Genomic DNA, 60948 nt, shown 5'->3' with positions numbered 1-60948 from the left:
CCTCCCATCTCTACCTCCCCCACCCTGCAACCTGCCCTCCTGCTCCACCCTCACTGCTCCTGTCCCCATAGGCAAGGGTCTGTGTGAGCCGGCCCAGACACACACACCCTCACACACACCTTCACTCACACAACGCACACATACACTCACACCCATACACCACACCTCTTTCTCACACCCACACATACAAATTTTCTCTCACACACACACTCTCTCACAGACACATATACTCTCACACACACTCTCTCACTCACACTCACACACACACTCTCACACACACTCTCACGCCAAAACACATTCTCACACACACACACCCGCTCTCTCACACCGACGTACACTCTCACACACACACATACAGCCTGAGACGGATGTGTGGCTGGAGATTGGGGCAAGACTGTGTCCCTCCCCTCCCGGTCCCGTCAGCCGCACACACAACACAACACAGAGGCACCGGGGGCTGAAGCTCTTTATTGTTACTGAAGGGGAACAGTTGCATCATCGGTCTCTGTCCACCACCCAGTGCAGGGGGGAGGGGGTGGGTGGGGGGGGGAAGAGGGTGAAGGGGGTGGAATAGGGGGAGGGGGGGGTAAGGAGGGGGAGGAGGGAGCAGGGGGAGAGGGGAGGGGGAGGGAGAGGAGGGGGGGGGGGGGGGGTTGGGAGCAGACTGCAGGGCCCGCCCGCCTCACTGCGTCTTGTAAAGGTTGCACATTGTGATGTAGGATTCGTCGGGGGTGGGGACGCAGGTGGAGGGAGAGGCCAGAGCCTCAACCTGGGTTCCAACTGCCCCCTCCCCGTCTGGGGGAAGGGGTGGGGCCGAGGGGCAGATAGCCGGGACGGGGTCCGCAGCACACTCCCCCTCACCGGGACCCTCAGCCTGCTGCCCAGCTCGGCCACAGACCCCATCCCCCACAGCCCACTCCCCTCTCCCCTGCGGCCTCCTCCTCCCCCGGCAGCAGCCAGCTCTCGGCGTCCGATTCACAGTCCCCCGTGGGTGAGGGGGGTGGGTGAGGGTGTTGGGTACAAACACCCCTCACCGTCAGCATGTCCACCTTGCTCTCCGTCACATCCGCAAAGTGGTCTGGGTCAAAGCTCACCTCCACCGCCTGTAACACACACACACAGACATGCATAAAGGAGTGAGTACACACACATGCACGGAGTGGTACACACATACACGGAGTGGTACACACACACACACGCAGTGAGTGGTACGCACACACATACACACCACCTGAGCGAGTGGTACACACACATACACGGAGTGGTACACACACACACGCAGTTAGTGGTACACACACACATACACACCACCGGAGTGAGTGGTACACACACACACATGGAGTGAGTGATATACACACACGCAGTGAGTGGCACACACACACACACGCAGTGAGTGGTACGCACACACATACACACCACCTGAGCGAGTGGTACACACACATACACGGAGTGGTACACACACACACGCAGTTAGTGGTACACACACACATACACACCACCGGAGTGAGTGGTACACACACACACATGGAGTGAGTGATATACACACACGCAGTGAGTGGTACACACACACACGCAGTGAGTGGTACACACACACAAGCAGACACACATATACACACGCAGTGAGTGGTACACACACACTGACTAATGAAGGCCAATGTGCCGAACGCCTTCTTCACCACCTTATCTGGAGGCCTGGGACTAGTGGTGTGCCTCAGGGTTCGGTGCTGGGCCCGTTACTATTTGTCATCTACATCAATAAATTGGATGAGAATGTACATGGCAAGATTAGCAAGTTTGCTGATGATAACAGTGGGTGTTTTACAGATATTCATGTGATAGGAGCAGAATTAGGCCATTTGGCCCATCAAGTCTACTCTGTCAATCAATCATGGCTGATCTATCATCTCCCCATAACCCCTGACACCAATATTAATCAAAAATCTATCTCTCTGCCATTGACTTTACCTCAGCAGCCTTCTGTGGCAACGAATTACACAGATTCACCATCCGCTGACTAAAGAAATTCCTCCTCATCTCCTTCGAAAAGAAACATCCTTTCATTCTGAAGCTATGACCTCTAGTTCTAGAGTCTCCCACTGGTGGAAACATCCTCTCCACATCCACTCTATCCAAGCCTTTCACTATTCTGTACGTTTCAATGAGTACAGGCCTAGTACCGTCAAAAGTTAATCATATGTTAAACCACTCATTCTTGGGATCATTCTTGTAAACCTCGACTGGATCCTTCTCCAGAGCCCGCACATCCCTCCTCAGATATGGTGCCCAAAATTGCTCACAATATAGTAACTTATTGGGAATCCTGCACCAACATTCCCAAGTCCTTTTGCACCTCCGATTTCTGGATTCTCTCCACATTTAGAAAATAGTCTACGCCTTTATTCCTACTACCAAAATGCATGATTCCACACTTTGCTACACTATATTCCATCTGCCACTTCTCTGCCCACTCTCCCAAACTGTCCAAGTCCTTCTGCAGGGTCCCTGCTTTCTCTACACTGCCTGCCCCTCCGCTCTATCTTCATATCATTTACGAACTTGGCCACAAAGCCTTCAAACCTCTCGTCCAAATCATTAATATACAACGTGAAGAGCAGTGGCCCCAGCACTGACCCCTGCGGAACTCCACTAGTCACTGGCAGCCAACCAGAAAAAGCCCCCTTTATTGCACTCTTTGCCTTCTGCCATACAGCCAACCTGCTATCCATGCTAGTATCTGCCCTTTGATACCTTGGGTTCTCATCTTCTTTAGCAAGCCTCAGATGTGGCACCTTATCAAAGGCTTTCTAAAAATCTAGGTAAATGACATCTACTGACTCTCCTTTGACTGTTCTGCTATTTATTTCTTCAAAGAATTGCAGCAGATTCGTCAGGCAAGACCTCCTCTTCACAAATGGTGCAGATGGTTGTGAAAAATTGCAGCAGGATCTTGATCGATTGGGCAGGTGGGCGGAGGAATTGTTGATGGAATATAATGTGAGGTATTGTATTTTGGGACGTCTAACATGGGCAGAACCTGCAGTGAATGATAGGGCTCTGGGTAGTGTTGTAGAGCAGAGGGATCTCGGGGTGCATGTGAATGGTTCCTTAAAGGCCATGTCGCAGGTAGATAAGGTGACCAACAAGGCTTTTGGCACATTGGCTTTCATCAGCCAATTGAGTATAGAAGTTGGGACGTCATGTTGCAGTTGTATAAGACGTTGTCGAGACCGCTTTTCAGTTCTGGGCACCATGTTATAGGAAAGATGTTGTCAAGCTGGAAAGGGTACAGAGAAGATTTACGAGGATGCTGCCAGGACTAGTGGGTGTGAACTATAGGGAGAGGTTGAGTGGGTTGGGTTTCAATTCCTTGGCACACAGGAGGATGAAGGGTGATCTTATAGAGGTGTATAAAATTATGAGAGGAATAGCTCGGGTAGATGCACAAAATCTCTTGCCCAGAGTAGGGGAATCGAGGACCAGAGGCCGTAGGTTCAAGGGGAAAAGATTTAATAGGAATCTGAGGAGTAACTCTTTCACACAAAGGGTGGTTGGTGTATGGAACGAGCTGCCAGAGGAGGTAGGTTAGGCTGGGACTATCCCAATGTTTAAGAAAATGTTAGGCAGGATACATGGATAGGATAGGTTTGGAGGGATATGGATAGTCAGTGGAGAGGGAGATATAGACTTATGGTTCAGTTTATTTTATTGTTATGTGTACCAAGTTACAGTAAGCGGAAAAAACAAGACATGATTACAATTGAGTCATTCATAGTGTACAGATACATGATACGGGAATAACGTTTAGTGCAAGGTAAAGCCAGTAAAGTCCGATCAAAGATAGTCCGAGGGTCACCAATGAGGAAGATAGCATTTCAGGACTGCTCTCTGGTTGTGGATAGGATGGTTCAGTTACCTGATAAGAGCTGGGAAGAACCTGTCCCTGATTCTGGAGGTGTGCGTTTTCACACTTCTATACCTTTTGCTCGATGGGAGAATGGAGAAGAGGGAGAGGCCAGGGAGTGATGTCCTTGATATGTAAGGGTAAAGTGTGAAAACGACCGATTCAAAGCAGACGATGTTATGGAAATGTGGAATGGTTCATTGTTGGCTGAGGGGAAGGTGAGAACAGGGCATACAATCAGTGAAATTAATCAGGAGGGCAGTGAAACTAGTCGGAGAACTAGGGTGCAGGAAGGGATGGGGAGGGACGGAGAGGGAGGGAAAGCAAGGATGACTGGAAGTTAGAGAAATCAATGTTCATACTACTGGGGTATAAGCTGCCCAAGTGAAATATGAGGTGCTGTTCCTCCAACTTGCACTGGGCCTCAGGACAGAAAGGTCAGTAGTGGGAATGGGAGGAGGAGTTAAAACGGAGATTGCGTAGGCCTAGGGGGACTGAGCGGAGGTGTTCAGCAACCGGGAGATCATGTAAGCCCAGGTGGACTGAGCGGAGGTGCTCAGCGAATCGATGGCCCAGCCTGGGCTGGGCTGTGTATTGACTCCAGTAGTTTGATTGGCATGTTTAGGCATGATTGGCATTCATAGCAAAAGGATTTGAGTATAGGAGCGGGGAGGTTCTACTGCAGTTGTACAGGGTCTTGGTGAGACCACACCTGGAGTATTGCGTACAGTTTTGGTCTCCCAATCTGAGGAAGGACATTCTTGCCATAGAGGGAGTACAGAGAAGGTTCACCAGACTGATTCCTGCGATGTCAGGACTTTCATACGAAGCAAGACTGGATAGACTCGGTTTGTACTCGCTAGAATTTAGAAGATTGAGATGGGATCTTATAGAAACTTACAAAATTCTTAAGGGGTTGGACAGGCTAGATGCAGGAAGATTGTTCCCGATGTTGGGGAAGTCCAGAACAAGGGGTCACAGTTTAAGGATAAAGGAGAAATCTTTTAGGACTGAGATGAGAAAAACATTTTTTACACAGAGAGTGGTGAATCTCTGGAATTCTCTGCAACAGAATGTAGTTGAGGCCAGTCCATTGGCTATATTTAAGAGGGAGTTAGATGTGGCCCTTGTGGCTAAAGGGATCAGGGGGTATGGAGAGAAGACAGGGATGGGATACTGAGTTGGATGATCAGCCATGATCATATCGAATGGCGGTGCAGGCTCGAAGGGCCAAATGGCCTACTCCTGCATCTATATTCTATGTTTGCATATAGCATGGAGATTGTTGGAACTGAAGGTGGTGAAGAAAAAATAACTTTGCAGAGAGAAATAGCTCTACTGGGACACTGGACAGAGAGATGGCAGGGGAATGGTCCAGCCATTGGCAGAGCTGCCAAGTTTTGTCAGAGCATTTCAGTATTCTAGTACCTGAAATCATTATTTTGCTGAGGAAATCAGTATTTTTACGTGGTGCTATTTTGCTGAAAAAAATGTTGGTTTTTATGTGCGGTCATACCCATGTAAGAGTACAAGAATGCATAACTTTGTTACCAATTGACATGTCTTCTACGCACCTTACTTGACAGTGCATTCATTGCCATCTCTTTGTACACTGCTGTTTGAACAGCTGCTTCCTGCTTTAGCACCAGATGATGTAGAAGCCATTTTGGAAGCTTCCCTCTCCCTCCCTCGCTCTCTCTTCCTCCTCCCTCTCTTCCCTCCCCCTGCCTCCTTCCCTCCCTCCCTGTCTCTCCTTTCACCTTTCCCTCCCTATCTTCCTCCCTCTCTCCTCCCTTTCCCCTCCCTCTCTTCCTCCCTCTCTCCTTCTTTTTCTCCCTCCCTCCCTCTCGCCGTCTCCCTCCCCAAACAGTCTGTGATCCATAGCTCTGCGACCATCGAGCGATGTGTAAAGCCCTTAGCGCTATGTGTAAAGGCAATAGCGCTCCAGGTGGTAGTGCTATAATTAGAACCCATAGCGCTGTTCGTTAAATTCCCACACGCTAAACTGACATCGCTATTTAAACCTGTAGTGGGACAGGCATATCAAAGTTTACAAAAATAATCATCCAGATCTTGAAATTTAAAATACTAATAGATTTAATCTGCTATCATTTTTAGTCACAGTATGACTTTTTATATCCTTGCATTTTTTTAGCAGCAAGATCAAACTGGAAGTAGGGCCGATTTTAAAAAAATCCCTATTTTACAAAGCAAATCCGTACATCCGTATTCTTATCGCATTTCCGTACAAAATATGGAAAATCCATACTACTTGGCAGCTCTGCATTGAGTTTGCTTGGGTGACGTCTCAGGTTGAGACCCTTTTGCAGACAGTCAGGAAAATTGTGGTCCTGATTAAATGATATTGATTGTACATCTCGATATCACCCTCCCCTCCGCTAGCAATAATCCATTCTACATTGTCCTTGATCATCGTCCCCTTTGATCCCTCGTTATCACAACTTACCCCTCCATGTCTCTAGACTCCCTCTCCCCTGACTCTCAGTTTGAAGAAGGGTCTCAACACGAAACATCACTCATCCCTTCTATCCAGAGATGCTGCCTGTCCCGCTGAGTTACTCCAAGATTTAGTGTCTATCTTCAGTGTAAACTAGCATCTGCAGTTCCTTCCTACACATTAGGTGTGCTTGCCTTCATTGGCAGAGGCAATGCGTGTAAAGGTTGGTGGGGCATGAAGATGCAGTGGTTAGACAGCGGTGGATGCTGCCTGCAGTCGCTGGGTAGAGTACAGGAAGATGTGGTAGCAACAGGGAGATTGTAGAGGAGTCATAGAGTCAGGTAGCACACAAACAGCTCCTTGCCTATCAAATGCCCAGCGGAAGGGCTGGATAGGACGTAGAGGGGAAGGGGAGGATGTAGAGAGGGGGTGGGGAGGGTCAGCGGGGGATCTACTGGTCAGCCCGGGTCTGGACAATATGGCCATTCACAGCCCAGGGACCAACAGCCTGCCCATCAGAGGTGGCAGAGTTGGTAGAGCCGCTGCCACCTAGCGCCAGAGACCCGGGTTCAATCCTGACCTCGTGTGCTGTCTGTGTGGAGTTTGCATGTTCTCCCTGTGACCGCGTGGGCTTTCTCTGGGTGGTCCGGTTTCTTCCCGCATACCAAAGAAGTGCGCATTTATAGGTTAATAAGCCCTGAGTGTGTGGATGAGAAAGTGGGACAAGATGGAACTGCTGTAACGGGCATGAGAGTGAACAGGTGTGAGCGTGTGTCTGTGAACAAGGGTGAGTGTGAGCAGAAGTGAGTGTGGGCGTGAGTGAGCAGGAGTGAGTGTGAGCGGAAGTGAGTGTGCGCAGGTGTAAGTGTGGGCAGGAGTGAGTGCGAGCGGGAGTGAGTGAGCAGGAGTGAGTGTGTGGGCGAGTGTGAGCGGGAGTGTGAGCATGAGCGAGCGGGAGTGCGTGTGAGCAGGAGTGAGTGGGCAGGTGTGAGTGTGTGCAGGAGTGAGCGTGTGTGAGTGGGAGTGAGTGAGCAGGTGTGAGTGTGAGCAGGAGTGTGAGAGAGTGTGAGTGGGAGTGTGAGCATGAGCGAGCAGGAGTGAGTGAGCAGGTGTGTGTGAGCAGGTGTGAGTGAGCAGGTGTGAGCGGGATTGAGTGAGCAGGAGTGAGTGCAGGTGTCAATATGTGCGGGCAGGTGTGAGAGGGCATGGATGTGAGGCGGTGTGCATGTGGGTGGGTGTGAGCAGGATGTGAGTGGGTGTGAATCAGCACTCACCTTGCTGTGGCTGCCGTACAGCTGCAACAGAGCACTCTTGGGGTCAGGGATCCTGGGCCAAACGTGTGGCTTGATCCTGGAGAGACGGGGCTCCTCAGCACTGGCAACCAGACAACAGTTCCCCATCCCCTAGAGTAAACACCCCCTCCCAGAGTAACCTTTTCCCTTCGTAACCCCTACCAGAGTAACCTCCCCCCATTGTAACTCTCCTCCCGAGAGTAACCCCCCCAAGTACCCTTGCCCACAGTAACCCCCCCTCCCAGAGTAACCCCCCTCCCAGAGTAACCCCCTCCCAGAGTAACCCCCTCCCAGAGTAACCCCCTCCCAGAGTAACCCCCTCCCAGAGTAACCCCCTCCCACAGTAACCCCCTCCCACAGTAACCCCCCCTCCCAGAGTAACCTTGCCTCCCCACGTGGGAGGGACACGGGGGGGAGGGGGCAATGTGGACTGACTGCGGAGTGCCCAGTAGAGAGGATGCAGTGGTGGGTGGGAGAGTGGGGGAGGAGGAGAGTGTCTGGGAGAGGAGGGGGTGCAGTGTGTGGGTGGGGAGCCTGTGAGAGGGGGCGGGTGAGAGCGGAGGGAGTGCGTGGGAGAGTGTGGGTGGGGGGGGGGGGGGAGAGTGGGTGGGGGGCGAGAGTGTGCATGGGGGGAGATTGGGCTGGAGGGAGTGAGTGGGGGGAGAGTAGGTGTGGAGGGGGGGGGGGGGTGTGAGCAGAAGGGGCGCAGCGTTGCCTCACCTGTTCTCCCAGCAGAGTGCAGTCAGTCCCAGCAGGAAGAGTAGCAACAAGACGCAAACTATCACCGTCACGCCTGTGAACAGGAGAGACACCCGTGGGTGCTGGGTCAGGGTGGGGCACCAACAGACACACCCACCCCCTCACACCCACATATCACCAACACACACCCTTGTATCACCAACACACACAAACTCTTTCAAACTGCTGCAGCTGTACAGAAGAAAACATACAAAGAGTTGCATCAGAGCTCTGCCCAAGACCGCAAGAAATTGTAGAGTCGTGGAAGGACAACATTCATGGAGAGATCCAGACCTGTTTTCCCCAAGGACAAACTTAGACCTTCAACAGAGACACAGACCTGATGCGTCTACTGAAATCCTTAGACCTTCATGCAGAGAACCAGTCTGATATCTCCATGGACCTCCATAGACAACATTAGACCTTCGCGGCAGGCATGTGCCATCAGGGTAGGCAAGGTAGGCACTGCCTACCCTGACTAAAATTATGACATGGTAATCATTAAATATAAATAGTAAAGGCGTGGGAGAATTATGCCTATCTAAGAGATCGATCGGTAGGCACAATTCTCCGTGCCTTTCAACCGCAGCATTTGTAACACGGGAGGCTCTGCAGCCTACTGCACATGCGCAGCGCTAGTTTCTTGGCGGGTTCTTCAAATATGGATTGCCATTATCTGAAGGGTATGTAAGGAAGCAAAGAGAGAAGAATGGAGTTTTGTACCAATGCCGTAGTAAGTACATTTCTTGGTACTTTATGTTTTTAAATACTGTATTTCCCAGGATGGGGGGGGGGGGGGAAGAGCTCCTTTCACAGTGTTTGAGGAGTCTGGCCCGGGGTAAAGTTGCGGGGAGGGCAGGAGCGTTGCGAATTAGCTCGGGTGGCTGCCGGATCGCTCCGGGCACGGACAGCAGACTGGCCGCCACTTCCGAGGAAGGAAGCAGCTCAGGTGACTGCGAGCGGAGGCCGGGACCAGACAGCATAACCGGCTGCCACTTCAGCGCCTTCTGCTGGTCCCCGCTCACCTCTGGCAGTGCTCTCCGTCTGAACACCTTCATCCTGCCGCTCGCTGGCCGGCTTCCCGCAAATCCATAAATTCCAACAGCTCGCTCAAGGGACCAATTGAGGTTACTCGGCTGTGGGAATTTAAGGATTTGCGGGAAGCGGCTGACATGAGTGAAGCTGGCGAGCGGCAGGTGAGAGGTGTTCAGTCGGAGAGCACTGCCAGAGGTAAGCGGGCCGGCAGAAGGCGCTGAAGTGGCAGCCGGTTCTGCTGTCCGTGCCTGGAGCGCTGCGGCAGCGGTGAGTGAGTCTGATATGATCTCCGACCTCTCCTTCTCAACACTCCTGCCCTCCCCGCATCTTTAACCCCTGGCACTGACTCTCCACACGCTGTGAAAGGAACTCTCCCTCCAACTGGTCCCTTGAATTAGTATTGTCATTCAATAAGATGACAACTGATTCAACATCCCGGTGTGCTCCCGTTTTCCCACCATCTCTCCACCTGCCTTCATCCTCCGTCCCCCACCCATTCAGTAATTTAAAAAATGAAGGAGATTTAGAAGCCTTGGGCAAATTGAATTACTTATTTTTATTTTTTATTTTTAAGGCGAGAACAATCTGCGCAAGCGCGGTTTAAGATTTTTTTTAAAAGCCGCCTGCCTACCTTGAGTAATTACTCACGGCACGTGCCTGCTTCACGGAGAGACCCAGACCAGCTGCATAGACAACCTTAGACCCTCACCGAGAGGCCCAGACACCCTGATGCTTTTGAAGCTCCAAATGGCCTGTCTAACGAGCATGCGACTCCATGCGGCAAGCGCGACCTAAAGGGCCTGTCCCATGAGCATGCGACTCCATGCGGCAAGCGCGACCTAAAGGGCCTGTCCCATGAGCATGCGACTCCATGCGGCAAGCGCGACCTAAAGGGCCTGTCCCATGAGCATGCGACTCCATGCGGCAAGCGCAACCAAACCAGAAGCGGGGACCGCGCGGAGGTCGAGTGAGTGACATGAAGATCGAGCGAAGTCCGCGAGAAGTTCGCGCGTGAAGTACGGTGTCGCAGCGCTCCAGGTTAGGTCGTGCTTGCTGCATGAAGTCGCATACTCGTGGGACAGGCCCTTTAGGGTGTCTATGGAGGCAGCAGGTCATGCTCTCTCTGTGAAGGTCTAAGGTTGTCTCTGGAGGCAGCAGGTCTGGGTCTCTCTGTGTATGTCATCCAGACTGGTTTAGACCTTCACCAGAGAGACCCAAACTTGCTGTCACCATGGACATCCTTGGAACTTCATGACAAGTCGCAGACCTGTAGTCTCCAGAGACAACCGTAGACCTTTATCAGAGATACCCAGACTGGTTTGACCAAAGACAAACCTAGAATTTCACCAGAGAGACCCTGGCATGCTGACTCCATAAGCAATCTTCACATAGACACCCTGACCTGCTGTGACCATAGACAACCTTAGACCTTCAAGGAGAAACCCAGACTTTCAGTTTCCATAGAAAACCTTAGAGCTTCATGGTGACAAGCAGTCCTGGGATCTCCAGAGACAACATTGGACCTTCACCACAGACCCAGACCTATAATCTCCATAGACAACTTTAAACCTTCATCAGAGAGACCCAGCACTTCTCTGGAGACAACTTTCCACCTTCACCAGAGAGACCCATACCTGCTTTCTCCACAGACAATCTTACACCTTCATGGAGAAAACCCGTCCTGATATCTCCATACCTTAGACCAGGGAGAGGCCCAGCCCCGTTGTCTGCACAGACAACCTTAGACCCTCACAGAGAGACCTGGACCTGTTGTCTCCATAGGAATTCTTAGACCTTCATGGAGAAAACAAGACCTGCTGACTCCATAGACAACTTTAGACCTTCATCAGAGAGACCCAGAACTTCTACGTGGACACCTTAGACATTCACCAGAGACCCAGACCTGCTGTGTCCGCTGTCAACCTTAGCCCTTCACTGAAGGACAAAGTCCTGCGGTCTCCATACAACCTTAAACAACCAGAGAGACTCAGATCTGCGGTCTCTATAGACAACATTTGACCTTCACGGAGAGACCTCACGACCTGTTGTCTGAAGAAGTGTCTCGACCCAAAACGTTACCCATTCCTTCGCTCCAGAGATGCTGCCTGTCCTGTAGAATTGTGGGGGAGGGGGGTTGTGGGGGCAGGGGGTATAATGAAGCGAGTCATACGCATGTCAAGGTACAACACATGTTTATTAAAGTCTACCCACAGCATTCTTCTGCATGGTGTTACAGTAACCAGCAGCTACTCAGGCTCATTACTTAAGCAGACTTCTGATAATATAGACCGAATAGTAGGCGGAGCTTCTACAAACAAGCACTACAATTGGTTGTAAGAAGTAACCAATCTACATCTTTCCTTGTAGAAACAAAATAAAGCATTGATAGAAAGGGGTGAACCCACCATCCCACGGAGTGACAGGAGAAGGGACCAATCCGCGCCGCACTGACTGGCAGGAGAAGAGAACGATCTGCGCACATGCAGTTTTCACAATTTTTAAACCTCGCTGACGTTTACATTATACCACCAATCGGAATTAAACATGGTGCACTCGCAGCACAGGAGAACGGCGAGTGAGCTGATGAAAAATCATAGCGCTATTGCGTACCATTTTTGCGCATATAGAGAAACCGCGCAAACCGGAAGAGCACAAGATCAGAGTTTTAGTTATGGATGGATGGATGATAATAATATGGTAGATTCTGGAGCTCACACAATGGGGTGCAAGGTGGGGAAAAATGGCCAATAATGTAGACAGAATGGCTAAAGCTGGAACATTCTGCTGAGAAACAGGCTTTCTTATCAGTAGGGGGCTGGGGCGTTGATAGTCCTTTGCAGTTCTGTCTAGATTCTTATCTAATGCAATCATGTCATACAGCTGCTCCATGTCACTGTAGTTAGCTGGCAAGTCTCCCAAACAACCTGTTTAACAAGAGGACTCCATTTGGCGAGTAGTATCTGGACATTTACGGTATGAACATGTGAGTTATATGGAAGGATTTATTAAACAACAAGAAACGTAAGAGAAAAGTTAACTCTGGGGATAGACAAAGATGAAAGGTTACAGAAACATTGATGGTTTCTTTCAATTCCACAAATAACCATTGTGCCATGAGGGTATAGAAATCCTACAGTTAGTGTCGCTTATTGAAGCAGCTTGAGCTTGCTCACACTGTTTCCCGATGTACATCGCCAATACGTCGACTTGTTTGATAGAATCACCACTGATCTATGAGCTGTTTTATTTTGTGTTTGTGCTTATCTGAGTCGTCAGATATAGGGTACAGGTAAAGTACAAAATTCCCTCTAAAGGACCTCGCTAGAGAGACCAGACCTGCTATCTCCATACACGACCTTAGACCTTCACCACAGCCTCAGACATAGAAACATAGAAAATAGGTGCAGGAGTAGACCATTCGGCCCTTCGAGCCTGCACCGCCATTCAATATGATCATGGCTGATCATCCAACTCAGTATCCTGTACCTGCCTTCTCTCCAAACATCCTGATCCCATTAGCCACAAGGGTCACATCTAACTCCTTCTTAAATATAGCCAATGAACTGGCCTCAACTACCTTCTGTGGCAGAGAATTCCAGAGATTCACCACTCTCTGTGTGAAAAATGTTTTTCTCATCTTGGTCCTAAAAGACTTCCCCCTTATCCTTAAACTGTGACCCCTTTGTTCTGGACTTCCTTAACATCGGGAACAATCTTCCTGTCCAACCCATTAAGAATTTTGTAAGTTTCTACAAGATCTCCCCTCAATCTTCTAAATTCTAGCGAGTACAAACCGGGTCTATCCAGTCTAGCGAGTACAAACCGTGTCTATCTAGACCTGCTGTGTTCATAGACAACTTACCGTCAACCGTGAGACACGGACCTACTGTCTCTGGGCAACTTGAGACCTTCACCAGACCCCCAGACCTGCAGTGTCCATTGACAAGCATTGACGTTCACGGAGAGACTCAGACCTGCTGTCTCCATAGACAACCTTCACATCCCCAGCGCACATGGCACGCTCCTTCCTTGCTCCAAAACCAGAAGACTTGGAGGACCTGTACAGCCGTTATAAGGTGAGTAGTGGAGCCATCCACAGGAGCAATATAGTGAGCAAATTTGGGCCCCATATCTGGGGAAGGATGTGCTAGCTCTGGAGAGGGTCCAGAGGAGGCTTACAAGAATGATTCCAGGAAGGGGCGGGTTAACCGATGATGAGCGTTTGACGGCACTGGGCCTGTATTCGCTCGAGTTTAGAAGGATGAGGGGGTACCTCATTGAAACTTTGACCTTTATGGAGACCCAGACCTGCTGTCAACATACACAACCTTAGACCTTCACCACATACTCAGACCTGCTGTCTCCATAGACAACCTTAGACATTCACGGAAAGACTCAGACCTGCTGCCAACATAAACAACTTCGACCCTCAACCATGAGACCCAGACCTGTTGTCTCTATCGTCAAACTTAGACCTTCACCAGACACCCAAACCTGCTGTATCCATAGACAACCTTAAACCTTATCCCACAGGGCAAGGGCATCACCTCTATCACACACCATCTGACCTCACCGTCCCTTCACCCTGGATCTCCCTCCCACCAGCAGTGGGCAGCACCTTCACTGAGTGACCCAAACCTGCTGTCTCCAGAGACAACCTCAGACTATCTGCCTCTTTGATGACCCTCGAACTGTCTTTGATCGAACTTTGCTGCCTTTACCAAGCACGAAAAGTTATACCCTTATCATGTATCTATACACGGTAAATGGATCAATTGTAATCATGTATTGTCGTTTTGCTGACTGGTTAGCACGCAACAAAAGCTTTTCACTGTAGCTCAGTACACGTGACAATAAACTGAACTGAATTGAAGCTTCATGGAGATACCCAGCCCTGCTGTCTCCATAGACAACCTTAGACGCTGCACCAGTCCCAGACCTGCTGTATCCTTATGCCCCTGTCCCACCTAGGAAACCTGAACAGAAACCTTAGACAACCTTAGACCACCAGAGGCCCAGCAGGTGAGGGGTGGGGAGAGGATGGGATGGGCGGGAAGGGTGGGGAGGGAGGGGAGGGGAGGGTGGGAAGGGAGGAAGGGGAGGGATGGGGTGGGAGGGAGGTGTGTGGAGGGAGGGGAGGGGAGGTTTCCTACCTGTACTCAGTACTGGGGGTGTGTGGGGAATGGTGAAAGAGACTGCCGGACTCCACTCGCTCCAGTCACCACGGAAGTAGGTGTAGCTGGGGCCGGGCCGGGAGCGCACCATCACCGTGTAGCGGGAACCGGCCACCAGCCAGCGCATCACCAGGCTCACCGAGCGCAATGTCACCTCCATCGTCTGGGGAGAGACAGGGGGGGAGGCAAACAGGGGGGAGACAGACAGGGGGAGAGAGAGAGGGGAAATGCAGGGGTCACCTAGGGCACTGTCATGTCCACCGTCTGGGGGGAGGGACAGGAGGATACGGGGTGGGTGGGTGAGGGTCACCGATGCACCGGCACCACAGTCCAGGGGAGACGGGGGAGTGAGGAGGTCCGGGATCAGCGGGGGGAGAGTGGATGTACAGAGTGGTCAGCACTAGGCAGCGGGGACACACACACTCACACTCACACTCACACTCACACACACACACATACGTAGGTGGCAGGACACACAAACACATGTACCTGGTAGGGACATGGATACACACACACACACCCACACTCACAGACAGACACACACTCACAGACACACACCCACACACACACTAACAGACACACACACACTCACAGACACACACTCACAGACGGACACACTCACACACCCACACTCACAGACAGACACACACTCACAGACACACAGCCACACCCACACACACACTCACAGACACACACACACAGAAACACACACAGACAGACACACACTCACAGACAGACACCCACACACATACGTAGGTGGCAGGACACACAAACACATGTACCTGGTAGGGACATGGACACACAGACAGACACACACACTCACAGAAAGACACACACTCACAGACACACACTCACAGACAGAAACACACACTCACATACACACACACACACTCACATACCTGTGGGGGGGACGTTTCTGCTCCGTACGACACCTGGTGCAGCAGGTTGATGGCCAGTTGGGTAAAGCGGACGGACGGCACCTCCCAGCTCACCTGTACCTCGCCCGCCTCGGGCACCACAAGCACCGACACGTTATACGGGACAGCCGGCCGCACTGTAGGGGAGGGAGAGGGGAGCGGGTAGATGGGGTGAGTAGGGGGTAGAGGGAGCCACAGTGTAGACACAAGATCCATCACACACCTCTGGAGAGGGGTTGTGGGGAGGGATGTGATGGGGAATGGGAGAATGGGGAACAGAGGAGGAGGGCGGGAGGGCCTCGTGTGGGGGCGGGGGTCAGACCGAGGGAGGTGAGGGGTCAGTGGTGACTGGTCAGGTCAAGGTTGGGGATCAAAGATTGAGTTTGGAGAGCGAGGGGGGTCGAGTCAGAGGCTGAAGAGGGTTGAGGGGTCAGAGGCTGAGGGGTCGGAATCTCGAGGTCAGGGGGTCGGAGTTTCGGGTCAGGGGTCGGGTCAGAGTCACGTGTCAGACCTGTCTCGGTTCCCTCTCCCGTTACTCACCCATGTGTAGGATCTTTCTATAGATGAGGCACGGCCCCTGGATGTCGGGGGGCCGGTGGGTGCTGGAGGTCACGTGGGTGCTGGGGGTCCCCTGGGTGCTGGAGGTTCCCTGGCTGCCAGGCACCCTCTCCAGCCACATACACAAGGGGTCCAGCAAGATGAAAGCGGAAATGGGAACACTGCAGCTCCTCGCCGGGGCCTGGATCAGGCAGCGCTCACTCACCTCCCCCTCACTGTGAGGAGAGCACACAGTCACTCACCCCGCATCTCATTCCTCCCCTCACCCCCTGGTCATCCCACATTCCCCACCCCCCACCCCCCCTCAACGTGAGCCAACACCTCTCATCCCTCACTCATCCTGTCTCACCCCTCGCCCACCCTTCATCCCCGACCCTTTACCCCCGACCCCTCACCCACCCTTCACCCGACCCCTGACCTCCCCACATGCGACCTCTGCCCTCCCCATCACCTGTGACGTCTCCCGCCCGTGCCCTCCCCACAACCCCTGCCCTCCATGCGACCCCGACCTCCCATCATCCCTGCCGCCCCCCAAATCTCTGGGAGTATAGGGGGTGGGGGTGAGGGGTCGTGGGTTACCTGGCGGTCAGGGCCAGGGTCTCCCCGGGGTTGGGGGACAAGGGGAGGTCACAGGTCAGCTGTTCGGTTTTGACGTTGTCGGTGAACGTGACGAGGCAACGGATGGAAGGGAGGTCGAGGTCATCATCATCTGAAACACAGCAAGGTCAGAGCTTAACCCCTGACTGAGGACCCCGCTCACCATCAACCCTAACCCCTGACACCGCTCGCCATCAACCCTGACCCAGCTCGCCATCAACCCTGATCCCACTCACCATCAACCCTGACCCTTGATCCTGCTCGCCATCAACCCTGACCCCGCGCGCCATCAATCCTGACCCCGCCCACCATCAACCCTGACCCTTGACCTCGCTCGCCATCAACCCTGACCCTTGACCCCGCTCGCCATCAACCCTGACCACTGACCCCACTCACCATCAACCCTGTGCCCTCCCATGCCCCTAACCCCCCCCCCCCGCCACCTTCTGCCTGCAGCTGCAGTCTCCGCTGCTCTGGGGAGACTCACCTTCCCCTCTGGCTCCCACCGTTACAGTCACAGCTCAGCCTCTATGTCCCAGGGAGAACAATCCCAGCCCCTCCAGTCTCCTCCATTCCAGGCTACCTCCTGGTTCACCTCGTATATCACTTGGGCACCTTACAACCCAGCGGTATGCACATTGATATCTCAAACCGCAAGTAACCCCTGCATTCGCTCTCCATCTTTCCCCCACCCAAGTCGTACAAACTTTAAAGTCGTCTTGTTGAGTCTCATTGTCTGTAACTTGTTTTCACCCAGCACACAGCTAAGCCTGTTTCCTTTATTATTGTTACTTTTATGCATATCTTTTATTCATTGTTCTTTATCTCTACGTCGTACACCGTCTATATCTCTTCTTTCCTTTTCCCCCAGCTCTCAGTCTGAAGAAGGGTCGGGACCCGAAACGTCACCAATTCCCTCTCTCCAGAGGTGTTGTCTGACCCACAGAGTTACTCTTGCTGTTTGTGTCTATCTTTGGTTTAAACCAGCATCTGCAGTTCCTTCCAACACAAACCTCCTGGTGAATCACTTCTGCACCCTCTCGATTGGCAGCCTGTGCTTCCTAGGTTGCAGCATTGAGAACTACAAGTGTAGTTTGATCAAGGTTCAGTCCAACAGCAACATGAAGTCCCAGCTCCTTCACATGCCTCAGGTTATGAAGGCAAACACACCGAATACCCCCTTGCGTCCTGGACCGAAACGTCACCTTATCTTCTCTTTCCCCCCGTACTTACCTAGATTCACACATGTATCTACCTCTTGCCGCTGTCCAACAATCTGCCTATCAGTTAACCCCCTCACCTGAGGTCATCTGTCGCTGGCTCTCATTTGTCCGGCCCCTTCCCTCTTCCAGTTCCTTACCCGTCCCTCCACCTCCAATCAGTCCGAAGAAAGGTCTCTATCCGAAATGTCACCTATCCATGTTCTCCACAGATGCTGCCTGACCCGAGTTACTCCAGCACACTGAAACGTCACCTATCCATGTTCTCCACAGATGCTGCCTGACCCGCTGAGTTACTCAAGCACTCTGTGAAATGTCACCTATCCATGTTCTCCGCAGATGCTGCCTGACCCGCTGAGTTACTCCAGCACTGTGCAATGTCACCTATCCATGTTCTCCACAGATGCTGCCTGACCCGCTGAGTTACTCCAGCACTGTGAAACGTCACCTATCCATGTTCTCCACAGATGCTGCCTGACCCACTGAGTATTGTCTTTCCGCGGACTGATATGCACGGAACAAATACCTACACTATACCTACTACATGTGACAATAAACTAAAACTGAACTGAGTTACTCCAGCACTTTGCATCTTCTTTTGTAAACCAACATCTGCAGTTCCCTGTGTCTACATATTACTGGATTAGTCCATTGTACAAATGGTGATTGTACATTTGTGTGTGTGAATTCCTTCCATTTGGCCTATAAATTCATGGCAATGAGATTTAAAAATCATGTTATATTGCGAATTCTTGTGTGAATGTTATTTGGACACTTAGGCTATTTAAAAATGTTAATCTTTTAACAAATGGATAGATGTTTAGATCTAGTAATTAAATTTTGTAATTAGCTACAATTAGGTAACAAACTAATTATATGCTTTAATTTCAAGTCATCCAAGTAAGATTGTTTCAAAATGCTTCAATCTATAATAACTGACATTTTCATTCAGTTCTCTTAATTTTTAAGAAAGTTATGGGCTTTTGACTGTCCTCGATCACAGCTTTTGAGTTAAGTCAATGGAAAAGCAATAGGGAACAAGATGCTAATTTCCGAGTATGAAAATGGCCATAACTTTTTTAATACTGAAGATATGAAAGTGAATTAGGTGTCAAATTAAACTTATTTTTATGATTTATCTGATGGGATAAATTGCAGACTTGATTTTTAAAATCGCAAAATTTTGTAACATTGCTATCTACAGCCTTCTGTGGCAATAGAAATTAAAGTGGCCTGTATTACAAAGAAACTAATCGGGTGGAGTTGAAATTTTTCTATTGTGTACTTGGTCTGCAACAGATGCGGATAAGGTTGCTAACAATTGGGCGGTACAAAGCTGCCGCCTTACAGCGCCTGAGACCCGGTTCAATCCTGACTACAGGTACTGTCTGCACGGAGTTTGTACGTTTTCCCTGTGACCGTGTGGGTTTTCTCCCGGTGCCCTGGTTTCCTCCCACACTCCAAAGATGTGCATGTTTGCAGGTTGATTGGCTTTTGTAAATTGTACATTGTCCCTAGTGTGTAGGGTAGTGCTAGTGTACGGGGTGATTTATGGTCGGCGTGGACTCGGTGGGTCAAAGGACCTGTTTCCAACACTGTAAGTCTAAAGTAGTTACAACATCCACTGCAGTAGGCAAAGGTCTCGTTGATTTTAAATTATTGACATTTAGATTGATTTTTCTGATGCTTTTACACCCTGTTTGGCAAAGGGTCATCTTTTGAACAAATAATCAACCCTACTTGATATTAGGATCTATATTCTCTCCTCCCATTTCAAACTACAGGGAGTCCAAGGCAATGAAAGATAAGAGTGTCCCTATTCACATTCCAGGAGTCATATACTAGAGCATCTTTCAAACCATTATACCCTTAGCACCATGCACCACAGAAACAGGCCTTTCAACCCAACTTGCCCAAACCAGCCAAGATGCCCTTTTTCTATGCCAGTCCTACCTGCCTATGTTTGGCCCATACCCCTCGAAACATTTTCTACCCATCTACCTGTTCAGTTGACTTCTAAATATTGTGTAGTTCCTGCCACAACTACCTCCTCTGGCAGCTCTCACTCAAAACCCAACACCCCTCAGATTCCTATTAAATCTTGCCCCTCTCACCTTAAACCCATGTCTTGATTCCCCTCCCGGGATATAACACCCTCTGCATTCACTCTTTCTATTCCCCTCATGATTTTATACACCTCTATATGATCACCTCTCAGCCATCTGTACCACTACACCCACCACCCTCTGTGTGAAAAAGCTGCCTCTCAGGTCCCTATTACAGGTCCCACACAGAGAATGGTGAATCTGTGGAATTCTCTGCCACAGAAGGTAGTCGAGGCCAGTTCATTGGCTATATTTAAGAGGGAGTTAGATGTGGCCCTTGTGGCTAAAGGGATCAGGGGGTATGGAGATACTGGTACAGGATACTGAGTTGGATGATTAGCCATGATCATATTGAATGGCGGTGCAGGCTCGAAGGGCCGAATGGCCTACTCCTGCACCTATTTTCTATGTTTCTATGTTTCTAAATCTTTCCCCTCTCACATTGAGATGGGTGTATGGAATGAGCTGCCAGAGGAGGCATTGACTATCGCAACGTTTAAGAAGCAATTGTACAGGTACATGGATATGACAAGTTTGGAGGGATATGGGCCAAATGCAGGCAGGTGGGACACGTGGCCGGTGTGGGCAAGATGGGCCAAAGGGCCACACTGCATCACTCTATATCCTCTGACTCTTGCCCCTTATGAGAGAAACCAGAATCTCATTAAAGTTTGCGTCTGTTGTAGACTTTGAACTAAACAGCACGGAAACAAGCTCCTGTGTTTTCAACTTTTCACATTTCCAAATGTTTTATTCAGAAGTCACAAATATATTGCAGCAATGGCAGATGTGCTGCCATACAGCACCGGAGACCCGGGTTCCATCCTGACTGTGGCTGCTGTCTGTGGGGAGTTTGCATGTTCTCCCCGTGACCGCATGGGATTTTCTTCGGGTGCTCATACGGTCATAGAAGCAGAGTTAGGCCATTCGGCTCATCGAGCTTAATCCGCCACTCAATCATGGCCGATCTTTATCTCCCTCCTAACCCCATTTTGCTGCCTTCTCCCCATAACCCCTGACTAACACCGGTGCCCCGGTTTCCTCCCACACTTCAAAGATATATGGGATTGTAGGTTAATTGGCTTCAGTAAATTGTCCCTAGCATGCAGGAACTAGTGCATCCTATCTAATCATTAGTCGGCGGGGAAACAGTGGGCCGAAGGGCCTGTTTCCATGCTGTGTTTCTGCTATAAAGTAGTATTTGAGCCGTGGAAGAATGCCATGCACCTACCGCAATTCTTTTGTACACCTTTCCACGGCTGTTTTCGAGGCTGACGCGAATGATGACACTTTCCTTGATGGACTGAGGAAGTGACATTGTGGAGCTGCGGGAACTCCCCGAGATGGTGTCGTTGTTGTCCTTGGAATCATTGAGGCAGCAATGCAAGCAAAAAATGTTGCGGAGAAATGATGACAGTCGGGAAGAGGCCTTGTCCATCGAGTGGGTGGATGGTAATGATTCTTTTGGCTGGAAAACAAAACAGTAAGGATGAGAATTTAGATATTTCCAATCCAACTTTTCAGTTCTATCCTCAAGCCAGGCTGCTCCCATCCTCTATATAGGATGTGGTGATCTTATAGACGTGTATAAAATCATGAGATTAGTTGCTGCCTCACAGATCCAGAGACCAGGGTTCGATCCTGACCTCAGGAGCTGTCCATGTGGAGTTTGCACATTCACCCTGTGAACATGTGGGTTTCCTCCGGTTTCAAGTGTCATGAATGTTTTATTGTCATATCCCATTTCCTCTCACATTCCAAAGATGTGCAGGGTTATTGGTTATTTAGCTTCTGTAAATTGTCCTTAGTGTGTAGCATAGAACTAATGAATGGGGTGATCGCTGGTCGGCACAGACTCAGTGGGCCGAAGGGACTGTTTCTCTAACGTAAACTAAACTAAATATTGGTGTGATGCACTTGCAACATGCAAAGCTTCACTTGTAATGTATTGCTTCTGCATAACACAACGACTGCTTAAAAAGCAGCCAAGTCTTATTTGAGTGACTTTACAGATACAGTGCGGAAACAGGCTCTTCAGCCGACCGAGTCCACACCGACCGGCGATCCCCACACACTATCCTCACACCAGGGACAATTTACGACTTGCAGAAGCCAAGTAACCTACAAACGTGCACGTCTTTGGAGTGTGAGAGGAAGCCGGAGCACCCGGGGAAAACCCACGTGGTCACAGGGTGAACGTAAACTCCGTACAGGCAGCACCCTTGGTCAGGATCGAACATGGGTCTCTGTCGCTGTAAGGCAGCAACTCTACCGCTGCGCCACAAAGTGCTGGAATAAGTCAGCTCACTCCATAGATCTCAGCTTCACTTTATCCTTCCACAGGATCGACACGCCCAATCAAAGCTCCTCCACTTACCTGACCTCCACTAAGGATCACAAACCTGCCTTTCTCCAGACCAGGCCCCCCAGCAACTGCGGAGTTACTCCAGCACTTTGTCTTTTTATGTAAACGAGCATCTGCAGTTCCTTGCGTCCACCCCTCATTAGAACGCGTTAGACGGACGTGCGCAGCACAAAACGTTTTACAAGGAAAAGGTTCTAACTTTTTGTAAACAAAATGTTTTACCAGAAAGTCGCTTGGATTCGAGGGCTTCATCTACAGGGAGAGGTTGGATAGACCTGCATTGCTTTTTCTGCAATGTCGGAGGTTGAGAGGAGACCAGTTAGAAGTATATAAAATTATGAGAGGCACAGTTAGGGTAGACACTCAGAATCTTTTTACGCCAGGCTGGAAATGTCCAAGACTAGAGGGTATCGCTATAAGGAGAGTGGGGGAAAGTTTAATGGGGATGCGCGGGGCAGTGGTGGGGGCCTGGAATGCCTGACCTGGGGAGGTGGTGGAGGCAGATATGACAGGGGTGTTAAAAGCTTTTAGGTGGGCATGTGGAAGTAGAGGGGAGAGAGGGATATGGATCATGTACTGGCAGATGAGAGTTTAATCTGGCGTCATGTTCGGCACAAACATTGTGGGCTGAAGGGCCCATTCCTGTGCTGTACTGTCCTACGTTCTAACCATCCTATCACCAACCAGAGAGCAGTCCCCACCTACCATCTACCACAGTTGCAGATGTTTTCTGCCGCTCTCACCTCCGGCCACAAACTCTTTGAATCACTTCCCTCTGGGAGGCGACTCCGGACTATCAAAGCTGCCACAGTCAGACATAAAAACAGCTTCTTCCCACGAGCAGTAACTCTATTCAACAGCCAAAAGACTAGCCTCTTTTTACTCCGGTACTTTATTTTCACATGTTTAAATTATAATGTTTTATTTTTAATTGTCTACTGAATATCTTGTTGTTACCTGTGAGCAAAGCACCAATGTAAATTCCTTGTATGTGGACATAGTTGGCTAATAAAATTGTTATTCATTCATTATTATTCATTGAAGACAATAGACAATAGATGCAGGAGTAGGCCATTCGGCCCCTCGAGCCAGCACCGCTATTCACCGTGATCATGGCGCTCATCCACAATCAATACCCTGTTCCTCCCCATAATCCCTTGACTCCGCTATCTTTAAGAGCTCTTTCCAGCTCTCTATTGAAAGCATCCAGAGAACTGGCCTCCACCACCATCTGAGGCAGAGAATTTCACAGACTCTCAACTCTGTGTGAAAATGTTTTTCCTCATCTCCGTTCTAAATGAATGACCCCATATTCTTAAACTATCCCTCAGACTATCTTAAATCAGACTTTACCTTGCACTAATTGATATTCCCTTAATCCTATATCTGTACACTGTGGATGGGTTGATTGTAATCCTGTATTGTCCTTCCGCTTACTGGATAGCACACAACAAAAAAGCTTTACACTGTACCTCGGTACACGTGACAATAATAAACGGAACTATACTCTCAGCAGGTCAGGCAGCATCTCTGGAGGATGTGGATAGGTGTTGTCTTGGACCAGGGGCGGAAAACCCGGGGGGGCCAGAGGGGACACGTCCCCTCCATGTTTTGAGAGGTGGGGGACATCCCCCCCAAATTTTTGTAATCCGGATTTTAAAACCCGGTGAAATCTCCGCTTTCTGCAAGACAGTGGGGGTGGGACTGATGATCGAGGGCGCGCCGATTGGATAAGAGAGACGTAGGTCAGCAGGCAATGGGGACGGGACATGATTCAGTGCGATGATTGAAGGAGGGAAGAGTGGCACAGACCTGCGCCTCATCCGCAGCCAGGATGAACCGGCGCGGTCCTGTCCCCTCCCAAGTACCTCCCCCCCCCTCCCCGCGGGTGGCCAGAGAGGTCGGCAGCAAAGATCCTCCACTATAGGATGTTTGGTCGGGAATTAGACGGGCCAGCACAGAGAAACCGCGCTAAACCCAGCTAACTCGGCCTGTCCCACCAGGTGAGCTTACAACCCTTCCTGGACTTGCGGGAAATATGGCCAGCGCGGAGAAGCAGCGCTGGCATCCCGTCAGTCCAGACAGGGCTGTTGGTTAACCCGGTGAGACAGGCAGAGTTGTGCTGCATTTAGCGCTGGATTGAGCCTCCGAAGCCTCGTGCGTGTGTGTGTGTGAGTGTGCGCATGCACGCGTGGCCGCCAAAATATTGTGTCCCCCGTCCCCTCCATGTTTTGATAGCGAGTTCCGCTCTTGTCTTGGACATTTGCAGCCTGGGGGAGAAAGATTCTGACAATCTGCCCTATCTGGACCACTCATCATTTTATATACATCTGCCAAGTCTCCTCTCATCTTCTGACGTGGCACAGAAAACAATCCAAGTCTATCCGACCCTCTGCCTGTAGATGAAGCCCTCTAACCCAGGCAGTATTCTGGGAAAACCTTTATTGTTTTCACAAAGTTAGAACAGTCACGTCGTAAAACATTTTGTGCTTGAAACGTCACGCTGGGACACTTGCACCCTGCTGAGTTACTCCAGCACTTTGCATCTTTTTTTTAAAGTACGCAGGCATCTACAGTTCCTCATGGCTATGTTTTCATTTTTTTAGTTTTAGAGAGACAGCGGGGAAGTAAGCCCTTCGGCCTACAGAGTCCGCACCGACCAGCAATCCCCGCACATTACACTATCCCACATACACTAGAGACAATTTACAGTTATACAAAGCCAATTAACCTACAAACCTGTATGTCTTTGGAGTGTGAGAGGAAACCCGAGAACCCGTAGAAAACCCACGCAAGTCACGGGGAGAACGTACAAACTCTGTACGGACAGTACCCATTGTCGGGATCGAACCCAGGTCTGCGGCGCTGCAAGTAAGGCACATAGAAACATAGAAACATAGAAAATAGGTGCAGGAGTAGGCCATTTGGCCCTTCGAGCCTGCACCGCCATTCAATATGATCATGGCTGATCATCCAACTCAGAATCTTGTACCTGCCTTACCCCCCCGATCCCTTTAGCCTCTTAAATATAGCCAATGAAAGGGCCTCAACTACATTCTGTGGCAGAGATTCACTACTCCGTGTGAAAAATGTTTTTCTTATCTTGGTCCTAAAAGATTTCCCCTTGATCCTTAGACTGTGACCCCTTGTTCTGGACTTCCCCAACATCGGGAACAATCTTCCTGCATCTAGCCTGTCCAAGCCGTTAAGAATTTTGTAAGTTTCTATAAGATCCCCCCTCAATCTTCTAAATTCTCTGTAGTGCCTAAGATAAGGAGACCAAAACTGTACACAATACACCAGGTGTGGTCTCACAAAGACCCTGCACAACTGCAGTAGAACCTCCCTGCTCCTATACTCAAATCATTTTGCTATAAATGCTAACATACCATTTGCTTTCTTCACTGCCTGCTGCACCTGCATGCCTACTTTCAATGACTGGTGTACCATGACACCTCCCCCTTTCCTAATCGGCCACCATTCAGATAAATGTCTACTTTCCTGTTTTTGCCACCAAAGTGGATAACCTCACATTTATCCACATTATACTGCATCTGCCATGCATTTCCCCACTCACCCAACCTATCCAAGTCACTTTGCAGCCTCCTAGCATCCTCCTCACAGCTAACACTGCCCCCTCGCTTCGTGTCATCCGCAAACTTGGAGATGTTGCATTCAATTCCCTCGTCCTAATCATTAATATATATTGTAAATAGCTGAGGTCCCAGCACTGAGCATTGCGGTACCCCACTAGTCACTGCCTGCCATTCTGTAAAGGACCCGTTTACTCCTACTCTTTGCTTCCTGTCTGCCATCCAATTCTCTATCCACATCAATACTGAACCCCCAATACCATGTGCTTTAAGTTTGTATACTAATCTCTTATGTGGTACCTTGTCGAAAGCCTTCTGAAAGTCTGGATATAACACGTCCACTGGTTATCCGTTATCCACTCTACTAGTTACATCCTCAAAATGTTTTATCAGATTTGTCAGACATGATTTACCTTTCATAAATCCATGCTGAATTTGTCCAATGATTTCACCACTTTTCAAATGTGCTGCTATCCCACCTTTAATAACTGACTCTAGCATTTTCCCCACTACCGATGTTAGACTAACTGGTCTGTAATTCACCGTTTTCTCCCTCCCTCCCTTTTTAAAAGTGGGGTTAGCTACCCTCCAATCCTCAGGAACTGCTCCAGAATCTAAAGTGTTTTGAACAATTATCACTAATGCATCCACTATTTCTGGGGCTACTTCCTTAAGTAATCTGGGATGCAGCCTGTCTGGTCCTGGGGATTTATTGGCCTTTAATCCATTCAATTTATCTAACAACACTTCCTGACAAAACCTGGATTTCACTCAGTTCCTCCATCTCATTTGACCCCCGGTCCCCTGCTATTTCCGGCAGTTTATTTAAGTCTTCCCTAGTGAAGACAGAACCAAAGTAGTTATTCAATTAGTCTGCCATGTCCTTATTCCCCATGATCAATTCACCTGTTTCTGACTGCAAGGGACCTACATTTGATTTAACTAATCTTTTTCTCTTCACATATCTATAAGAACTTTTGCAGTCAGTTTTTATGTTCCCTGCCAGTTTTCTTTCATAATCTATTTCCCCTTTCCTAATTAAGCCCTTTGTCCTCCTCTGCTGGACTCCTAGTCCTCTGGTAGGCTGCTTTTTCTGGCTAATTTGTATGCTTCATCTTTTGTTTTGATACTATCCCTGATTTCCCTTGTTATCCACGGATGCACTACCTTCCCCGATTTATTGTTTTGCCAAACTGGGATGAACAATTGTTGTAGTTCATCCATGCAGTCTTTAAATGCCTTCCATTGCATATCCACCGTCAACCCTTTAAGAAACAATTGCCAGTCTATCTTGGCCAATTCACGTCTCATACCCTCAAAATTACCTTTCTTTAAGTTCAGAACCCTTGTTTTTGAATTAATGATGTCACTCTCCATCCTAATGAAGAACTCAACCATATTATGGTCACTCTTGCCCAAGGGACCATTCACAACAAGACTGCTATCTAACCCTTCCTCATTACTCAATACCCAGTCTAGAACAGCCTGCTCCCTCGTTGGTTCCTCTACATATTGGTTTAGAAAGCTATCCCACATACATTCCAAGAAATCCTCTTCCTCAGCACCCCTGCCAATTTGATTCACCCAATCTATATGTAGATTGAAGTCACCCATTATAACTGTTTTACCTATGTTGCAACGCATTTCTAATTTCCTGTTTGATACCATCCCCAACTCCACTACTACTGTTAGGTGGCCTGTACACAACTCCCACTAGCGTTTACTGCCCCTTACTGTTTCGCAGCTCTACCCATATCGATTCCACATCCTCCAAGCTAATGTCCTTCCTTTCTATTGCGTTAATCTCCTCTCTAACCAGCAATGCTACCCCACCTCCTTTTCCCTTCTGTCTATTATTCCTGAATATTGAATATCCCTGGATGTTCAGCTCCCAGCCTTGGTCACACTGGAGCCATGTCTCTGTGATCCCAACTATATCATAGTCATTAATAGCCATCTGCACATTCAACTCATCCACCTTATTACAAATGCTCCTTGCATTGAGACACAAAGCCTTCAGGCTTGTTTTTACAACACTCTTACTCCTTATACAATTTTGATTTTTGCCCTGGATTTGTCTGCCTGCCATTTTCATTTTTCACCTTGCTACCTATTGCCTCTCCCCTCATTTAACACCCCTCTGTCTCTCTGCTCACACGTTTAAGAAACCCACCACCTCTTATTATCTGTTTATTAACTTTTTCTTCTTTCTCCCACCATGTTGGGTCTGAGTGCTTCCCATCTCTGCCTCCTGCCTCACACACTGTCTACTAGTTTCTCTATTTGAATCCCTTCCACCAACCGTTCTAGTTTAATGTCTCCCCCGTAACCTTTGCAAATCTCCCCGCCAGGATATTGGTAGCACCGATACTACCGCTGTGCCACCATGCTGTGTATGAGGCAGAAGGTCTTCATTACCTTTCTTTGCAGCTCCTCAGGCGTATCGTCGGTCGTGTCATCAGCAATGTCTGCAGCGGTGTCATCGGCGGTGTCGGTGGCGGTGTCTGCGGCCCTGTCGGCGGTGGTGTCTGTGGCCCTGTCGGCGGCGGTGTCTGCAGTGGTGTCGGTGGCCCTGTTGGTGTTTGTGTCAGCGGCAGTGTCTGTGGCCGTGTCTGCGGTGGTGGCGTCGGCCGTGTCTGCGGCTGTGTTGTCGGCCATGTCGGCGGCCGTGTCGGCGGCCGTGTCTGCAACGGTGTCGGGGGCTGTGTCGGGGACTGTGTCGGTCGCCCTGTCGACGGTGGTGTCAGTAGCCCGGTCGACGGTGGTGTCGATGGTGGTGTCGGCGCCAGTGTTGTTGGCGGTGAGGTCGGTGCCGGTGTCGGCGGCAGTGTCGGTGCCAGTGTCTGCGGTGGCGGTGTCGGTGGCGGTGTCAGCAGCGGTGTCAGCAGCGGTGTCTGCGGCTGTGGCTACGGAGGTGTCATTGGCCGTGTCGGTGGCCATGTCGGTGGCCGTGTCTGAAAAGAGCCTGCGAGTAGGGAGCATAATCCATCAGCACACCCATCTGGAGAAGCCATGCCTTTCCGGATGGGTCACAGAGAGAACATGCAAACTCCACACACACATACAGCCGAAGGAGAAGGCACTCGAGTTCTGCATCAAACTCATTCCCAGCCTCGGCAAGGCCATCAGCATAATCAAGGACAATTCACATACTGGCCACTCCCTCTTTTCCCCTCTCTCATCAGGCAAAAGATATAGAAGTGTGAAAACATACAGATTCAGGGACAGTTTCTTCCCAGCAGTTATCAGGCAACTGAACTATCCCACCCCAACCAGAGAGCAGTGCTGAACTACTATCTACCTCATTGATGGCCCTTGGTCTATGTTTGATCGGACATTACTGGGTTTATCTTGCACTAAACATTATTCCCTTATCATGCATCTGTACACTGTAAATGGCTCGACTGTAATCATGTATTGTCTTTCCACTGACTGGATAGCACGCAACAAAAAACTTTTCTCTGTACCTCGGTAAACGTGGCAATAAACTAAAATGACCCGGGTCTCTGGCGCTGTGAGGCAGCAGCTCTAATGTAAATTGGCTTCTTTGAATTGTCCCCGAGCGTGTAGAATAACATAGAACTAGCGTGTGGGTGATCGTTGGTCAGCGTGGACTCGGTGGGCCAAAGGGCCAGTTTCCATGCTGTAGCTCTAAAACTAAACTAAGGAGGATTCAGCATATGTGGGGGATGGGAGCTAATTGAGATGGATAAGGATGCCAGAAACAAATTATGGCAGAATGAATAATGAACAGATGTTTAAAAACTGGAGTTCAATGGATGGTATAAAACATAGTTTGAGAGAAAGAAGAATGGGGAAACAAGGCGTAGACTAATTTCTAAATGGGGTGAGAATCTAGAAATCGGAGGTGCAAAAGGACTTGGGAGTTCTGGTGCAGGATTCCCAAAAAGGTAATCAGCAAGACAAATCGGTGATAAAGAAGGCAAACGCAATAGTAGCATTTATTTAAAGAGGGCTAGAATACAAAAACAGGGATGTAATGCTGAGGCTCTATAAGGCGCTGGTCAGGCCACATTTGGAGTATTGTGAGCAATTCCGTGCACCATATCTGAGGAAGGATGTGCTGGCTATGGAGAGGGTCCAGAGGAGGTTTACGAGAATGATCCCAGGAATGAGTGGGTTAATCTATGATGAGCGTTTATGACGGCAGTGGGCCTGTACTCGCTGGAGTTCATTGAAATGTACCAAATAGTGAAAGGTTTGGACAGTATTGATGTGGATAGGACATTTCCACTCATGGGAGAGTCTCGGACAAGGGTTCCCAGCCTGGGGTAAATTTACCCCCCAGAGGGTACATTTCGCCTACCCAGGGGGCAAATTTATTGATTCTGAATTTGTACATATTTTTTCTCATTGACTGACTGTGTTTGGTTCTGGTATACTGGTCTCTGTCCATCATTAGTTGTTCATAAATAAGTGAAATAATATTGTAATGTGTTATTAAAGTTGCCAGGGTAAATAGGATGAAAAAGGTTGGCAACCCCTGGTCTAGGAACAGAGCCTCAGTACTAAAGGACATTCCTTTAAGAAGGAGATGAGGAATGTCCTTAGTCAGAGGGTGGTGAATCTGTGGAATTCATTGCCACAGGTGGCTGTGGAGGCCAAGTCATTGGATATTTTTAAGGATAGATTCTTGATTAGAACGAGTGTCAGGGGTTATGGGGAGAAGTCAAGAGAATGGGGTTGAGAGGGAAAGATAGATCAGCCATAATTGAATGGTGGAGTAGACTTGATAGGCCGAATGGCCTAATTCTGCTCCTGTAACTTATGATCGAGGGGTCAATGTTACCTGAGGTGTTAACATATGATGGACAAGTAAATGGGATTGTGGTGATGTCCATGATACAGCGAGTATTGCTCAACGTGGTGAAATGATGCAGTCATCCCTTCTAAGCTTACTTTAGAGATACAGCATAGAAACAGGCCGTTCGGCCCACCAAGTATGCGCCAACCAGCGATCACCCGTACACTAGGTCTACCCTACTCACTGGGGGCAATTTTCAGAATTAATCTACACACCTGCACGTCTTTGGAATGAGGGGGGAAATCGGAGCACCCGGAGAAAACACACAGTCACAGAGAGAACGTACAAACTCTAGTCCCACCTGCCAGCATTTGGCCCATATCCCTCTCAACCTTTCCTATTTCCAGACCTGTCAAAATGTCTTTTAAATCGAAGATAAGACACAAAATGCTGGAGTAACTCAGCGGGACGGACAGCATCTCTGGAGAGAAGGAATGGGTGACGTTTCATGTTGAGACCCTTCTTCAGAGTGATGACGAGAGTGGGCACAGAGATAAAATGTAGTCAGAGACAGTAAGACTAATGAGAGAACTGAGAAGGGGAGGAATGGAGAGAAAGAGAGAAAGTAAGGGCTACTTGAAATTAGGGAAGTCAATGTTCATACCACTGGGGTGTAAGCTGCCCAGGCAAAATTTGAGGTGCTGTTCATAAGTTCATAAGTGATAGGAGCCGAATTAGGCCATTCGGCCCATCACGTCTACTCCACCATTCAACCATGGCTGATCTATCTCTCCCTCCTATCCCCGTTCTCCTGCATTCTCCAAATAACCCCTGACACCCGCACTAATCAAAAATCTATCTATCTCTGTCAGTCTGAAGAAGGGTCTCGACCCGAAACGTCGCCTATTCCTTCTCTCCATAAATGCTGCCTCACACGCTCAGTTCCTCCAGCATTTTTGTCTACCTTAGATTTTTCCAGCATCTGCAGTTTCTTTCTTAAACAAAAATCTATCTATCTCTGCCTTTGAAATATCCATTGACGGCCTCCACAGCCTTCTGTGGCAAAGAATTCCACACAATCACCACCCTCTGACTAGCAGCAATTGTGAAACCAGTCTCAGACAACTGGGTACCTCCAACCACCCTAATGTAAGGCCTCCAGAATTATACATGTTTACATGTATCCAACATTGCTAATTATGACCAATGCAGTGAGCTGCGGCCAATGCTCACGCTAAACCCACTAAATTATTTAATCTTCTTCAAACAGATCTCCTGGCAGCAACTTCAAGGAAGCAAATTTCAATTTGATCGTCCAAACCCTACCTCCAATTTGCACTGGGCCTCACTCTGACAATGGAGCCTGTGAGGCCAAGGACAGAAAGGTCAGTGTGGGAATGGGAGGAGAATTAAGTGTTGAGCAACCGGGAGATCAGGTAGGTTCTCCAGTAAAATCTCGAAGGATAATCCAGAAAGGCTCTGGAACCAAAAGGCTCTACTCACCATGGAGGGCAATGTCAAAGATCAATGAAAAACCAAAGATAGATACAAAAGGCTGGAGGAACTCAGCGGGACAGACAGCATCTCTGGAGAAAAGGGGCAGGTGATGTTTCGGGTCTGAAAGTAAATTTTTCCCATCTCATCTTCAACCTATGTCCTCTGGTTCTTGATTCCCAAACCAAGCGTAACATACTGCATTCACTTTATTATTCCCCTCACAGTCTTGTACACCTCTCTAAGGTCAGCCCTCAACCTCCTGCACACCGAACCTGCTCAACCTCTCCCTATGGCTCAGGCCCTCAAGTCCTGGCAACATCCATCGTAAATAGATACAAAAAGCTGGAGTAACTCAGCGGGACAGGCAGCATCTCTGGAGAGAAGGAATGGGTGATGTTTCGGGTCGAGACCCTTCTTCAGACTACCAAAGTAAATCTCGATACAAATCAAAAGCACATACTGTAAAACGACAAGGCCGTAAAGTTTAATTGGCCATGTGGAAGGTGAAGTGGCAGGATATAATTAATGCTGCTGCACAAAACCCTTTGTCGAGAATGTGGCGCAGTCATTACTTACGAAAGATTGCAGCCAAAAATGCCTTGCGCATTCTAAATGGTCACATAATGGAACAGAGCGTCCATTAATTAATTATTACACGGCGCGTGCTGCGGAGTAGGAATAATTGATTACTTCATCGCTTGCCTGAGCTCTGCATTATTTCCCCTCTGTGTGATGTACGGAAATAGCATAAAATAGTAAGGCAGTGGTTTCACATCGATAGTTCGATAGTGGTGGTAAATTTCTAACTCGAAGTACCTGCTCAAAGAGAGATACAGCGTGGAAACAGGCTTCTCAACGCAACTTGCCCACACCGACCAACATGTCCCTGCTACACTAGTCCCACCTGCCTGTATTTGGTACATATCCCTCTAAACCTGCCCTATCCATCCAAATGTGTTTTAAATATTGTTATAGTCCACTACCCCCTCTGGCAGCTCGCTCCACACACCTTCTGTGCTGGACCACTTTCTGTTTGCCTGTATTAATGCCACCTGCTGGATACTCCAGTTCCTACAGCTTTGAGTTACCTTTCCTGTTATGCAGGAAGTGATCATAAACCAGGAAGTCTAGCTCAGGTTGTAATTCCAGTGTGCAATCTACCGCTATCCTACCCCACCAGTTTGTTAGACGCAATGTCTGTGAGTAATTACGTTTGTTAACAGCAACTTTATATGTTATAAATGTTATTGTGCAGGATTGCTATTATTAACAAAGCTAAGAATGTTTCATGTACCCTGGCTGGTTTCTCACATAACAGCACTGTATTTAGTGGTGGCATCATAGTTTATGTTTCTATACCGAGTGTATAACGTTACTAAATATGCGGTTTCCCTTTCTGCTTGTATGTTACAGTTTCACAGTTGAATACAGTAAAGAATCAACAACATCTACGGGTCTTTATTGGATTAATTGTTTAACTTGCTAGATAGCTGGATAGGGACATTCAGCAAGTCCAGTATACCTTCTATCCTCTGTGTAAAAAAGTGGCCCCTCAGGATCCTATTAAATCTTTCCCCCCACACCTTAAACCTATGTCCTCTGGTTCTCGATTTCCTCAATTCTGGGTAAAAGACTGTGCATTTACCCAATCTATTTCTTTCATGATCTGATACACTTCTATAAGATCAGCCTCCTGCACTCCAAGAAATATAGTCCTAGCCTGGCCAACCTCTCCCTATAGCTCAGGCCCTCGAGCCCTGGCAACATCTCGTAAATCTTCTCTGCACCCTCTCCTCCAGATTGACAACATCTTTCCTCTAACAAGGTTCATATGTGAAATATAATGGACGGGTACATGGATAGGAACAGTTTAGGAAGGTTATGGGCCAAACACAGGCAGGTGGGACTAGTGTAGATGGGACGTTGGTCAGTTTGAGTAAGTTGAGCCGAATGACCTGCTTGCATGTTGTGTGACTCTTGGCAGGAGAGATAGTTATCCAGTGTCGACTGAATCCATGAGTGGCTATTCATCCCAACCCCGGGAAAAATACATCAAACACTAACATCAAGCAGTGCGCATACGCAAACACACACAATGTACAGGTCCACCACCGATTCTGCGGCGACTGGTGGTCCAGACAAAATTACGAGTGCACTCTTGAAATGCTCCCGGAACTCCCCCCGAAAATGTGGTACCCAGGCCGGGTGAGGCGGCTGATCTTAACCTCATCGGGACTTCTGTGCCGATCGGTGGGATGAATTTGCCCCCTGCGGCCAGAGCCGGCAGATCCATTCCAATTGCCCACTTCCACGGCCAACTTTGTGTGCCGATATCTCAGCCTATCGGCGGCCTAGGTGGACCGTTCCAGTACCATTGAACTCCCCTCGGAGACCATGACCTCTTTTTGTCCGGCAAAAAGGATAATCCAGAAAGGCTCTGAAACCAAGGGTGCTGGAAAATCGGTGGTGCACCTGTACATGGCAGCATCTTTGACTGGTTTCATCACGGCCAGGTTTGGCCACACGAAAGCCCAGGTAAGAAGGAGATTATAAAAGGTGGTGGACACTGCCCGGTCCATCATGGATACTGACCTCCCCAGCATTATACGGTCCTGAGAAAACAAGGCCTGTATACCAAAAGGCTCTATTCACCATGGAGGGCAATGTCAAAGATCAATGAAAAACCGAAGATAGACACAAAAGGCTAGAGGAACTCAGTGGGACTGACAGCATCTCTGGAGAAAAGGGGCAGGTGACGTTTCGGGTTTGATTACACTGTCCTGATTAATTTTACTGATTGTATGCCTTGTTGTCATCTTCTCCCCTGCCAACAATGAACCATTCTAGTCTGCAGAAGGGTCCCGACCCGAAATGTCACCCATACCTTCTCACCAGAGATGCGGTCTATCCCGCTGAGTTACTCCAGCATTTTGTGTCTACCTTCGAATGAACCAATCTACTATTCCTTGATCATCATCTGCTTTCAAATGTCTTCCATATCTCTCATTTCCCTCACCCCTGACTCTCCGTCTGAAGAAGGGTCTCGACCTTAAACGTCACCCATTCCTTTTCTTCACAGATGCTGCCTGACCCACTGAGATATTCCAGATTTTGTGTCTATCTTTGGTTCAAACCAGCATCTGCAGTTCTGCTCCTTCCCACACATCAATGAGGGACCGTGTTCTCTAGGTTAACCAGATGCAGTTATTTTATTCTACTCACAGCCTGAGACGCTTCACCATACTACGACCGCAGGCAGCAGGAGCTTGGAGCGCCCCGACACGGGAGCTTGAATTGTCCTGACGTGGGGGCTTGGATCGCCCCAACGCGGGGGCTTCGACCGCCGGCTGCCCCGACACATGGATCAACTGCCCCGACTGCAGGAGAAAAATGAGGGAAGAAGGTTAGACTTTATTGCCTTCCATCACAGTGAGGAATCCACTGTGGTGGATGTTTATGTTAACTTTTATGTAGTTGTGTGTCTTGTTACTTTTTTTGTACGGCGAATTGGTAATTCGAATATCACTGTACCTTAATTGGTACAGGTGACAATAAAAGACCTTTGAAACCTTTGAAAACAAAGCTTTTCACTTTATCTCAGTACACGTGACAATAATAAGCCTACACATAAAGTTCTCCAATACAGATTGGGCACAAACTAAACACCACCATAATGAGAAGAACTGATCCCCTGTAGATGGGAATTTGACATTGCATCTTATTCTGGTCTCTCTTCCAGCCATTTGCCCCCATCTTGCTCTACATTTAAGATAGTCACAAAATGCTGGAGTAGGTGACGTTATGGGTCAAGGCCCTTCTTCAGACTGAGAGTCAAGGGTGAGGCAAACGAGAGATAGAGAGGGTGATACAAGGACTGCGGATGCTGGTTTACACTGAAGTTAGGCACGAAACATCACCCATTCCTCCTATCCAGAGATGCCGCCTGTCCCGCTAAGTTACTCCAGCATTTTGAATCTATCATTGGTGTAAATTAGCATCTGCTGTTTTTTCCTATACAATTTGTCTGCTCTACATTTAGATGCAGATCCTCCCTACTGCACGGTCACCCTCTTTATGTACGGCCCATCCATCCAATAGAGAGTTTGGGAGTTCAGCAGATGCATTTGGCCGTTGCTATGGGACTGGAGGCATCTTCTACCAAGTGGGAAATCGGTCCTTACCTTGGCATTTCCCATTTGCAAACCGTTCGGGTTACAAAGAGCTCCCGGGAAGAGAATCCAGTCGCAATCCGGGGATGAGCCAATTGACAATAGACAATAGGTGCAGGAGTAGGCCATTTGGCCCTTCGAGCCAGCACCGCCATTCAATGTGATCATGGCTGATCATCCTCAATCAGTACCCAGTTCCTGCCTTCTCCCCATATCCCCTGGCTCCGCTATCTTTAAGAGCCCTATCTAGCTCTCTCTTGAAAATATCCAGAGCACCAGCCTCCACAGCGCTCTGAAGCAGAGAATTCCACAGAATTCATAACTCTCTGTGTGAAGAAGTGTTTCCTCGTCTCCGTTCTACATGGCTTACTCCTTATTCTCAAACTGCGGCCCCTGGTTCTGGACTCCCCCAACATTGGGAACATGTTTCCTGCCTCTAGCGTGTCCAAACCCGATATAATCTTATATGTTTCAATAAGAACTCCTCTCATCCTTCTAAACTCCAGAGTGTACAAGCCCAGCCGTTCCATTCTCTCAGCATATGACAGTCCCGCTATCCCGGGAATTAACCTTTTGTAAACCTACGCTGCACTCCCTCAATAGCAAGAATGTCCTTCTTCAAATTAGGGGACCAATACTGTAAACAATGGTCTGACTAGGGCCCTTTACAACTGCAGAAGGACCTCTTTGCTCCTATACTCAACTCCTCTTGTTATGAAGGCCAACATGCCATTCACTTTCTTCACTGCCTGCTGTACCTGCATGCTTATTTTCATTGACTGATGAGCAAGGAACCCCAGATCCCGTTGCATATCCCATTTTCCCAAATTGACACCATTTAGATAGTAATCGGTCTTCCTGGTTTTGCTACCAAAGTGGATAACCTCACATTTATCCACATTAAACTGCATCTGCCATGCACCAGCCCACTCACCCAACCTGTCGAAATCACCCTGCATTCTCATAGCATCATCCTCACAGTTCACACTGCTACCCAGCTTTGTGTCGTCTGCAAATTTGCTAATGTTACTTTGAATCCCTTCATCTAAATCATTGATGTATGTTGTAAATATCTGCGGTCCCAGCACCGAGCCTTGCGGTACCCCACTAGTCACTGCCTGCCATTCTGAAAGGGACCCGTTAATCCCTACTCTTTGGTTCCTGTCTGCCAACCACTTCTCTATCCATGTCAGCACTCTACCCCCAATACCATGTGCCCTAAGTTTGCCCACTAATCTCCTATGTGGGACATTATCAAATGCTTTCTGAAAGTCCAAGTACACCACATCCACTCTCCCCCCCTTCCCTTGTCCATTTTCCTATTTAGATCCTCAATAAATTCCAGAAGATTAGTCAAGCATGATTTCCCCTTCGTAAATCCATGCTGACTCGGACCGATCCTGTTAATGCTATCCAAATGCCATTATTTCATCTTTTAATGATTGACTCCAGTAACTTCCCCACCACCGATGTCAGGCTAACTGGTCTATAAATCCCTGTTTTCTCTCCCCCGCCTTTCTTAAAAAGTGGGATAACATTAGCTACCCTCCAATCCACATGAACTGATCCTGAATCTATAGAACATTGGAAAATGATCACCAATGCATCCATGATATCTAGAGCCACTTCCTTAAGTATCCTGGAATGCAGACCATCAGGCCCTGGGGATTTATCAGCCTTCATTCCCATCAGTCCATCCAACGCTATTTACTGCCTAATGTGGATTTCTTCAGTACCGAGTACATCAGGAGTGTCCTCCTTAGTGAAGACGGATCCAAAGTACCTGTTCAACAGATCTGCCATTTCCTTGTTCCCCATAATAAATTCACCTTTTTCAGTGTTCAAGGGTCCAACTTTGGTCTTTACCAATTTTTTCCTCTTTACATACCTAAATAAGCTTTTACTATTCTCTTTTATATTCTTGGCTGGCTTACTTTCGTACCTCATCTTTTGTCCCCGTATTGCCTTTTTAGTTATCTTCTGTTGCTCCTTAAACATTACCCAATCCTCTTGCTTCCCGCTCATCTTTGTTATGTTGTACTACTTCTCTTTTACATTTAAATTGTCCCTGACGTCCCTTGTCAGCCACAGTCGCCCCTTACTCCCCTTGGAATCTTTCTTCGTATTTGGAATGAACTGATCCTGCACTTTCTGTATTATTCCCAGAAATACCTACCATTGTTGTTCCACTGTCATCCCTGCGAGGGTATCTTTCCAGTCAACTTTGGCCAGCTCCTCCCTCATGGCCTCATAGTCGCTTTTATTCAACTGTAACACTGACACCTCTGATCCACCCTTCTCCCTCTCCAATTGTAGATTATACTTGACCATATTATGGTCACTACCTCCTAATGGCTCCTTGACCTCAAGTTCCTTTATCAAATCCAATTCATTACATAACACTAAATCCAGAATTGCCTTCTCCCTGGTTGGCTCCAGCACAAGCTGCTCTAAGAATCCATCACGGAGGCACTCCACAAACTCCCTTCCTTGAGGTCCAGTACTAACCTGATTTTCCCAGTATATTTGCATATTTAAATCTCCCATAACAACTGTAGCATTACCTATACTACATGCCAATTTTAATTCCTGAATCTACTTGCACCCTATGTCCAGGCTACTGTTTGGGGGCCTTTAGATAAGTCCTATTAGCGACTTTTTACCCTTACAATTCCTTAGTTCTATCCATACTGACTCCACATCTGTTTCAATGTCACCCCTTGTAAGGGACTGAATTTCATTCCTCACCAACAGAGCTACCCCAGCCCCTCTGCCCACCTGTCTGTCTATTCAATAGGAGGTATACCCTTGAATATTCAGTTCCCATCACCGGCCCTCTTGCAGCCATGTCTCTGTAATTCCTACAACAAGGATATTTAAAATAAAAGGGCTGTTTAAAGTTCACAAGCTGAACCTTTTTTAAAAAAATCGATTTTGAAGGAAAAATGAAGAATTATAATGAAAATGTTCCCAAGAGCTGGCATATTCCGGGGAGCACATGGTAATTTTGATAACCAATTCGACAGAGATTTTTGGGTCTCCAATTCATGGTTCAAAGATGCAAAAAGTTGGGTCTTCAAGTGAAGCTTTGACTAAGTCAAACCTTATTTTAAAAGAATTTTAAATTAAAAGGAGGCTGCAGATGCTGTCAACGAGCTCATGTGGAAGAATAAGCAACGGTTAAACAAGCCAATTTATTTCATTTGAAGTGAAAATGCAATTTGTCCAACTTAAACTAGTTTGCCTGACCCATGGATATTTGCCCAGCCTCAAAGATTCACGTTTAAAAAAAAAAAAGTTTTTAAAAAAAAAAGCAAGATTAGTCCAAAATGGAATAGATTATTATACAGAGATGCAATAATTCTCGGCTGAATCCAACATTGCTAAAGCACTACCATAATTAACTTGTTTAAGAAAGAAATGCAGATGCTGGAAAAATCGAAGGTTGACAAAAATGCTTGAGAAACTCAGCGGATGAGGCAGTATGCATCTAGACGCTGCCTCACCTGCTGAGTTTCTCCAGCAGTTTTGTCTACCATAATTAATTCACTCCCTTCACCCAGGAGGTGGGTATATGGAACAAGCTGCCAGAGGAGGTAGTGGAGGCTGGTACAATGGCATTTAGAAGATATTTGGACAGGATTATTTGGACTAATTGTCTGTTTCTCTAATATACACTGAACTTTTTTTGCTGTTTAGTAAGGGTTTTACAGTGCAATATGTTTACACTACTGTTGTGCAGCTATGTAACCCGCTCCATGACACACTGAGGAGCACCTTCAGCAACAGACCGGTTCCACCAAGATGCAGCACAGAACGCCACAGGAGATCCTGCTTCCCCGTGGCTATCAAACTGTACAATCCCATCCCCTTCTGTCGTGGGGTAGACTGACTACCCCTCTCCCCCTCCACAATCTTTGCACATCCCCAATCTTTTCCACTCATCACTTTAATTTAATGTTTAGTTTAGTTTAGAGATACAGCACAGAAACAGGCCCTTCAGCCCACCAGGTCCGCGGCGACCAGCGATCCCCGCACATTAACACTAACCAGCGATCATCCCGTACACTAGCACTACTCCACACACTAGGGACAATTACAATGTTACCGAAGCCAATTAACCTACAAACCTGTACGTCTGGAGTGTGGGAGAAAACCCACGCAGGTCACGGGGAGAACGTACAAACTCCGTATAGACAGCACCCGTAATCGGGATCGAACCTGGGTCTCCGGCGTGCATTCACTGTAAGGCAGCAACACTACCGCTGCACCACCATGACCGTCTTTATCTTGTGTTTCATGGCAGTTGGTAGATCAATTTCCCTCCTTGGATAGATAAAGTTCTATCGTATCGTAAGTCAGTATTTAATTGGTCATTTTGTGACATATGACAATAAAACACTTGACTCTTGACAGGTACATGGATAGGATAGGTATGGAGAGATGTGGAACTAGTGTAGATGGAGCATCTTGGTCAATGTGGGCAAGACAAAATGTGCAGGAACAGCAGATGCAGGTTTACACTGAAGACAGACACAAAATGCTGGAGAAAATCAGCGGGACAGGCAGATTACAACAGCGATATGAATTTGATTTCTACAACTTCAAGTAACCCTTGCCTTCCCTCTCTCTCCATCCCTCCCCCACCCTAGTTCTCCCACTAGCTTCATTGTCCTGTGAAACGTCATCTCTGGAGAAGGATCTCGACCCGAAACATCACCCATTCCTTCCATCCAGAGATGCTACCTGTCCCGCTGAGTTAACCATATAATAACCATATAACAATTACAGCACGGAAACAGGCCAACTCGGCCCTTCTAGTCCGTGCCGAACACTTATTCTCCCCTAGTCCCATCTACCTGCACTCAGACCATAACCCTCCATTCCTTTCCCGTCCATATACCTATCCAATTTATTTTTAAATTATAAAATCGAACCTGCCTCCACCACTTCCACTGGAAGCTCATTCCACACAGCTACCACTCTCTGAGTAAAGAAGTGCCTCCTCATGTTACCCCTAAACATCTGCCCTTAATTCTCAAGTAATGTCCTCTTGTTTGAAGGGAAAGCGGTGGGGGAAGCGGTGGGGGAAGCGGTGGGGGAAGCGGTGGGGGAATGTTGGAGACTGGATGGATAGAATTCTCTCCCATAAGAATTCTCTCCCATAAAGAAAAGCTCAGAGGTGGCAGAAGAGCCCTACGTCCCTATGTTCCCAATGTAGGGGGAGTCCAGAACCAGGGGGTCACAGTTTAAAAATAAGACACGCTGAATCACTCCACTTTTTATCTTGGTCTATTTAACAGATTCAGATCTACCTTAGATCTCCTTTTGTCAGCCTGCTTGGCGCTCTGCTTTTGCACCGGCATTCTTGATATTCTTTTCTTGGTTTATTATCCGTACAGTGATGGTTCAAGTTTTGATCTTTCGTGGCTACTAGCTCTTCCAATGTCTGGCAATATGGGTTTGGTGCACCCACTTCAAGTTGACAGATGAAATGGAGCCCGTCTCTCATGGTTACGGATGCAGTTCACTATGAGGTCGCCGGCCAGGCACATTATGAGGTCACCTCTGATTATGATGATTTACAAACTTGCGATCTTACGAATGGAAGGCAGGCCCAGAAGGGAATAAACCACTTCACCATATGACCACAGGTCACAGTGGTTATAACCAACTGGACTCAAATGTTAGATACAAGGAACTCAGTTCAATTGAGTTTATTGTCACGTGCACAGAGAAATGCTTTTTGTCGCATGTTCAAAACAGTCAGCAGAAAGACAACGCATGATTACAATTGAGCTATTTACAATGTATAGATACATGGTAAGGGAATAACGTTTAGTGCAAGGTAAAGCCAGCAAGGATAGTCCGAGGGTCACCAATGAGGTAGATAGTAGTTCAGAACTGCTCTCTGGTTGTGGTAGGATGATTCAGTTGCCTGATAACAGCTGGGAACAAACTGTACCTGAATCTGGAGGTGTGCTTTTTCACACTTCTGTACCTTTCCTAATTTGAGGAAGGACATTCTTACTATTGGGGGAGTGCAGCGTAAGTTCACCAGGTTAATACCCGGGATGGCGGGACTTACGTATGATGAAAGAATGGGTCGACTGGGCTTGAATTCGCTGGAAATGAGAAGGATGAGAGGATATCTTATAGAAACAATGTTCCCGATGTTGGGGGAGTCCAGAGCCAGGGGTCACAGTTTAAGAATAACTGGTTAGGCCATTTAGGACTCAGAAGAGGGAAATCTTTTTCACGCAGAAAATATGTAGAATTCTCTGCCACAGAAGGCAGTGGAGACCAATTCACTGGATGTTTTCAAGAGAGTGTTGGATATGGCTCTTAGGGCTAACAGAATCAAGGGATATGGGGAGATAGCAGGAATGGGGTATTGATTTTGGATGATCAGCCAAAATCATATTGAAAGGCGGTGCTGGCTAGAAGGTCCGAATGGCCTACTCCTGCACCTATTTTCTATGTTTCTACATCATGGTGAGTCCAGCACTCATTGACGTCTGGTCCTGAAGAAGGGTCCTGAACCAAAACGTCACCCACCCATGTACTCCAGAGATGCTGCTCAACCCGTTAAGTTACTCCAGCACTCTGTTCCTTCATGGTCTGGCTGGTGTCTTGCTTATATGAAAGAGCTACATTGCCAATGCACACAAGCTCCAACTTTGCTGTCAACATGAAACTGTTGACAGTTCAAGAAATGAAATACGTTGTTGAAACCCAAGTGATGGACAAGATAATGCTTCACAGGAGAAAGTTAAATCTGCATTGAATTAAACTCCACTTGTAGAAACTAAACTAAAGGAAGATGTTTCCAAAGGTTATGAGCTTGATTCTATTACTCCAGAAGTGAAGGGCAGGTGGGGGAGAATCTAAGGCAATTACACCCCTTCATTTGATCAATACAGGGGATAAGGGGTTGTCTTAATCTACTTAGAACTGTCAAGAAATAAAAGACAAACAATATTAACTCTCAAGTGTTTTCGTTTCGAGATACAGTGTGGCAACGGGCCCTTTGGCCCACCGAGTCCACGCCGACCAGTATTCACCTGTACACCCGCACTATCCTACACATTGGGGACTTTTTACCAAAGCCAATTAACCTACAAACCTGCACGTCTTTGGAGTGTGGGAGGAAACCGGAGCACCCGTAGAAAACCCACGCGGGTCACGGGGAGAACGTACAAACTCTGTACAGACAGCACCTGGGTCACCGGTGCTGTGAGGCAGCAACTCTACTGCTGAGCCACACTACCTTGTTGGGGGAAAATACTTAAAAAGCAGCAGAATATTTTTGACATTTACCAAATGAGAGTTGTCTATAGTCAAAGTGTGTGTAATTTGTTCCTGGCACGAAAATACTACTGCTTTATCAGTTTCACACTTAACTCTATAAACCTAAATACTCCATTGTTGGAATGCAATTCAATATTTGACAAATCTGAACACCTTAACAGACAGATATAAAGCACACAGAGGGGTTACTGGAGTACATTTTCCCTTTGTAGTCCCTGAGAAATCAATGGCAGTGGCAGAGGGTTGTTCTGATGTTCTTAGCCATGCCAATCCAGATATGATTGAATGACGGAGAGGACTTGATGTGCCAAATGGAGAAGGAACATCTCATTGGGTTTTAAAGTTTGCAGAGGGCTAACATAAAACTTCCTTAGCATCAAGTGAATTGATCAACATGGTGGCGCAGCGATAGATTAAGAGTTGCTGCCTTACTGTGCCAGAGACCCAGGTTCGATCCTGACTACGCATGCTTGTAGTTTGTACATTCTCCCTCTGACCCGCGTGGGTTTCCTTCGGGTGCTCTTGTTTCCTCCCACATTCTAGAGATGTGCCGATGTGTAGGTTAATTGACGTGTGTAAATTGCCCCTAGTGTGAAGGATATAGGACTAGTGTACAGGTGATCGTTGGTTGGCATGGACTCGGTGGGCAGAAGGGCCTGTTTTCACGCCATCTCTCTAAAACAAACTATTGCCGTTACCTCGTTGGTCTCAGTTTAACATTGCTTATGAAAGTCAGCAAAGTGCAAGATTCTTCCTATAGCCCTCAGGCCAGTGAGCCCATGTGTTCATATCTTAACCAGACAGTCAGAACCTATTTTTGTTTAGTTTAGAGATACAGCACAGAATCAGGCCCTTCAGCCCACCGAGTCCACGTCAACCTGCGATACCCGTGCATTAAACTACCCCGCACACACTAGGGACAATTTACATTTATACCAAATTAACCTACTGTCTGGACTGACATCTTCAACCTGTCACTTGCCCAAGCAGTTGTCCCCACGTGCCTTAAAACCACCTCCATTGTGCCGGTGCCAAAACACTCCACCGCGGCGAGCCTCAATGACTTCTGCCCAGTTGCACTTACTCCCATCATCATTAAGTGCTTAGAGAGGCTGGTCCTGGCACACATCAAAGGCTGACTACCTCCCACACTGGACCCCTATCAGTTCACCTACCACAAGAACAGGAGTACGGAGGATGCCATCTCAACGGCACTTCACTCCGCCCTCTCCCACCTCGACAACAGAGACACCTACGTGAGAATGCTGTTCATTGATTATAGCTCAGCATTTAACACCATTATTCCCTCAAAACTGATCACCAAACTCGGCGACCTGGGCATCGACCCCTCCCTCTGCAACTGGATACTGGACTTTCTAACTAACAGACCCCAGTCTGTTAGGTCAGAAACCCACACCTCTTCAACCCTCACCCTGAACACTGGCGTTCCACAGGGCTGTGTGCTGAGCCCCCTCCTCTACTCCCTCTTCACCTATGACTGCACACCTGTACATGGTACTAACACCATCATCAGGTATGCAGATGATACAACCAAAGATTATAGAGAAGCAAGATAGACCTCGAAAAACGCGTAGTATGACGTGTGTGATTGTCGACGCCATTTTATTGAGCATTTTATTGGGCTGTCATGGCGTCCTCATCTAAATCTTCATCTCACTGCTCCGCTATCAATTGTTCTAATCGTAAATCTAAACGACCAGATCTGTCATTCTTTAGGTTCCCCGATAAAAAAGAAAGGAAAGAAAATATTATTATTATTTTTTGTCGATATTCTGTCGTGAAAATGTTATTTTCTGTTCTCCCATCAATGGCCATTGGGAAACTAGGTTTGTCGGTACATTAGAAAGTTAGTAGACTTATTTTTAATAGATCTTTACTTTCCACTATAATAAAGACAATTTTAACACTTCTGTACGTTTTTGGTTTTGTTCTTGTAAGGGATTGGTCTCCAAAATATGGCCCGCGGGACACATTAGGCCCAGTGACCAGGAGATTTTTCGAGCTCAGATTCAAGTCCGAGAACGCGGCGGCTGTTACCCGTTATAGCCCTCGAATTGTCGAGACATCACAAGCAAAGATCACAAGCCCGCCGTGAAGAAGGGTGCAATCAAAGATTATACAACTCTGCTCTATCATCTTTGGGTGCAATGGTGGGCCGTGGCGTTCGGCGGCGGCGGTTGCAATCAAAGATACTAGAGGAGCTCTGCTTTATAATCTTTGGTCGGAATGGGACGGCTGAACGTTATAACATGCTATCGTTCCACCCTCCCTCTCCCCCTTCTCCCTCTCCCCCTTCTCCCTCTCCCCCTTCTCCCTCTTCCCCCCTTCTCCCTCTCCCCTCTCGATCCCTCTCCCCTATCGATCCCTCTCCCTTCTCTCGATCCCTCTCTCCCCTCTCTTCTCTCGATCCCTCTCTCCCCTTTCTTCTCTCGATCCCTCTCTCCCCTCTCTTCTCTCGATCTCTCTCTCCCTCTCTTCTCTCGAATCTCTCTCTCCCTCTCTTCTCTCAATCTCTCTCTCTCTCCCTCCCTTACGCTTAAAGAAATGGCGGCCGTGACGTTCCGTCACGTACTACACGTCAGTCCATTGGATTTCGGAGGAGTGGTCTATCTTGCTCTGCTATAAGATCTTTGGATACAACGGTGATTGGCCTCATCAGCAACAACGATGAGTAGGCCTATAGGGAGGAGGTCCAGCTCCTAGCAGCATGGTGCGCTGACAACAACCTGGCCCGTAACTCCAAGAAGACCAAGGAGCACATTGTGGACTACAGAAAGTCTAGGGGCGGCACGCACTCCCCTATCCATATTAACGGGACGGAGGTGGAACGTGTTTCCAGCTTCAGGTTTCTGGTGGTCAACATCTCTGATGACCTCTCTTGGACCCACAATACCTCAACATTGGTCAAGAAGGCTCACCAGCGTCTCTTCTTCCTGAGGAGACTAAAGAAGGTCCATCTGTCTCCTCAGATTCTGGTGAACTTCTACCGCTGCACCATCGAGAGCATCCTTACCAACTGTATCACAGTATGGTGTGGCAACTGCTCTGTCTCCGACCGGAAAGCACTGCAGAGGGTGGTGAAAATTGCCCAACGCATCACCATTCCTCATTCCCCTCCATTGAGTCTGTCCAAAGCAAGCGATGTCTGCGAAGGGCGCGCAGCATCGCCAAGGACTGCTCTCACCCCAGCCACAGACTGTTTACCCTCCTACGATCCGGAAGGCGCTACAGGTCTCTCCGTTGCCGGACCAGCAGGTCCAGGAACAGCTTCTTCCCTGCGCTGTTACACAACTTAACTCTGCACCTTGGTGATTGCCGGTCACCCACCCCCAGACACTCCTTCCCCCAGAAAAATTGCACTACTGCTAATGTATGTACATATATATATATTTTGCTGTTCATTATTCTATGTTCGCCCGTCTGGGTGAGAGGCTAACTGCATTTCGTTGTCTCTGTACTGTACACTGAACAATGACAATAAAGATTGAATCTGAATCTGAAACCTGCATGTCTTTGGATTGTGGGAAGAAACTGAAGATCTCGGAAAAAACCCCACGCAGGTCAAGGGGAACATGTACAAATCTGTGCTGACAGCACCCGTAGTCAGGATCAAACCCGGGTCTCTGGCACTGCAAGCAGTGTAAGCCAGGAACTCTACTGCTGCACCACCGTGCCTGCCCCTTTTTCCCTGGACAGAGATGGAATACTAGAGGGCATAGCTTTAACGAGAGTGGGGCAAAGTTTAAAGATGTTTGGAGCAAGTTATAAGAGGTTAGAGTGCACCTTGAGTGTGTTGCCAGCGGTGGTGGAGGCAGATACAACAGTGGCATTTAACAGGTTTTTGGATAGGCAGGGAATGGAGGGATAATGTTAATGTGCAGACGGATAAGAGTTGGCAGTGGTGTCATGTTTAGCACAGGCATTGTGGGCCGAAGGGCCTGTTCCTGTGTTGTACTGTTATATGTTTTATACCTCAGGTTATCAATCTTTATCTTTAACAAAGAGTTTGGTGGGGAAGGGAATGAGATGAGTAAAGACAAGCTGATTTAAACTTTAGGGATAAACAGGCCCTTCAGCCCACCGGGACCAAACCGACTAGCGATCACCCCGTACGCTAGCACTACCCTACGCACAAGGGACAATTTACAAATTTTCCGAAGCCAATTAACCTAGAAAACCTGCAGGTCTGTGGAGTGTGGGAGGAAACCAGAGCACCTGGAGAAAACCCACGCTGTCACAGGGAGAAGGTACAGGCAGCATCCCCGGTCAGGATTGACCCCGGGTCTCTGGCGCTGTAAGGCAGCAACTCCACCGCTGCGCCACCGTGCCGCCCAAATAGTTGCACATCAGATTAGACACGTTAGGAAGAAGAACGTGTCCAACATTGTAGATTCCATTGCGGAGTTCGATTACTTCAGGAATATATAAATGCTAGATGCAGCTGTTATAATCATATAGAAACATAGAAAATAGGTGCAGAAGTAGGCCATTCGGCCCTTCGAGCCTGCACCACCATTCAATATGATCATGGCTGATCATCCAACTCAGTATCCTGTACCTGCCTTGTCTCCATACCACCTGATTCCTTTAGCCATAAGGGCCACATCTAACTCCCTCTTAAATATAGCCAATGAACTGGCCTCAACTACCTTCTGTGGCAGAGAATTCCAGAGATTCACCACTTATAACCATATAACAATTACAGCATGGAAAACAGGCCATCTCGGCCCTACAAGTCCGTGCCGAACACTTATTTTCCCCTAGTCCCATCTACCTGCACTCAGACCATAATCCTCCATTCCTTTCCCATCCATATACCTATCCAATTTATTTCTAAATGATAAAATCGAATCTGCCTCCACCATATCCACTGGAAGCTCATTCCACACAGTTACCACTCTCTGAGTAAAGAAGATCCCCCTCATGTTACCCCTAAACTTCTGTCCCTTAATTCTCAAGTCATGTCCTCTTGTATGAATCTTCCCTACTCTCAATGGGAAAAGCTTATCCACGTCAACTCTGTCTATCCCTCTCATCATTTTAAAGACCTCTATCAAGTCCCCCCCTTAACCTTCTGCGCTCCAAAGAATAAAGACCTAACTTGTTCAACCTTTCTCTGTAACTTAGTTGCTGAAACCCAGGCAACATTCTAGTAAATCTCCTCTGTACTCTCTCTATTTTGTTGACATCCTTCCTATAATTAGGCGACAAAAATTGTTCTTGTATCAGATTGGTAAAAGGAACCCAAAGAAGGAAAAATAATCATTCATTCCTCCTGCCACCATTAACCTTGGCAAGTAGGATAGGAGGCACAAGTCAGTGGGGCCGAATGGCCTGATTTGCACAAACTAAATGGAGCAGTCTACTGGGGTCACCAAACCCACAAAGTGTCTCGACCCAAAAACTCATTCATTCCTACTCTCCAGAGATGCTGCCTGTCCCGCTGAGTTAATCCAGAACTTTGTGTCTATCTCTGGTGTAAACCAACATCTCCCTCTCTCTGGCTCCCACCCCCCCCCCCTCACCCCCCTCTCTGTAAATAATCAATAAATCACCAAATAAACTACACGTCTGGGGGAATAAACCTGGTAAAACTGGGGTAAATAATGTTATAAACACACAGATAAACAAAATAAACCGGGTCTGGGGTAAAACTGGGGTAAATAATGTTATAAACACACAGATAAACAAAATAAACCGGGTCTGGGGTTAAACTGGGGTAAATAATGTTATAAACACACGGGAGCAAAATACACAAACAGCCCCACAGCCATCAGGTTATTGAACTCAACTCAAACAAAACTCTGACATTAATAGCCCATTATCAGTTCATTTGCACTATATCTGTTTTATTTATTCATGTGTGTATATATTCATACAATGGTATATGGACACACTGATCTGTTCTGTATTCATGCCGTCTATATTGTGTTGTGCTGAAGCAAAGCAAGAATTTCATTGTCCTATCTGGGACACATAAGAATAAATTCTCTTGAATCTTGAATAATTCTGGGGTAGAACTGGGGTAAATAATGGTATAAACACACAGGACAGCGGAATAAACCCGGTCTGGGGTAAAACTGGGGTAAATAATGTTATAAACACACAGGGAAGCAGAATAAACTGGGCTGTGGAATTGTTCCCAAAACATCCGATCCCAACCCCTCGGTAAAATAATTCTAAATCTGCTGTGATGACATTACACAGGTTGGAATTTCATAAGAACCACATGAATCATCAGGCTGCCTTTTAAACCCATGTCTATAAAGTTTTGAGTCTAACGGTTGTAGCTGTGCTATTGTGGCTTTTTTAAAATGTTTATTCTTGAAATAAAAACCATAATTCATTATGCTTAAAGAAAAAAATATTACAGGGAGGACCCTGACAAAATTAAAATTCCATTGAATTAAGTAAAAATTATAAAAGCATTACTCCAAAATTGATTAAACTAAGGCCACAGGTATGAGCTAAATAGCTAAATTATGACCAAAAAAAATCTCATGTGCAATAGAAATTAAAAGTAAATGCCTAGGTAGTTAAGATGAATGGGGGGGGGGGGGCAGGGAACTGGGGGGGAGAGAAGGGTCAAGTGAGCCAAGGAAGGGGGTAGGGAGCCTGGTGGGGGTGGGATCACATTGTTTGGGGGTGGGGAGGAGGGGGGAGGGAGTAAAGGGGGGTAAGGAGCAGGAGGCGGCAGGGGTAAGGGGCAGGGAGCCACAGGGAGGAGGTCACATTGTTTGGGGGTGGGGAGGGTGTTGCAGTTTAGGAAGTCAAACCAGGGCAGGATCTTCACTGTGAATGGCGGGGAGCTGGGGGAATGTGTGGAGCTGAGGAATCTAGGAGTGCAAGTATGAGTTGGGCCGAAGGCCTCTTTCCAATGCTGTATCACTCTATGAATCTATGACAAAGTGCTGGAGTAACTCAGCAGGTCAGGCAGCATCTGTGGACAAGATAGACACAAAGTGCTGGAGTAACTCAGCGGGTCAGGCAACATCATTGAATGGGTGACATTTTGGGTCCAGACCCTTCTTGGGTTTAGTTTAGTTTAGACATGCAGCGTGGAAACAGGTCTTTCGGCACACGTAGTCCGTGCCAACCAGCGACCACCCCGTACGCTAGCACTATCCTACGGACATTAGGGAAATTGTAACAATTTTGCGGAGTCCGATTAATCTACAACGCTGAACGTCTTTGAAATGTTGGAGGAAACCGGAGCACCCGGAGTAAAAACCCACGTAGGTCAAGGGGAGAACGTACAAACTCCACACAGACAGCACCCGTAGTCAGGATGGAGCCCGGGTCTCTGGCGGTGAGGCAGCAGCTGTACCGCTGAGCCACTGTGCCGCACAGAATTATATTAGTGATAATTAGTGATCATTTTTCAAAACTCTTTAGATTCTGGAGTAGTTCCTGAGGGTAGCTAATGTAACCCCACTTTTTAAAAAGGGAGGGAGAGAGAAAACAGGGAATTACAGACCAGTTAGTCTAACATCGGTTGTGGGGAAACTGCTAGAGTCAGTTTTGAAAGATGGGATAGCAGCACATTTGGAAAGTGGTGAATTCATTGGACAAAGTCAGCATGGATTTATGAAAGGTAAATCATGTCTGACGAATCTTATAGAATTTTTCGAGGATGTAACTAGTAGAGTGTATAAGGAAGAACCAGTGGATGTGTTATATCTGGACTTTCAGAAGGCTTTCGACAAGGTCCCACATAAGAGATTAGTATACAAACTTAAAGCACACGGTATTGGGAGTTCAGGATTGAGAACTGGCTGGCAGACAGGAAGCAAAGAGTAGGAGTAAACGGGTCCTTTTCAGAATGGCAGGCAGTGACTAGTGGGGTACCGCAAGGCTCAGTGCTGGGACCCCAGCTATTTACAATATATATTAATGATTTGGACGAGGGAATTGAATGCAACATCTCCAAGTTTGCGGATGACATGAAGCTGGGGGCAGTGTTAGCTGTGAGGAGGATGCTAGGAGGCTGCAAGGTGACTTGGATAGGCTGGGTGAGTGGGCAAATGCATGACAGATGCAGTATAATGTGGATAAATGTGAGGTTATCCACTTTGGTGGCAGAAACAGGAAAGTACACTATTATCTGAATGGTGGCCAATTAGGAAAAGGGGAGATGCAACGAGACCTGGGAGTCATGGTACACCAGTCATTGAAAGTAGGCATGCAGGTGCAGCAGGCAGAGAAGAAAGCGAATGGTATGTTAGCATTTATAGCAAAAGGATTTGAGTATAGGAGCAGGGAGGTTCTACTGCAGTTGTACAGGGCCTTGGTGAGACCACACCTGGAGTATTGCGTACAGTTTTGGTCTCCAAATCTGAGGAAAGACATTCTTGCCATAGAGAGAGTACAGAGAAGGTTCACCAGACTGATTCCTGGGATGGCAGGACTTTCATATGAAGAAAGACGGGATAGACTCGGCTTGTACTTGCTAGAATTTGGAAGATTGAGGGGGGATCTTATAGAAACTTACAAAATTCTTAAGGGGTTAGACAGGCTAGATGCAGGAGGATTGTTCCCGATGTTGGGGAAGTCCAGAACAAGGGGTCACAGTTTAAGGATAAGGGGTAAGTCTTTTAGGACCGAGATGAGAAAAATATTTTTCACACAGAGAGTGGTGAATCTCTGGAATTCTCTGCCACAGAAGGTAGTTGAGGCCAGTTCATTGGCTATATTTAAGAGGGAGTTAGATGTGGCCCTTGTGGCTAAAGTCATCAGGGGGTATGGAGAGAAGGCAGGTACAGGATACCGAGTTGGATGATCAGCCATGATCATATTGAATGGCGGTGCAGGCTCGAATGGCTGATTGGCCTACTCCTGCACTTATTTTCTATATTTCTATGCTACACTTGTCGCTTTACCTCCCCCCTCAACTCCATTCAAGGACCCATGCAGTCGTTCCAGGTGCGACAGAGGTTCACCTGCATCTCCTCCAACCTCATCTATTGCATCCGCTGCTCTAGATGTCAGCTGATCTACATCGGTGAGACAAAGCATAGGCTTGGCGATCGTTTCAATGAACACCTCCGCTCGGTTCGCAATAACCAACCCGATCTCCCGGTGGCACAGCATTTCATCTCCCCCTCCCAATCTGACCTTTCTGTCCTGGGCCTCCTCCATGGCCAGAGTGATTCCCACCATAAATTGGAGGAGCAGCACCTCATATTTCGCTTGGACAGTTTACACCCCAGCGGTATGAACATTGACTTCTCTAATTTCAGGTAGTCCCTACATTCTCCTCCCCTTCCCAGCTCTCCCACAGCCCACTCTCCAGCTCTTCCTTTCTTCTTCCCACCCCTTCTCCTCCCCTCTCCTCTCTCACATGTCTGAAGAAGGGTCTCGACCCGAAACGTTGCCTATTTCCTTCGCTCCATAGATGCTGCCTCACCCACTGAGTTTTTCCAGCATTTTTCTGCCTTTGATTTTCCAGCATCTTCAGTTCTGCGTTAAACATGTGGTCTAATTCTGATCCTGTGTCTTCTGGTCGTCTCTGACTGGAGGAAATGCAAGCAGCCATTTTATGCAAAGAGCAACGAGTCAACGAGGACAATTATTGTCCCGCAGACAACTACTGCCCCAGGTGGATATCACGATGTGTGCAACAAACATTGATTGGCCACTGGGGGGCAAAGGGTTAATGTGGTCATTGGCTTGATTGAAGCTGGTTAGAAAATTGTCAGCTGCTGTGTATAAAAGGGGGAGTTGTGGGAGTGTCTGAGTGCAGTTGTACTGGGCTGTGGATGGGAGCAGTGGTCCTGGGCTGTGGATGGGAGCAGTGGTCCAGGGCTGTTGTGGATGGGAGCAGTGGTCCAGGGCTGTTGTGGATGGGAGCAGTGGTCCAGGGCTGTTGTGGATGGGAGCAGTGGTCCAGGGCTGTTGTGGATGGGAGCAGTGGTCCAGGGCTGTTGTGGATGGGAGCAGTGGTCCAGGGCTGTGGATGGGAGCAGTGGTCCTGGGCTGTTGTGGATGGGAGCAGTGGTCCAGGGCTGTTGTGGATGGGAGCAGTGGTCCAGGGCTGTTGTGGATGGGAGCAGTGGTCCAGGGCTGTTGTGGATGGGAGCAGTGGTCCTGGGCTGTGGATGGGAGCAGTGCTCAGGGTAGAGAAAGAGTCTCCCCTTGTGTCTGATGTGGATCTACATCTCTAGGGCATGAGGTCGGTGAGAACACTAATCTCTCTCTACTGAATTGTGTTTGCTTCTTTGATTAATTGTGCTGACTTTTCCTTATAATTGTTGTCATTTGAAGTGTCCAGTGTTTTTAATTATTATTTTTTCTGGTGCGACTGGAACTGTGCTGTATCTCCGAACTAAAAGGATGTTTCCACTAATGGAGAGTCTTGGTCCCGAGGGCACAGTGGCAGAATAAAAGGATGTATCTTTACTAAAGTGATGATACCCTAAACTTATCACAACTGAAATTGAATCTGGCTGATGTAAAATGTAGAAACAAAGACCTGTAGATGCTGGTTTATACCAAAGATAGACACATTGCCGGAGTAACCAGGTGGGTCAGGCAGCATCTCTGGACAAACAAGAGATTTGGGAATGGAACAGATTTTACCCAAAAATCAACCATTCCTTCTCATCCAGAGATGCTGCCTGACCCGCTGAGTTACTCCAACACCTCGAGTAGATGTGATTGCACGCGCACACACACACACACACACACACACAGACACACACACTCACATTGAATGGCCTCCTCCTGCACCTATTGTCTGTTTCCACCAGCCGTGAGTAACTGAACTATCTATCATAATTTGACCGTTTCAATGGTACGAGGAATGATCAGAAGGTGCGATCCAGCTGTGAAATGATAGTAAATTTGAAGTGAAAGGTGTAATGTTGACTGGGCTTCAGCAAAAAAAAAAAATCCCATAGTGCAGGACCTTGATTCTAACCACTAATCGTCCCGCTCTCTTTTTGCTGACTGGACAGCACACAACCATGAAGCTTTTCACTGTACCTCTGTACATGTGACAATAACAATCTAACTAATTTGATGATTCCCACATGGAAACTTTTCCTTTTGATGTCCTATTTCTAACTGAGAAATTTGACTCATTTTCACATTTTTTTTATTTTGCTCCAGACTTTGAGCATCCTTCTAAATTCAAGCCCAGCCGCACCATTCTCTCAGCATATGACAGTCCCGCCATCCCGGGAATTAACCTTGTAAACCCACGCTGCATACCTCAATAGCAAGAATGTCCTTCCTCAAATTAGGGGACCAAAACTGCACACAATACTCCAGGTGTGGTCTCACTAGGGCCCTGTACAACTGCAGAAGGGTCTCTTTGCTCCTATATTCGATTCCTCTTGTTGTAAAGGCCAATATGCGTTCGCTTTCTTCACTGCCTGCTGTACCTGCATGCTTACTGCATGCTTAGACTGATGTACAAGGACCCCCAGATCCTGTTGTACTCCTTTTCCCAACTTGACGCCATTTAGTTAATAATCTGCCTTCCTGTTTTTGCTACCAAAGTGGATAACTTCACGTTTATCCGCTTTAAACTTCATCTGCCATGCATCTGCCCACTCCCCCAACCTGTCCAAGTCACCCTGCATCCTCATAGCATCCTCCTCACAGTACACCCTGCCACCCAGCTTTGTGTCATCTGCAAATTTGCTAATGTGATTTTGAATCCCTTCATCCAAATCATTGATGTATATTGTAAATAGCTGCGGTCCCAGCACCGAGCCTTGCAGTACCCCATTAGTCACTACCTGCCATTCTGAAAGGGGCCCGTTAATCCCTACTCTTTGTTTCCTGTCTGCCAACCACTTCTCTATCCATGTCAGCACTCTACCCCCAATATCATGTACCCTAATGTTGCCCACTAATCTCCTATGTGGGACCTTATCAAATGCTTTCTGAAAGTCCAGGTACACTACATCCACTGGCTCTACCTTGTCCATTTTCCTAGTCGCATCTTCAAAAAATTCCAGAAAATTAGTCAAGCATGATTTCCCCTTTGTAAATCCATGCTGACTCGGACCGATCCTCAGCTTCATATCATCTGGTATTGTTTAGCTTAGTTTAGTTTAGTTTGGTTTGAATATACAGGGCGGAAACAGGCACTTCGGCCCATCGAGTGTGTGCTGATCAGCAACCCCCGCACACTTGCGCTTTCCTAAACACATGAGGCACAATTTACAATTATACCGACCCAATCAACATACAGAATAGTGAAAGACTTGGATGGAGTGGATGTGTAGAGGATGTATCAATCAGTGGGAGAGTCTAGGACTAGAAATCACAGCCTCAGAACTAAAGCACGTTCTTTTAGGAAGTAGGTGCGGAGAGATTTCTTCAGTCAGAGGGTGGTGAGTCTGTGGAATTCTTTACTACTAAGGGCTGCGGAGGCCATCAGTGGATATTTTTAAGGCAGTGATAGATGGATTCTTAATTAGTACAGGTGTCAGAAGTTATGGGGAGCAGTTAGGAGAATGTGGTTAGGAGGGAGGGATAAATCAGCCAAGTTTGAATGGTGGAGTAGTCTAGATGGGCCGAATGGCCTAATTCTGCTCCCATCACTTATGACTAGTGACATGACAAAACCTGTACATTTTTTGAGTGAGAGGCAACCGGAGATCCCGGAGAAAACCCACGGAGGTCACGGGGAGAAACTAAAATAATTCCGTACAGACAAGCAAGCATAGTCAGGATGGAATCCGGGTCTCTGACACAAAGTTAAGGGCCTGTCCCACTTTCCCGAGTTACTCACGAATTCTCCCGAGTTTTCTCCTTGATTCAAAAGTGGAGAATGTCCGAAGCGAGTCCGTAGATATAACGCTTGGGTAAGGTTTCAGGAAATTTAGCCTGCAGCAGGGAGCATGAACTGAAGAGTGGAGTTTCAACAGCACGGCGGAACTCGTGTGGTGATGCAGCTGATGGGCAATGAAAAACACATTTACACAAAGCATGTATAGGGCAAGCACAAATCTGAGATATGGAGGTATCTTTATGGACAATGAGAGGGCAAATGCTTAAATGTTTTCAATTGTGGGAGATATTTAAATAAGAGACATAGAAACATAGAAAAATAGGTGCAGGAGTAGGCCATTAGGCCCTTCGAGCCTGCACCGCCATTCAATATGATCATGGCTGAGCATCCAACTCAGTATCCTGTACCTGCCTTCTCTCCATACCTCCTGATCCCTTTAGCCACAAGGGTCACATCTAACTCCCTCTTAAATATGGCCAATTAACTGGCCTCAACAACCTTCTGTGGCAGAGAATTCAAGAGATTCACCACTCTCTGTATGAAAAATGTTTTTCTCATCTCGGTCCTAAAATATTTCCCCCTTATCCTTAAACTGTGATCCCTTGTTCTGGACATCCCCAACATCGGTAACAATCTTCCTGCATCTAGCCTGTCCAACCTCTTAAGAATTTTGTAAGTTTCTATAAGATCTCCCCTTCAATCTTCTAAATTCTAGCGAGTACAAGCCGAGTCTATCCATTCTTTCTTCATATGAAAGTCCTGACATCCCAGGAATCAGTCTGGTGAACCTTCTCTGTACTCCCTCTATGGCAAGAATGTCTTTCCTCAGCTTAGGAGACCAAAACTGCACGCAATACTCCAGATGTGATCTCACCAAGACCCTGTACAACTGCAGTAGAACCTCCCTGCTCCTATACTCACATCCTTTTGCTATTAATGCTAACATACCATTTGCTTTCTTCACTGCCTGCTGCACCTGCATGCGTACTTTCAATGACTGGTGTACCATGACACCCAGGTCTCGTTGCATCTCCCCTTTTCCTAATTGGCCACCATTCAGATAATAGTGTACTTTCCTGTTTTTGCCACCAAAGTGGATAACCTCACATTTATCCACATTATACTGCATCTGCCATGCATTTGTCCACTCACCCAGCCTATCCAAATCACCTTGCAGCCTCCTAGCATCCTCCTCACAGCTAACACTGCCCCCCAGCTTTGTGTCACCCGCAAACTTGGAGATGTTGCATTCTGTTCCCTCGTCCTAATCATTAATATATATTGTAAATAGCTGGGGTCCCAGCACTGAGTCTTGAGGTACCCCACTAGTCACTGCCTGCCATTGTGAAAAGGGCCCGTTACTCCTATTCTTTCCTTCCTGTCTGCCAGCCAGTTCTCTATCCACATCAATCCTGAACCCCCTATACCGTGTGTTTTAAGTTTGTATACTAATCTCTTATGTGGGACCTTGTCAAAAACCTCTGGAAGTCCAGATATAACACATCCACTGGTTCTCCTTTATCCACTATACTAGTTCCATCCTCGAAAAATTCTATAAGATTCGTCAAACATGATTTACCTTTCATAAATCCTTGCTGGCTTTGTCCAATGATTTCACCACTTTCCAAATGTGCTGCTATCCCATCTTTAATAACTGACTCTAGCAGTTTCCCCACTACCAATGTTAGACCAACTGGTCTGTAATTCCCCGTTTTCGCTCTCACTCCCTTTTTAAAATGTGGAGTTACATTAGCTACCCTCCAATCCTCAGGAACTACTCCAGAATCTAAAGTTTTGAAAAATCATCACTGATGCATCCACTATTTCTGGGGCTACTTCCTTAAGTACTCTGGCATGAAGCCTATCTGGCCCTGGGCACTTATCGGCCTTTAATCCATTCAATTTACCTAACACCACTTCCCGGCTAACCTGGATTTCACTCAGTTCCTCCATCTTATTTGACGCCCGGTCCCCTGCTATTTCCGGCAGATTATTTATGTCTTCCCTAGTGAAGACAGAACCAAAGTAGTTATTCAATTGGTCTGCCATGTCCTTGCTCACCATGATCAATTCACCTGTTTCTGACTGCAAGGGACCTACATTTGTTTTAACTAATCTTTCTCTCTTCACATATCTATAAAAACTTTTGCAGTCCGTTTTTTTGTTGCCTGCCAGTTTTCTTTCATAATCTATTTTCCCTTTCCTAATTAAGCCCTCCTCTGCTGGACCCAGTCCTCTGGAAGGCTGCTTTTTCTGGCTCACATGTATGCTTCATCTTTTGTTTTGATAGTATCCCTGATTTCCCTTGTTATCCACGGATGCACTACCTTCCCTGATTTATTATTTTGCCAAACTGGGATGAACATATGTTGTAGTTCATCCATGCAGTCTTTAAATGCCTTCCATTGCATATCCACCGTCAACATTTTACGAATCAATTACCAGTCTATCTTGGCCAATTCATGTCTCGTACCCTCAAATTTACCTTTCTTTAAGTTCAGGACCCTTGTTTCTGAATTAATAATGTCACTCTCCACCCTAATGAAGAACTCAACCATATTATGGTCACTCTTGCCCATGGGGCCACGCACAACAAGACTGCCAACTACCCCTTCCTCATTACTCAATACCCAGTCTAGAATAGCCTGCTCTCTCGTTGGTTCCTCTACATGTTGGTTTAGAAAACTATCCCGCATACATTCCAAGAAATCATCTTCCTCAGCACCCCTGCCAATTTGATTCACCTAATCTATATGTAGATTGAAGTCGCCCATTATAACTGTTTTACCTTTGTTGCACGCATTTCTAATTTCCTGTTTGATGCCATCCCCAACTCCACTACTACTGTTAGGTGGCCTGTACACAACTCCCACTAGCGTTTTCTGCCCCTTAATGTTTCGCAGCTCTTCCCATATCGATTCCACATCCTCCAAGCTAATGTCCTTCCTTTCTATTGCGTTAATCTCCTCTCTAACCAGCAACGCTACCCCACCTCCTTTTCCTTTCTGTCTATCCCTCCTGAATATTGAATATCCCTGGATGTTTAGCTCCCAGCCTTGGTCACCCTGGAGCCATGTCTCCGTGATCCCAACGATATCATAGTCATTAATAGCTATCTGCACATTCAACTCATCCACCTTATTACGACTGCTCCTTGCATTGAGACACAAAGCCTTCAGGCTTGTTTTTACAACACACTTACCCCTTATACAATTATGTTGAAAAGTGGCCCTTTTTGATTTTTGCCCTGGATTTGTCTGCCTGCCTACTTTTCACTTGCTATGTATTGCTTCTACTCTAATTTTACACCCCTCTGTCTCTCCGCTCACACATTTAAGAAACCCTTTCCCTTTAACTCCATCCTCGACTATTCCATTTGACTGCCCACCCCCTTATTCAGTTTAAAACCACCCGTGTAGCAGTGACAAACCTGTCTGCCAGAATGCTGGTCCCCCACCTGTTAAGATGCAATCTGTCCCTTTTGTACAGTTCCCCCATACTCCAAAACAGATCCCAGTGATCTAAGAATCTAAATCCCTGCCCCCTGCACCAGTTCCTCAGCCACACATTTAGGTCCCGTATCCCTCTGTTCCTGCTCTCGCATTTTTCCGGGCTCTCTAAAGACACGCTGCAGAATATTCATCCCCTTCTTTCCGACATCGTTTGTGCCGACATGCACTACCACTTCCGGCTGTTCACCTTCGCCCTTGAGGATTTTCTGCACTCTGTCCGTGACATCCTGGATCCTGGCAACAGGAAGGCAGCACACCATCCTCGAATCCCATGTGTTGCCGCAGAAACCCCTGTCCGTACCTCTCACAATGGAGTCTCACATTACAGTGGCGTTGCCTGACGTTGGCCTATTTGGTTTTGGCTCAACAGCCCTATTTTCTTCGCAAGCCAGTCCGCCGCTTGGTGTAATAACGTCTTCTGTCCCGACAGCTTCTAAGTGGGTGAACCTGTTCACAAGAGGTACAACACCCAGGGACCTTTGCATTCCATGCTTCCCTCCCTTTCTCACCGTCACCCACCTTCTCTCTTTCAGTACCTTAGGTGTAACAATCTTACTATAGGACTTTCTCGGACGAACCTGAGGTCATCCACTTGCTTCTCCAGTTCCCCAACACGGTCCTTCAGGAGCTGTATCTGGATGCACTTCTCACATTTGTAGCAGCCAGAGGCACCAGCATTGTCCTTGACCTCCCACATACTGCAAGCATCACACTGAATCAGCTTGCCTGACATCTCCTTCTTTCGTCTCTCCCTCTCCAGTGTTTTGTGTAGCCTCCTCTCCTCAGCCTCCTCTCCTCGGCCTCTTCGCTGAAGACTCTCGAGCCAAAGACTCGCACTTTTCTCACAGGGCACTTCCTCACAAGGCCGCTCCCTCACTGCCGCTCCCTAAGAGCCGTCTTGCTTATATTGACTGATAAATTGCCTAATTTACCTATTTACAAACCAAATTCCTCAGTTTTCAACTGTTTTCCCCC

At 47.6% G+C, this 60948-nt stretch overlaps 1 protein-coding gene and 1 long non-coding RNA gene across 2 annotated transcripts; both read right to left on the bottom strand.

Annotated features, from left to right (window-relative positions):
- Positions 1-682: 682 nt before the first annotated feature.
- Positions 683-16960, bottom strand: il7r (interleukin 7 receptor). The gene is made up of 9 exons (XM_033018838.1): positions 16876-16960; positions 16653-16782; positions 16056-16288; positions 15498-15652; positions 14578-14761; positions 8372-8444; positions 7634-7709; positions 911-1103; positions 683-795 (listed from the first exon to the last, which is right to left on the bottom strand). Exons 1-9 carry the CDS (start codon positions 16958-16960, stop codon positions 683-685), a joined length of 1242 nt encoding a protein of 413 aa, XP_032874729.1.
- A 28-nt stretch (positions 16961-16988) lies between these two features.
- On the bottom strand, positions 16989-34242 carry LOC116970731. The gene is made up of 3 exons (XR_004411295.1): positions 34138-34242; positions 34024-34025; positions 16989-16999 (listed from the first exon to the last, which is right to left on the bottom strand). It is a non-coding gene; the product is annotated as an uncharacterized LOC116970731 (long non-coding RNA).
- Positions 34243-60948: the final 26706 nt, after the last annotated feature.

The sequence above is a fragment of the Amblyraja radiata genome, chromosome 3, assembly GCF_010909765.2.
Source record: "Amblyraja radiata isolate CabotCenter1 chromosome 3, sAmbRad1.1.pri, whole genome shotgun sequence".
NCBI classification, from domain to species: domain Eukaryota; kingdom Metazoa; phylum Chordata; class Chondrichthyes; order Rajiformes; family Rajidae; genus Amblyraja; species Amblyraja radiata.
The sequence above is the reverse complement of the archived record's forward strand: the minus strand, read 5'-3'. Positions and strand labels throughout refer to the sequence as shown.

What these genes read in the sequence shown, in the direction of transcription:
- il7r (XM_033018838.1), bottom strand. Translation starts at nt 16,960, where the DNA reads ATGGCGCGCGGGGTCAGGGTTGATGGCGAGCAGGATCAAGGGTCAGGG. An exon ending in CAGGGTTGATGGCGAGCTGG is followed by an intron (nt 16,783 to 16,875) that starts GTCAGGGTTGAT and finishes GCTGTGTTTCAG; the next exon opens with ATGATGATGACCTCGACCTC. An exon ending in CAGAAACGTCCCCCCCACAG is followed by an intron (nt 14,762 to 15,497) that starts GTATGTGAGTGT and finishes GTCTCTCCCCAG; the next exon opens with ACGATGGAGGTGACATTGCG.